This window comes from Lontra canadensis, unplaced genomic scaffold (genome assembly GCF_010015895.1).
Source record: "Lontra canadensis isolate GAN:19392208 unplaced genomic scaffold, GSC_riverotter_1.0 scaffold38, whole genome shotgun sequence".
NCBI lineage: Eukaryota > Metazoa > Chordata > Mammalia > Carnivora > Mustelidae > Lontra > Lontra canadensis.
Genome location: NW_022631032.1, coordinates 1191167 through 1263255, shown reverse-complemented (window position 1 = coordinate 1263255; position 72089 = coordinate 1191167).

The following is a 72089-nucleotide window of genomic DNA, read 5'->3' as shown; positions in this document are numbered from 1 at the left end:
TATCAAATGCTTCCTCACCTCTGCAAGGATAAATGTCTGTCCAAGCCCTACCCATCTAGATAAGAAATACATATCACCCCTACTACAGAGGTGTATGGCTACTTCTCAAAGTGGTACAGTAAGGATTTGATTGACTCCAGGATCCAGAGTCTGGCAGGAAAATAAGCAGAAATATAAATTACCATATTTTACAGGAGCAAAGGCTAAGTGGGCATTGAGGCAAGAGGGAGGATAAGTATGGGTAGGGGAAGCCTTCAGTTTTCCCTGACCCATGGCAGCCAGTGGCTAAGAGGGGTGGCTGCATGCAGAACTGTGGGATTTTAGAGAAGGGGAGGCAATCACTCCCAGCTGGAAGTAGGAATGGGTCAGAGGAGAAGGCTGCATTGGCTGAGCCTGGAAGTGTTTCGGTGTGTGGAAACAGAGCAGAGAAAGGAGATGTGGGCCAGAACCTGTAGAAGTGTATCAACTATCCAGGGACTGGTAGCTCTGGAGTGAAGGATTCACCCAGGGGATGGTGGGAAATGGCTTTGGACAGGAGGCCGGGAACCATTGCATGGAGAATACTGAGCCAGAATGAGGATTTTATATGTTTTATGAAGGAGTGGGAGCTCCTTCAGTAATAATCCTGGCAGATAAGTCAACAAGATCTATGTCCCACCAAAAGCCTCCAATGCTTCCATTTCTGCAGGAAATCTCCAGTGGGAGACCGGATGAGGAAGCGGGACTGCCAGAATGTCCTGAAGGGGCTCCCTGAAAGGAAGATGTGCCTGGGCAAATCAGGGGTTATTTCTTGGGCATCCATGCTCCTATCTCAGATCGTTTCCCTCAGAGTAGACAACAGCTTCAGGCAGAAGCTGGAGAGATCGTGGTCTGATTTGTTCAAAAATACAATTTTGGAGGCACCTGGGTGGCTCAGTGGGTTAAAGCCTCTGCCTTTGGCCCAGGTCATGATCCCAGGATCCCAGGATCCTGGGATCGAGGTCCACATGGGGCTCTCTGCTCAGCGGGGAGCCTGCTTCCCTTCCTCTCTCTCTGCCTGCCTCTTTGCCTACTTGTGATATCTGTCTGTCAAATAAATAAATAAAATCTTTAAAAAAAATGCGATTTGGGATTCAGTCTGGCCTCAGCCACATTCCCAGCCTCACTACCATGATGGGTACGATCCTTACATCGTGCCATTGTGCACCTGCTGGGGTCTTCCACTCCGGGACACTCGGCAACCACCTGCCCCACAATCTATGTCTGCCCCACAATCATGACAGTGACATTGGTCAGTCACCTTTACATGTTCTCTTGGTTAGAAGCCAGCAAGTCCTGCCCATAGTCAAGGGAAAGGGATCATGCAAGGGCAAGAACATAAGAGGAGGGTCATGGGCCCATTTTAGCATCTCTCTGCCACACATGCTTTTCTCCCAATCTCCCTGTCTACTCTACAAGCCTGAGCCTAAACACGATTTTGTAAAAGCTTCCTTTATCCATCCCAAGCCAAATTCTTTCTTTTCTGAGTTCCCACAGGGTGTTGCTTAAATGGTTTCTTGGAATCTCATACATTCATTCTGGCAGTTGACAAATACAGTTTGAATATCTACTATCTGCCTGATGCTGAGGTAGTGCAGTGTAATGGTTAAGGCTGAACGTTCTGGAACCAGAAGCTCTCTGTCCAAATCCTGTGTCCTCTACTTCATGCCGGGTCTCATCTGCAAATAACATTACCAGGAACAAAGAGTTGTGAGTCAGGTTTAAATGAAATCACACATGTAAGAAGCCTGACACTGAGCTGGGCTCATACTAAGAAATAAGTGATGATTAAATCTTAAGGTAGGTGCTGGGGAAGCAAAAGTGATTCCGTGGGATGTGGTCCTGCCTTCCCAGCATGCAGCCTGATTTTTTTCATGAGTGTTTTTTGTGTGTGCTTCACCTCCTAGCCTCATCTCAGGGCACATCCCAGCCTCTCTGTCACCTCAACACCACTTAGCACAAGGTCTAGAACATTTGAGGCTTCGGTGTCTAGGTCTTTAACCAATGCCCATTGGCAGCCCATTATGGTCAATACACCCAGTCCGTCTGACGCCGGTCCTCACTTCCCCACAGAACATCCACATCTTCATCTGTCCACCTACATCTGTCATGTGCCGTGTGCTCAGATGGGAAATTATGGAATTGGTGAGCAATCACAGCTGACTGGGCGTTCCACCTCCCTCCTCTCCTGCTTGTCACTTGGCAAATGCAAGTTACTAGCGTGTCCTGTGGATGAATTTCCCAGGGCGAGAACTCAGGGAGTCAGGGTTGGGAGTGGGTGGGCAGAGGCTGGAGGGCACTGGCTGAGTGGAGAACAGAGCCAGAGCCTCTGAAGCCACATAGTGGATATTTTATTGTTTACTTGCCCAGAATCTAACCTCTCCTTCCCGAATCTGCAAGAATCCTTGCTGTGTGAGTCTTGCTGGGAAGCAGGGCTCTGTCCCACACAGAGAAAGTCAAAGGCCCAGCCTTTGTCATAGCCCCCTTCCGTGTCCTGGCATTCAGGGCTTGGAGGCTGAGGCAGATTTTGGCTGTGGACTGTCGGCTTTAGTTAGTTCAGGATAGCACTGGCTATCTTAGGCTATCTCTGGAGTCCTATACACGTAAGACAGACCAGCCCATCAAGCATCTTTCTATCCCATTTCAGCTTCTGAGATGCCTGCCTGTCTTGGGGCTGGGAAAGACATGGTTCAGAGATGAATCAAAGAGGGTGTGTCCTCTGCATATACCAATGTCTCAGCTCATGCTCTGCTGTACAGTTTCCCCTTCCTTCCTTCCTTTCTTCCTTCCCTCCCTACTTTCCCCCCTTCCTTCCTTCTTTCCTTCCTCTCTCTCTCTCGCTTCCTTCTTTTTTTCAGGGAAGTTGAAGGAGAGAGTAAAACTGCAATTAGCTCCGGCATTTGCTGTGTGGGCCTGCACCCAGCTCATCAGGACAGAGCCCACAGCATTCACATGCCAAATGTGTCACCAGGGCCTAATTGTAGCCTCAGAGACTGGGAGTGGGAGAGGAAAATTGGGCCATAGGAAAGTCAGAAAAGCAGGTGTTTTTTTTTTTTTTTTTTTTAAGCTGCTACTTATAAAAATTAGGATTTCTGAACTGGAAAGAACCCTAGAAATAGAATCACAAAGTTGGACTCAACCTTGGGAGTTGTCTAATCAGAAATTCATGCTGTGGCAGGCTGTGTGCTCTGCCCACCCAGGAGCTCCCACTTCTTCCTGGCTCTCAGTACCCCAGTCTAGTCAGGTACCGGGTACCCATGGCTTCATGGGTGCTCCCCATGCATACCAGCTTATTAAGCGAATTCTTGTCTTTTTGCCAGTGACTGGTTGAGGTGCACCGGTGTGACTCCATGACGGGTGTAGCCCACGACATGGAAAGGGAAACCTGTGAAGGCTTCTGGGAAGATTTTCTCCATTTGTGAAAGAGATTCAATACTTGCTCCTGCCTGTATTCAGTATTTGTATGAGGACTGTCACTGGCAACTGTGGCAGCCTCTTGGAGCATGAGGGAAACCCAGGAGAATTCCAGAGAAGCTGTCCCAGAGCCCTGTCATCTACCAGCAGCTTTGCCCCTGTCAGGACTTTCTATTATGTTAGGTAACAGTACACCGTATTATGATAGATAACAAATTACTGTTTAAGCGACTTTTAATTTGTGATTCCTAATTTGTTAACATTCCTTAAAGTTGGTTGCCCAGAACTGAGCCTAACACTCCAGGGTGGTCTTCACGGTGTGAATGGAAACTATCTCCACCACGTAGCTTACAGTCTACATGATTTATTCTACTACCCTCATCAACATAACTCTGAACCATGATAGCAAGTTCTTGCCCAGCATAATAAAAGTTGCAAACAATGTTACTGTTTACATCGAGAACTTCCCAAGAGACTTATCAGCTCTTTAATAGAAAGCATCAAAAGACAATTTCCACCCCAATACTCTCTGAGCCCTTGCCAAAGGTCCTTGCCTTACTGGGTCTCCCAGTCCTAAACTATTAGGTCATGAGCTCCACCCAACCCTACCCAAGCACTGCCTTCCCCAGATGGAAGGCTCATCTTAAACCAGACTTCAGAATCCCAGAAAGTATCTTGCCTTTGTCATTCTCTCTCCTGGACCTTCCTAAGGCTGATGAAGTAGAACTTTCCCCACTGCAGTAAGAACAGATTCAGTTTTTTCCTATCAGCAGGGTTGCTTTGGTGATTCTTGGGGAGCCAGTGTTGGACACCAGCAAACAATAGACAAGCACGCGTACCTTCCCGACTCATTTGCTGAGAAGTATCACCTTCCAGCCCTCTAACTTCCCAGGTGTCCTCATCATGGACTGTGAGGAGGTTGTTCTTCTCGGGAGTTCCAAAGGACCCTGGGCCATTTCTTTCCATGTTCTTCCATCTTCTTGCAACTGGGTTTTTTCCCTCTGGAACTTGAGAAGGAGGAAGCTTTACATTCCATGGGTACCTATCACCCACTGCCTGTCTCATTTCACTCAATCACTTTCTACCTCCCCACGTACAGATAAATTAATCTAGAAATCTCAGTGGCCACAAAGTCAGAGAGATAGTGTTCTTAGTCTCAAAGGCCTCCCTTACCCTGTTCATGTTCTTTCAGCATTTTCTCACTCAATTTTGAGCTTTAACAAGTCTGCTTCCAAAATGGTCACACTCCGTTTTTTAACACACCTTTAATTGCCTTTTCTTTTTTCTTGGGGAAATTTCATGCTATACTTTCAGCAGCAGTCCATGTTCTGTTGGATTAGCTGTGGAACATTTATTTTCATAAATGAGTATGTCTAGGAAATGGATTCCAAAGGCCTCCTGTCTGGCATATGACCTTGAGCAAATCCCTCCCTTTTGCCAGCCCAGGTTCCTCCTCTGTCAAGGAGGGCCTGGGACAAGTGGTCTCCAAGGGCCATAAAGGCTCTTGAGATCCTGCAGTTCTCTGATTCTATGCCTAAAGGAGAAGGCATTTGGAGGAACACTTTATGTTGTTATTTTAAATTATAAAAATGAAACAGACTTGTAAAACAAAAGTGTGGAAAACCTAAAATGTGGGTGTTTCTTCCTTCTCCCATCAATCCCCCTGGAGAGGACATTTCGGGGGCAGTTTTTGGCAAGTGCACTCAGTGCATGGTTTTTGATGATATTGACCCCAGTGATCCCCAATTCACTGGGACGTCTAAGGGCTATTCTGAGAAGGAACTGTGTGTGTTCTTACAGTTTCTCTTCTCCCTGGAGGAAAATTGCAGAATTTTTCATGTTGTTTAAAAGTTGCATGGCTCTGCTACCTGTGACCTCACATATGTCTTTGTCAGAAAATAGAACACAGAATCCTGGCCTTAACTCAAGACTCAGATTTGCAAGGACCAAGACTTTGGGAGAGCCAGTGACCAGAGCACTGTCTGTCTCACGGTAACCATGGCTGGAGAGTAGAGCCTAGGACAGTAAGATTGACCTCCACACTTTCGTTGCCCCACAAACATGAACACCATCTTCTTTTGTTAATCAGTTAGACTTGGAAGCGGAGAACTAAGTTGATAAAAATTACTGGAGAATAACATAGAGGTGCATTTTTTAGAATTAAAATTCAGTTAGCCAACATATAGTACATTATTGGTTTTAGATACAGAGTTCAGTAATTCAGTTGCATTTAACACACAGTGCTCATCACAGCATGTGCCCTCCTTAATGCCCATCACCCAGTTACCCCATCCCCCACCAACCTCCCCTCCAGCAACCTTCAGTTTGCTTCCTATAGCTGAGAGTCTCTCATGGTTTGTCTCCCTCTCTGATTTCTTCACATTCAGTTTTCCCTCGCTTCTCCTACGATCCTTTGCATTGCTTGTTATATTCCACATATAAGTGAAACCATGTAATTATCTCTCTTTGACTGACTGATTTCACTCAGCATAATACCCTCCAGTTCTATCCACGTAGATGTAAATGGTAAGATTTCATCCTTCCTGATAGCTGATACATTCTATTATGTATGTGTGAGTGTATGAGTGTGTGTGTGTGTGTGTGTGTGTGTGTGTACCACATCTTCTTCATCCATTCATCTGTTGATGGACATCTGGGCTCTTTCCACAGTTTGGCTATTGTGGACATTGCGACTATAAATATTGGGGTGCAGGGCCCCCTTTGGATCACTACATTTGTATCTTTTGGGTGAATATTATCCACCATTCTGGGGAAGCAACCCATTAGGGAGGAAAGGATTGAGGGCACTGACTGCTAAAGTTCTCAACCACCTGCTCAGCCCCTTTGCATGCACTCCACACCTGCCTCAAGGAGGGTCAGATCCAAGGGAGGAGGAGGAGTGAATAGAACTCCGTGTGGCCTCACGAAGGAGATCGGACAGAGCCTTATCGGTATGGGTGTGAGAGGTGGCTCAATGCTTAAGAAGGGTCAGGTGCCAGGAGAGCCATGCAAGGGAGGGAGATAAACTGGGCTGTTCAGAAGGCAGAGGTGGGGGAGGAGGGCCGATCATAAGACACTTGGGGGAGGTTGAAGAAGGAAATTCAATGATCAACTGTTGGCTGAAACTGGCCCACGGCGGCTTGCGAACTGCCCCACACCAACAGCCTAGGCTTCAATCCCCAGAGGGGCCTGGGGTCTGGAGAAGCTCATTAGGGGTTAAAGAAGCAGAGAGCAAAAAACCCCAAGATGTTCAGATACTTGCCATAATACCACTAGGTTGTTTGTTCATCCATTCACTTGATAAATGTTTATTGAGTCTTTTTATGTGCCAGACCCTGGGATAAAATGATAAATAAGAGAGATGTGGTTTTTAATCTTATGAAAGCTTCAGTTTAGTGAGGGAGGCAGACATTAAGTTAATTTCTAGGTGAATGACCAGGCATACAGGTGGGAATAAAGGGCTGGGGATCTGAATGTAGACAGGCTCAGAGAATGACCAGCACCCCAGGGCAGAAAAAGCAGGTGCTTACAAAGAAGTAAACCATGGAACGGGGTTGAGGAAGGTTGTTGGCATAATCCTGGGGAGAGACAATGGTCCTAGGGTGGGGCTGTAGCTTCTAGAAGAGTCTAGCAGGTACATCTAGCTGAGTTGGTATTGGATTGGACATGTCAGGGATGGAGAGGGGAGAGTCGTGGGTGAACCCTAGGTTTATGGCTTCGAGATGGGTGAAGTTGGGGTGGAAGTGGGGAGCTCCCCACCACATGGTCTCAGCAGTTCGAACCACATGGTCACATGACCTCTGATTCAGGACGAAAGTGTTTCCTCTCTACAAAGCCACGAGGAGCGGGCTCGCAGTCTCTCTGCTCCCCTTGAGGATTAATTCATTCTCAATATTTTCTTCTCGACAATGAGTTGGAATAAGCAAAAATTAGGAATTGGAATTTGGAAGGGGAGACTTAGGAGCACTTTCTTAAAAAGAGGGTGGGAGAAGTTGATGGGAAGCAGGGCCCCAGGAGTGACAAGAAGTAGGACAGTGCAAGGAATTTGAACAATCTTATGGAAAAATCCATTTTTTCCCTGATCCTACCTGGCAATGGATATTCTATGTGCTCGGTTTCTTCATCTGTCAAAGGAGGCAGTCATCTCACAGGACAGTGGAGAGAAAGAAATTAGACAAGTCATGGTATAAAGCACCGTCCTGAAACACAGCAGGAATTCGATAAACATTAGCGTCCATCCCTTACCCTTGACTTCAACCAGCCGCTATGGAATGGAGGATACTGTGGACTGCCCTGGTTTCCCATGAGATTAAGTAAAGTAAGTACATTGAAGTCTTTGACAACCTGCACAGTATTACACAAACAGGTATAATTGCCAAAGAGATGATGGTGATTTATGGTAACAAATATAATGAAATGTGACCTGTGGGATCAGTAGACTTGTAAATAGCAGGGAGAGCCGGGAGCCCCTGTAGCTACTGTCTTCCCTATGCAACAAATATGAATGGGAGCAGCAGAGCTGGCTAGGGAGAGCTTGGGATGTGGTCAGAGGGATTTGGAATCAAATCTTGTTTCTGCCACTACCAGCTGTAGGACCTTATGAAACTATGTCACCTCCCTGAGTCTTATCCCTTCGTGTGAACAATACAGATAACGCTGTCTGGCTGAGGGTTGTCACCGGCAAGCAAGTGAACACGTAGAGCTCCTGGCAAATGCCAGCTGGAAGACCACAGTGCCAGCTGCAGGTAAAGGGGTAGGGAACCTGACCCTGCAGTGCCTCAGCTTCCTCTGTGAGAAGCGGATGATAATTTGTATCTGCATCCTAGCATTTGATGATCAAATCATACAGTGTGAAGAAAGTATGTAGAACAATACCTAATCTTGTCAATGTTAATTATTACCAAAATAGGTATTCTACTCCTACCCCAGGCCTCCTCTGACTGTTGCCTGTGGCACTTACCTGTGTGGAGGAGACTCCTTTAGCATAGTAAGGGACTGGATTCCAGAATTTTGTGCTGTCTCACATCTCTATAGAAAGCAGCCTGAAAGGAGTTTGGGAGGTATGGGTGGACTCTTCTGGTAATCTTGGCAGAGCCTGTGATTCTTTTACAATTCTAAGTCCTATCATTCTACTAGAGGTGGTAGGGATAGCTCATGGATTAGTAGGGATTCCACAGAGCCAATAGGAGACACACACATACATACATGGATAGATAGGTACAGATACATAGAGATGATAGATAGATAGATAGATAGATATATGATACAAGATAGATGATAGATAGATAGATAGATAGATAGATATATGATACAAGATAGATGATAGATAGATAGATAGATAGATAGATGATAGAGAGATAAGAAGATTTTGAAGACTGGGCTCATGTGGTTTTGGAGGCTTAGTAAGTCTCAGATCTGCAGGGTAGGTCAGCAGGCTGAAGACCCAGGAAAGAGTTGCCGTTTTAGTCCAAAGGCAGTCTGCTGGCAGAGTTCCTTCTTGCTCAGGGGAAGCCAGTCATTGTGTTAGTCAGGCCATCCTTCAGCTGATTGGATGAGGCCCACCCACATTATGGAGGCCAACCGGCTTGACTCAAAGCCCACTGGATTTAAATGTTAACCTCATCCAAAAAACACCCTCACAGAAAACATCCAAAATAATGTTTGACTAAATATCTGGCCACCATGGCCCAGCCAAGTTGACAGACACATAATATTAACCATCATAGGTACTTTCTTCTATTTTCTTCTTTATTAGATATTCTGGATTCAGACTAAGGCTTTGAAAGAAATGGAAACATCCTTAATTTCCCATGGACCCATAATGCTCACTTACCTCCTTAAGATGGCTTAGTGTCAGCCTAGAAATCAGTGATTCCAACTGGAGATGGAGAAGCAGAACCAGAGACGGGGAGTAATTTACCCAGGCCACACAACAAAGCCAAACCTACAGCCTGGGGCTCCTAGCCAGCTCCATGTTCTCAGAGTGGATGTTGCGTTCACTCTCATTACCCCTGTAAAGGCTGCGAAGAGATTCTTTGGTGTATAAAGAGACCTCTGTCTGCTCACTACCACATCTCTGTAAGATCAGCTATTTCTAAAGGGAATTGTCCAGCCTTTTATTTATAGCACATTCTTTTTTCCCCCAAAACTCGTTGTCTTCTACTGAGTTGAACTGGATTGGGAAGATCAATGACATTAACTTTCACTGAAGAGAGTTAGTGATTTCCCCCCTTTGGATATGATAAGGCTTCCTGAAGCTTATAATCAGATAAGCTATTCTATCTTTTCTGCTGAAGGTTTCTCAGAAGAATCACAGAGTCCTGGAGCAGTAAGGAGCTTCTAGAAGGGTTTTATCCAGTTCCTTCACTTTGCAAATGAAGAAACAAAGGACCCAGGATAAGAAAGTCAGTCCCAGACAGTAAGAAACAGCTAATCAGCTGTCCTAGCAGTGTCCTCTTCTTTTATTTGGACCTCGGTCTTAGGAAGGAGGAGTCTGGGGCTGGCTCATGGAGAGGAGAGATAGAAAGGAAGGCTCCAATGGAAGCTACTCCCATAGTACGGGTGAGATGTGCTGGGGCCTAGGGGCAGTTGCAGGGTGGATGGGGAAAATGAAGGCTAAACACTGTATACAAAGACAATTCCAAAAGATAACTGATGTGGCACAGTGACTGATTGGATGTGAGTCAGGAGAAGGACGGACTTTGGAGTTTCTGGCTTGAATACTAGGTAAATAGACATTCGTCTTCTGGTGAATAACCAGAACCAGGAATGGCTTAGAGACGGGAGATACAGAGGGAGAGGCCATGAGCTTTGTACACATCAGGGGAGGTAGTTATGGGATGACCAGAAGATACTGTTTGGTAGGCAGTGGGATGTGTGGACCTGAAGCTCAGAGCACAGGGCAGAACATGAGATGTGGGATTCCACCAGGATGTTCTGGAAGCTGAACCCATGGGAGGGAAGATCTGGCAGAAAGAGCTCCTGGCCAGGCAAAAGCAGAGCCAGAGCATCTCCCGGGTCTGTGTTTGTTCCATGAAGTCATTTTGCCAAAGGATAAGGAATTTCAGAAACCTCCCCAGAGTTTCTGTCCCACATTTGCATTGTCTACACCTCCTTTGACCAACATCTCATATGTCTGTTGATATGATACTGCCTCTCCCTGCCCAAAGAAGCCAATGCCCAAATTTTCAGGAGCGCCAAGACTGTTTGCTGCTTTCTGTCTTGGTAAAGAGTTTCCTTGGAGTTGGGAGAGCTTGGAAGAGGAGGATACACATGTGACTGGCACCTCTGTCTCTCCACCACTCAAGGTGTTCCAGGCTGAGTACCTGCATTTGCTGAGTTCTCTGACCCCTCCTAACCCAGGCAGGCCCAAAGCCACACAGAAGGGACAGAGCTAAACACTAAGAGGTTAAGTGGTTTTCTCTGGTGCCCTAAGCGCAGCATTCAGAACAAATGTCAGTAATTTTTCACCTTGAGTTCTCTCCAGCTGCTTGGTAATTCATGTTAAATTCCAAATGAGTATGTGTGCTGCTTCCTGGCAGGTTTCAAAAAAACAGAGGTCAAGAGCAAAGGAAAGCATTTCTGGGATTTCTTAGATCAGGTGGCTTAAACTTTTTTTAAAAATTATTTTTAAATAACCCACTGTAGAGTTAGCAGAAATTCCATTCAGATAGACTGTGGCATAGCAGCATGAGTTGACAACACTTCTTCTAAATTATGCATTATTTATTCAGTGCCAACGATAAACCCAACAGGTGACAAGCTAAATTAAACTTCCTGGCACATACATGCAGAGTTAAGAAACAATGGAGTGACAGCAGCCTAGTCTTGAGGTGACCCCCTCTGAAGAGGACTAAGAATGTCGGTGGTGAGGATTTTTCCTTACTCTAAATGGGGAAAGGGGAATTTGGGGCCCCTGTGTGCCCAGCACTGTGCTAGGAGTTGTCCATATATGATGACATTTGTTCTTCACCACAACCTATGAGGTGAGTGTCATTATCCTTATTTTACAGATAAGCAGGTGGGAGCTTTCAAGATGATAGTAACTCACCTAAAGCCTCAAGGCCAAGACTCCAATTCAAAATCCAGAGCTCCTTTCAATAATGCACTAGAAGAAGCTATCAGCTGTTGTGGTACCTAGTCCCCAAAATGGCCCCAATTCACTTATCTCAGTGTTGACACCTTTGTGTACGTGTCTCCAGGCTGAATCCAGGCTTGCCCTGTGTAACCAAATGAATGTGGCAGGAGTGATGCTGTGTGACTTCTGAGGCTAGCTCATAGGAAGAATTTCAGCCTCTTGAGCTTTTAGAATGTTTGTTCTGGAAACAGTGCAGGGGTTCAGAGCAAGGCCTCCCCAGATAGGCCACTTTGGCATGTGGACTATTTTGAACTGAAGGCAGTTGACACCCAGCAAGCTTGGGAGGTTTTGTCCCTCCCTTAACTACCTAGGAGAATCCAAACTGGGAAGTCTTTCCCAGAATAAGAATTATTACAAGAGATAAATGTTATCTAAAAGGCCCACCCATATGACTAGGTAAACATCTACTACCAAAAATCTGCTCTCCTTATTGCCCTGGGAGTTTCCCTCCTCCTGTTGAAGCCCCAGGCTCCTATCCGATTCCTTATCTCAGGGTGACATATGTACCTCATTTTCCCTTTCTGTCTTTGAACCTCTCACATATGTGGAGTTCCTGTATGTACGAAATTACATTTTATTTTTTCCCTTAATCTGCCTCATGTTGATTTAATTCTTAGGCAGGAAGAATATTTGAAGGATAGAGAAAAATTTTCCTCCCCAATAGTAGTCAGATACCCTGTAAGGAGTCTGACTTCTCCAAGACCAGCAGGTTAGGAGGAAGCCCAAGCTAGCCAGATAAAGAGGCTACATGGAGACAGAGCAAGAACTCAGCCAGCCCCCGGGTGTTCAAACCATCCCAGCTGAGGCACAAAATATGTGAGTAAATAAGCACTTTGAATGTTCCCACTCAGTCAAATCTTCAGATGATTCCAGCTCCTCAGCTGTCAGCAGAGTGCCACCACATGAGGAACCCCAGGTAAGAACTCACACCAATCAGAATGGCTAAAATTAACAAGTCAGGAAATGACAGGTGTTAGTGAGGATGCAGAGAAAGGAGAACACTCTTACATTGTTGGTGGGAATGCAAGATGGTGCAGCCACTCTGGAAAACAGTATGGAGGATACTCAAAAAGTTGAAAATAGAGCTACCCTACAACCCAGCAATTGCACTACTGGGTATTTACAACAAAGATAAAATGTAGTAATTTGAAGTGGCACCTGCATCCCAAAGTTTATAGCAGCAATGTCCACAATAGCCAAACTATGGAAAGAACCTAGATGTCCATCCACAGATGAATGGATAAAGAAGATGTGGTATACATATAGAATGGAATATTATGCAGCCATCAAAAAATGAAATCTTGCTATTTGCAATGACGCGGATGGAACTAGAAGGTATTATGCTAAGCAAAATAAGTCAATCAGACAAAGACAATTATCATATGATCTCACTGATATGTAGAATTTAGGAAACAAGGCAGAGGATCATAGAGGAAGAAAGGAAAGAAATGAAGCAAGAAAAAAACCAGAGAGGGAGACAAAACATAAGAGAGACTCTAAATCTCAAGAAACAAACTGAGGGTTTCTGGAGGAAAGAGGAATGGACATTGGGAAGAGTAAGTGTTGTGGTGAGTGCTGTGTATTTTGTAAGGCTGATGAACCATAGACCTGTATCCCTGAAACAAATAATACATTATATGTTAATAATAATAAAAAGAGAACTACCCAGCTGAGCTCAGTCAACCCTCAGAATCATGGGAAAGAATAATAAATTTTTGTTTTAAATGAGCAAGTTTTGGAGTTGTTTGTTGCACAGTGATAACCAAACCAATTGGGTTTCAGAACAATTTTATCTATAATAGTCATTATGGCCATTTTCATTAATCACTTACCGTATGGCAGACACTGTATAAAGTATTTGTTGATTATTCCTTTTGATTTTCATAAGAACCCTATGAGACAGGGTTTATTATTATTCACTATATCTGCTTTACATAAGACAGAGGTACAGAGATGTTAAGTAATAAGCCCAAAGTCACAAAGCCAGTAAGGGGGAAAACCAGGATTCAAACTTCTAACCATCCAACCATAGACCTCATGCTACTGCACATGGCTCTGCTTTGTTACTAGATGCAGCTGAGTCAGGGAACTCAGATCTGGGGAATTTGCCTTCAACAGTCTTCTTTTGCCTAGAGCTCGTTCCCAAAGATTTAGAGCAGTCATCTGGGTTTGTGCTGAGTCTTCTGGGGACAAGCAGCCAGGACTTTGTGAATTCATTCACACGGAGAAACAAATGGCTCTGACCTTTTCTTTTTAAAATGTTTTTCAAGGGGAGTCAGTGCTGCCAGCAGGGTCTAGATTGATGGCATTGGATCCCAAGAAGTAGAACCTCCGCCCTGTGTCGTGTCACTTGTTACCTTGGGTCAGATCAGCCAGAGACTCAGCCAGACTTGGAAATGTCACATCGATTGCCTATTCAGAACACAGTCTCCCTCCCTTTCCTCCCCACCTCCTTGCTTTTCTTGTCTGTAGGACACTGGGGGCTGCATTCAATGTCCTGTCCTCTCAGAACAAGAGATAGAGAGAAGAGGAATCAATTCACATAAAATTAGAGGGCAGAAATGAGGACAGGAAATAAAGGGTAGGGGTCAAGGACCAGGTCTCTGAGTGCAGACATATGAGCTAACACTACTGGATCCTCCAGGCAAGGCCAGGTGTGGTTAGCAGGTCAGAGACACACAGTCCCATGGACCCCTGCGACATGTCCTTGTGTGGGTAGCTGGGCACAAGGGATCGTGGCTCTGACCGCTATGGCAGCCCTTTTTCTGGGCCTCATTATTGGAAACTGTTGATCTCCAGCCTGTGTCTCTGCTTCTTTTCAGGCCTCTCCATGGTGCCTGCCCTCTATATTACACCCCTGCCCACAGAACGTGTCCTGAAGCAGACACCAAGTAAGGCCCAAGAACAGCACTGGCACTGCTCCCAGGAAGATATGGTAGCCTGGTGGGAATGTCCTCCACATTCCAGCCTCCCAAGAGCTCCCCGTCTGCCCCCCCACCTCTCCATCCCCATCTGGGTTCTGCCCTGCTCACCTGAAATCCTCTACCCGCACATCTTTCCTTATAGCTGAGGAAGTCTCTTCACCACACCCACTGTCATTACGTTTCCCAAACATCAGTCCTTGAAGCCAACATTTACCCTTTATTCCTATATCCAAATACCATATGCACTATTAGTTATTTACTAGCTTTCTTTTTTTTAAATTTTATTTATTTTTTAAATTTCTTTTCAGTGTTCCAGAATTCTTTGTTTATGCACCACACCCAGTGCTCCATGCAATACGTGACCTCCACAATACCCACCACCAGGCTCACCCAACCTCCCACACCCCGCCCCTCCAAAACCCTTAGATTATTTTTCAGAGTCCACACTCTCTCTACTAGCTTTCTTTAAATTGGCTTTTCCTTTATACATAAATCAATTTATTTTGAAAGTGAAAACATAGGATTAAAAAAAAAAACCACAACAGAATCACTTGCCATAAATAGAAGATACCAGAACAAATGAATGTGGTAAAAAACCAAAGTGTCATCACATTTTATTTAAATATTATTTTCTGCCAAACTCTAGGCTTGAGACATGTCCTATATTTACTAGAAGGAATGTTGCTCTGTTACAAATGCACCAGTGGAGACTCTTACTAATACAAACTGAAAAAACAAAAGCAAAAACAAAAAACAAAACAGAATGAAAAAGGGCAAAATCTTCATGCTATGCAATTTAATACTGTTCAGTGCTGTGTTTGGATCCACCCAAAACCATTTCTTGTCCCACCTGTGGCCCATATTTCATGCTGTGATAGTCACTGACAGAGCCAATTGTGATGTGTCTTTAAAGACCAGCTCAAAGGATTCACTGTCTCCCAAAGTCTTTCCTTACCATTCCTGCCTCTATCTTTCCTTTCTTTCCTTAAATATTTGTAGGAACAGATACAATTTTATAGTGAGCAGTTACCGTTTATTATGACATTTATTTTAATCTTTTATTCTGGAGCTCTGTGACTACTTTTTCCTGGGTCTCACACTCCTAGAAGGCAAGAAAAGTAAACTCTTTTTGTTTTTTTTTTGTGTGTGTGTGTGCAGTTGTGAAGGGAGAGGGGTGGGGGTTTCACACGATATCTTTCCTGCTGCAGAACACAAAGGTGATGCTTGATTTACCCTGATGAATTAAATGGAATTCCTTGTTCTGCTATTTATAATCGTGCTGCTCTTAAGTGGATTTCATACTATCGTATCATCTAACATGTACAAAAATAACAAAATAATGTCCAGATCGGCGTGTTTATTTCACACAACATGCAACACAACACAACTCTGGCGTAACAAAAAGAATCAGCAGAATCACCTCCATTTTGTATGAAGGCGGTGCCGTCCAGCATTACAGTCACATATGTCAGAGAGGGAAAGCATTTGAGATTTATAACTGACTAAATTTCTCTTACTCATCCATTCAACCAAACTTGACAGAACACCACCACATAACAAACACTAGAAAAATCTAGAGGAATAAAGAGGAAGAATAAGTTGTTTCTGATTTGGAGACACTCATAATTTAGAAAGAGAGATGACATTAAACCCGATCATTATAGCTCAAAGCAAATGTAATAATGCAGGTAGCCACATAGAGCTACGGGAGCCAGCACAAAGATTTGGTTCTGACTAGGAGCCCTGGAAAAGGTTACACAAAAGAGATGACCTTTGAATTAAGCTTTGAAAATAGCCAGACTTGTCAAAGAAAGGGCATCTCGGGCTAAGGAATGAGCAGGAGCAGAGGCTTGGCGGCTTGCATCTGTTTTAGAAGTGGTCAGTGGCTGCAGGGGGTTTTAGCAGAGAATATCTGGAGGAATGGACAGGAGCTAGAAATGGAATGAGAAGAAGGGGCCCATTGGGGAAGGGCTTTCTGTGCCTGGCAGTGGGGAATTGTTGAAGGTCTTCAAATAGGAGTGTGTAACAGAGATGGTTAGTTGTCTGCTGCGATTACTTATTATCTCCTTCCTTCCTTTTTACAGAATCCTGCTGGTTAGCTGGGACTATGAATTTCCAAAACCAAAGGCTGTATTCCTCAGTTTCCCATGCAATTAGAGGCAGCCATATGAATAAGTTTTGACAAAGAGATATAAGCAGAGCACTGTGCAGAACTTATAGGAAGGCCATTTAAAAGGAGGTAAGTTAGCTAGATGAGCCCTGATTTTCCCTTCCACGTTTCCTCTTCTTTTGGTTTACAACTTGGACATGATAGTTGGAGTTCCAGCAACCCTTTTGGACTACAAAGTCACCTTGATAATGAAAGCCAGAACCAAAAATGACAGTGTAGAAGAAGAAGCTACCAACTCTGTGTGTCATCTTTTCTTTTATGGAAATGATCTTTTATGGTATTTAAGTAAAAGTCATTTGGGAAGCTTTATAATATCCAGCCAAACCGTATCTTATTAAATATCGAAAGTCATGGTCTGTCTGATTTAAAGATCATGTCTGACAACTCCAATATCTGGATATGCTTTGGATCTGCTTATGTCGATTTTTTTCCTCTTTGTTTTCAGTCATTTGATCCTGCCTCCTGGTATCCTTGGCAATTTTCCTCAGTTGTGCTAGCCACATTTTACATGTTCATTGGCTAAATATGGCTATCAGCTACTGTATTGGCCACTGCATATTATAGAATATTTCCATCATTGCAGAAAATAGACATTGTGGGTATAGAGATTATCTGATGCTCTGGAGGATATTATTTTCCTCCAGAGGAAACTTTCATTTCTGATCAGCAGTTAGGCTAGGCATTCCTTTGCTTTGGAAGATCTTCCACTCCAACTTTGGTCTTTCTGGCCCTATGAAATTGTTGAATGCTCTGCTCAGCTTCTGGAACTCCAAACTGCTACTTACAAATACTTGTAAGAAAGGCTATGTGCCAGGTTTACCCCTTTGTACTTCCCTTCTTTGCAGAAACTTAGCCCTTCACATTTTTGGCCTTGGTAGCTCTCCAATGATTTCAAGTGGACTTTGAAAAAACAATATATTTTATCTAATTTCCAGTTAATTCTGGCAGAAAGTTTGGTCTGATACAAGCCAGTCTGCCCTAGCTGGAAGCAGAAATCACATCTCTGTATTAGGCACATGGATCTGGAGGCAGTGAAGAGAAAATCTGATAGGATACTCTAGACAAGAGGCAGTGAAGGTTTGGTTTAAGAACAAGCAGAGTGGGAGGGGAAAAAATTGAGAAATCTGGGTGATTTTGGAAAATAAAGTTAGCTGGAATCTGTCTTGGATTCAATGTGGAATATGAGGGAGGGAGAGGAAAGGAAAAATTCAAGAATGACTTCAGCTCATAGCCCTCAGATCTCTTAAGCAACAGATTGGATGCATTCTTCTAAGGAGACTTAAAGGAGTTGGGCCCGGGGCAGGGGGAAAATTCTTTCTGGTGGCTCTGAAGGTGGCCACACCAAGTGTGCTGCATTCAATGCCCTCTGCCAGTGATACTGGGGGTACAACCTGTGATATCTGATGGTAGCAGTATCTTCCCCAAGTTACTTCAGTAGCATGGTCTTAGGGTGATTCTGGCTGCTTTTCTTCCCCCTCCACCCCTGCCCTTCCCCCTGTTCCTCCTTTTCTTCTCCCTTTTCTCCTCCTTCTTTTCTTTCTCCTTCTCCTCTACTTCTTCTCCTCTGCCTCCTCCTATTTCTCCTCCCCCTCCTCATCTTCCTCCTTCTCTTCCTTCTTCTTTATCCCTACTCCTTCTGTTCTTGCTTCTCCAGGCATCAAGGCAATTCTGATATTCTTTGAATGAACTCATTTTCTGTTTCTGGAGTCCATTTCTGTTGCTTGCAGCTCAGAACTCTGATGGATAAAGAATTGTACACTCACAATATCCGATGTGTATTTTACAGGGGTTTTCTTCTCATGGATTAAATTTCTTAATATTGCTTAGAAGCACACTTGTCCTATTTTTTTATATATTATGAGAAGTGATGAGAAAAGGTTACAATGTAGAGATGAAAGATGAAGCAGAATGGCTATTTCAAGCAGCAGTAGATATTGTAATAAATATTTATTGCTTACTTGAATTACTGTATGAGTTCTAGTAGTTTGGGGGTGGAGTCTTTTGGGTTTTCCATATAAAGAATCATGTCATCTGGGAAGAGAGAGTTTGACTTCTTCATTGCCAATTTGGATACCTTTTATTTCTCTTTGTTGTCTGATTGCTGTTGCTAGGACTTCTAATATTATGTTGAATAAGAGTGGTTAGAGTGGGCATCCTTGTAGTGTTCCTGATCTCAACGGGAAGGCTGCAAGCTTTTTCCCATTGAGGATGATATTTGCTGTGGGTCTTTCATAGATAGATTTTATGAAGTTCAGGAATGTTCCCTCTATCCCTATACTTTGAAGCGTTTTAATCAGGAACGGATGCTGGATTTTGTCAAATGCTTTTTCTGCATCAATTGAGAGGACCATGTGGTTCTTCTCTCTTCTATTATTGATTTGTTCTATCACACTGAATGATTTGCAAATGTTGAACCACCCTGTAGCCCAGGGATAAATCCCACCTGGTCAAGGTGGATAATCTTTTTTAATGTGCTGTTAGATCCTGTTTGCTGGGATCTTGTTGAGAATCTTAGCATCCATATTCATCAGTGATATTGGTCTGAAATTCTCCTTTTTGGTAGGGTCTTTGCCTGGTTTGGGGATCAGGGTAATGCTGGCTTCATAGAAAGAGTCTGGAAGTTTTCCTTCTGCTTCAATTTTTTGAAACAGCTTCAGGAGAATAGGTGTTATTTCTTCTTTGAAAGTTTGGTAGAATTCCCCAGGGAATCCGCCAGGTCCTGGGCTCTTGTTTTTTGGGAGGTTTTTGATCACTGCTTCAATCTCGTTACTAGATATCAGTCTATTCAGGTTGTCAGTGTCTTCCTGGTTCAATTTTGGGAGTTTATAGTTTTCCAGGAATGCATCCATTTCATCTAGGTTGCTTAGCTTATTGGCATATAACTGTTGATAATAACTTCTGATGATTGTTTCTACTTCCTTGGTGTTAGTTGTGATCTCTCCTTTTTCATTCATAATTTTATTAATCTGGGCTTTCTCTCTTTTCTTTTGGATTAGTGTGGCCAATGGTTCATTGATCTTATTGATTCTTTCAAAAAACCAGCTTCTAGTTTCATTGATACGTTCTACTGTATCTCTGGTTTCTACCTCATTGATCTCTGCTCTAATCTTGATTATTTCCCTTCTTATGTGTGGAGTTGGTTTGATTTGTTGTTGATTCTCCAGTTCTTTAAGGTGTAGAGACAGCTGGTGTATTCTGGATTTTTCAATTTTTTACTTGACGTCTTGAGAACAGCTGATATTTCCCAGACATTGTGTAACCTGAGAAAGAAATAGAGTTTGTGAGTTTTTATTTAGTCCATCCCCTTCATCAATCAAGGTAAGATGTTCCCTTCTGGGGATGCTGAGCTAATTCTAGGGACTCAGGATGTATGACTTCCTCTTGGCATGCTGTTGTGCTGGTCAAGCAGAGGCCAGCCCAGAATTTGCCCTTCAGCCTGGCCTAAGTGATACGTTCTCCTCCTGGGCATCACTGGTCTGACCTGACTGCTAGCTCTCCTCCCTCTAAGGCCTAAAAGCTGCCTGGAGAATAGACCACTGAGTCTTCCTGGAGGCAGAAGCCCTAAGCAGGAAGCCCAAGGGCCAGAGGCCAGAGTTAGGGGCCTTTGTGCTAGTCTCAGGCTGTCAATTGTGCTGCTACCAGCTAGAAATGCCTGGAGGCACTTACCTAGGCTTGGGTCACCCTTTTGGAATTAATGTTGTGGCTGGGCTGGTCCTTGTTATTTTATGCCCTTTTTATTAATATGATTGCAAGACACCCTCAAGGAGAAACCATCAGGAAACTTTGCAAGAGACAAGGTTTATCACTCACACATTCCGGAGGGTACACAGCATGCCTGGGGCCACACAGTGAGGTCAAGAGTAGATAGAGGGAGTGTGTGCCTGGGGTTCTGCTTTCATTAGGGTTGAGGGTAGGGGCCTAGGGTTTTTGCAGCTCCCCTCTCTATTAGTGAATTTAAAACATAAAAGTGGGGAGGGGGGAATCCAACAACAACAACAAAAAACAGGATTTAAAGCACAGGAAGGAAAAGAAAAATGTGACCAAATGGTCAGTTATCTAAATCAACCAAAGACCTTTAAACAAAGAAACTGTGTGGGGGGTAGGGAGGTGGCACTTGCTCTTTATTTAATTGTATGGCTCGCAACTTGCTTACTGGAGATAGCTCTTTCTGAAGTAGGTGCCTCAGCAATCAAAGCTTAAGACAAAAAGGAAATCCAACTGTCAGGCCTTGTATGACCTAGGGCATCCCTATATCAGTGTGGCCCTGGAAGTCCATAGACCACAGGGGCAACATGGACATTGCCTGACACCTGGACTGGGTTTCTGCTGTTCAGAGATCAGCAGAAGTCAGACCTTGAAGGGTCCTGCTGGCCAAGTGCAGGCATTTGGACTTTATTCTGGGAGCACTGAGGAAATCAGTAGGTTAAGTCATGTGAATTGCTCTTTGGAAAGCTGACTCCAAGTGCAAACAGATGGGAGAGGATCTGCTGCCTAGGATCTGCTGGCTGGAATTCTGCATGAGAGGTGATGCAGATTTATACGGGAGAGTATGGTAGGGATGGTGGGGAGTGGGTGGGAGAAGAGCTGAGAGACATTCAAGAGGCAGAAAATGACAGAATGTGGACAAGATCTAGGGCGACTACCGGATGGTGTTCTCAAAGGCAGGGCCACAGGAAGAACCACAGGATGTGGAGAAAAGACAATGAGCTCTGTGTGGATATGATGGTTTGAGTTATCAGTGGGACATTCAAGGCAGCTGGACAGACTGTGACTAAGGATCAAGGCCAAGTTCTAGGGGAAAGATGTGGATTTAGAAGTCTTTGATTAGAGTTGGGTTCTCTGAACCATCCCTACATCAGACCCCCTGGTTATGGCCCAGGTTGTCTGCATATGAGCTCTCCCTGATCTCCTGAGGCTGGACTCCCATTACACTTCCTTATGCCATCTTCTGCTAGGACCCCTCCCCCACCAAGATGACCCACCATGTCCAGTGGGCTAGCCATATCTGTAGGCCCCAGTCCTCACAATCCATCCCATACTGCCTCTTAGGAGCTGGAGCTCTGATAGGGGCAGGTACAGCCATCTCAGTCCTCTATCCGGGAGAGGCCAAGGCTCACAGTGTAACAGGGCTTGCAACTTCTCAGAGTTGACTATGTGGAGGAACCACACCCACCCAAGAAGGCCATAAAAGGATATGCAATAGAGGAACAACTGTCAAGGGAAATCTGTGAATGCTGGAAGAATCTTGAGGAAAGTAGCACCTACTCAGACCACAGTACATGGGTCATGGCCTAGCACTTGGCTCCCACCAATGCTGAATTCACTATTTAACCTTCTCTTCCCTTGCCAGCACCCAGAGCCTCCAAGTCAACCTTTGGTGCACTCCTGATCATGTTTTGTCATGGACTTCCCCCATATCTCCTTCCCAATGAACTAGGACACATCCTTTATCTGGTTCCACTGTCACCTCTTCTTGGAAGTCTTCCCTAAGCCAGGATCAGTGCACCATTCCCTGGGCTTCCATGACTCTGGGCAGCCTCAAATCCGATACCACCTAGAATATCACATGAAATGTTTGCAGTTCTCTCTCAACTATCAGACTGTAAACTCTCTGAAGGCCCTTTTCATCTTTCTGTCCAGTACCTAATCCAGGCCGTAGCATAAAGAACTTGATAACTTTGTAATGAAGATTTCCACCACCATTTTAATTCAACATAGTATTGGAAGTCCTATCCAGACCCATTAGGCAAGAAAAAGAAATAGAAGTCATCCAAATTGGAAGGAAAGAAGTAAAACTGTCACTATTTACGTATGACCTAATGTTATATATAGAAGATCCTTAAAATTCCATTAAAAAAACTTTAGAACTAATAAATTTAGTAGAGTTGAAGGATACCAAATTCAATGCACATAAGTCTGTTGCATTTCTATATACAATAATAAACTACCAAAAAAGAGAAACTAAGAAAACAATCCCAGTTACAATTGCATCAAAAAGAATAAAATACCTAGGAATAAATTTAATCAAAGAAGTGAAAGACCTATATAATTGAAAACTAAGAGACATTAATGAAAGACACTGAAGGAGACACAAGTGAATGAAAGATATTCTGTGTTCATAGATGGAAAGAATTGATGTTTTTAAAATGTCCATACAGCCCAAAGCTATCTACATCTTCAATACAATCTTCATCAAAATTCCAGCCCAAAGCTATCTACATCTTCAATACAATCTGCATCAAAATTCCAATTGTATTTTTCACAGAAATTGAACAAACAATCCTAAAATTTGCATGGAACCACAAAAATACCCCCAAGTAGCCAAGGCAAACTTGAGAAAGACGAACAAAGCTAGAAGCTTCACACTCCCTGATTTCAAACTCTATTACAAAAGTACAGTAATCAAAACAGCATGGTATTGTCATATAACAGACACATAGACCAAGGAAATGGAATAGAGAGCCCCGAAATAAACCCATGCATATACGGTCAATTAATTTATTACAAAAAAGACAAGAATATACAATGGGGAAAGGAAGGCCTCTTTAATAAATGATGTTGGGAAAACTGGACAACCACATGCAAAAGAAGGAAATTGGACCACTGTATTTTTATTTTTAGATTTTATTTATTTATTTGATAGAGAAGCCACAAGCAGGGGGAGTGGGAGAAGGAGAAGCAGGCCTCCCACTGAATGGGGAGCCCGATTTGGGGCTCGATCCCAGGACTCTGGGATCATGACCCAAACTGAAGGCAGACACCTAACAACTGAGCCACCCAGGTGCCCCCACTGTCTTATATCATGCACAAAAACTAACTCAAAAGGAATAAAGACTTGAATGTAAGACCTGAGATGAAACTTCTAGAAGAAAACATAGGTGGTAAATTTCATGACATATGTCTTGACAACGATTTTTTTAAATCTGACACCAAAATCGAAAACAACAAAAGCAAAAATAAAGAAGTAGGACTACATCAAACTAAAAAAGTTTCTGCACAGAAAAGGAAACCTTAACAAAATGAAGAGACAACCTACTAAATCGGAGAAAATAGTTTGCGAATCATATATCTGATAAAGGGTTAATACCTAAAGTATATAAAGAACTTATATTATACAACTCAATGACATAAGAACAAAGAATCTGATTAAAAATGGGCAGAAGATCTGAATAAACATTTTTCCAAAGAAGACATAGAGATGGCCACCAGGTACATGAAAAGATGCTTGACATCATTAATCATAGGGAAACTCAAATCAAAGCCACGAATCAAAACTACAAAACCACAACAACCTCAGACCTATTAGAATGTCCATTTTCAAAAGGAAGAAATAACAAGTGTTGGCGAGAATGTGGAGAAAAGGGACCCCTTGTGCATTGTTGGTGGAAATGTAAATTGGTGCAACTGTGGAAAACAGTATGAAGATGCCTCAAAAAATTAAAACTAGAACTACCCTATGATCCAGGAATTCCACTCTGGTTATTTATCTGAAGAAAGTGGGAACACCAATTCAAAATGATACCCGAGTCCCATGTTCACTGTGACATTACTTATAGTAGCCAAGATATGGAAACAAGCTAAGCATCCATCAGTAAATGAACAAATAAAGATGTGGGATATTATTCAGCCATAAAAACGAATGAGATCTTGTCATTTGCAACAACAAGGATGGACCTTGAAGGCTTTATGCTATGTGAAATAAGTCAGACAGAGAAAGACAAATTCTGCATGATCTCTGTTGTACGTAGAACCTTAAAAAAAAAAATCAAGTTCATAGATACAAAGAACAGATGGTGGTGGTAAGAGGCAGGGGGCGGGGGCGGGAGATGTTGATATTTTGGTTTTTTTTCTTAGTTTAAATAAATTGAATAAAATGTTTAAAAAACAACTTGTTGAATGTATACATGAATAAAATAATTACACAAAAGAATTAGAAAGAATCATCGTCTGGCCAACAGCAGATCTGAGTCCAGTGGGAGCCTCTTTTGCCCCAAATCACTCCCTGGTCACCTTGGGCATTTGTTACTGTCCCCTTTTCAGCATCATCAGCTATAAAATGAGAGAGGTAGGTCCCATTATTAAGGATGATCCTGATGTTCTGTAATCTATGAATTGATCTCACCTGAGAGTTTGCAATATGCAAATAAAGAGATTCCCAAAGACACAGAGCTCTAATTAGTACTCAAAGCCTTGAAGACCTCAAAATCTTGTCAAACCCATAGCCACAGAAGTCAGGTGAGTGTCCTGGAAGAACGATTGGGAGCAGAAGAGGAGAGAGGGAGGCGTTGCGGGTGTAGGAAGCAGAGGCACAGAAGGAAGACAGGCAGGTATGTACTGAGGTCCAGTGACAAATTGGCTCTGGGGATCAGGCAGGTCCCCTATCCTCCCATCATGCCCTGGAAACACTTGCAGCCTTTTAGAAGGGCTGAAGAAAGCCTCCTTTTTTTGTTTTTTTTTTAAGATTTTATTTATTTGACAGACAGAGATCACAAGCAGGCAGAGAGGCAGACAGAGGAGGTGGGGGAAGCAGGCTCCACGCTGAGCAGAGAGCCCGATGTGGGGCTTGATCCCTCGACCCTGAGATCATGACCTGAGCCGAAGGCAGAGGCTTAAACCACTGAGCCACCCAGGTGCCCCTGAAGAAAGCCTCTTTAGTGAAAAACAATTGAGTCCCCTCATCGTTCAGCTGGAGAAATGGAGGATAACAGGGCTGGCCCAGGGCCTCGTGGAAGGTCTCCTGACTCTGCATCTGGTGCCTTTAAAGGACTGACACATCTGTCTTCCCTACGTCCCAGGTGCCTTGTGCAGAGCCCTGTACCCAGAAGGTGTTCTGAAAATGCTCAGCGGGAAACAAATAACCAGCCAAAGAACCTTGAAGGATGCTGTTCGGTGTGCTAAGCAGTGACGGCCACTTGGAATGGGGTCTGGGTGAGGCTTGAGTAATTTTCCAAAGCTTTGGAGGCCTGGCATGGCTCATGGTGAACCCCTGGGAGTCAATTGCTTGCCTCTGTGAAATGAATTAACTCTCCCAGGGCACCAAGTGGTTAGAAAAAGAAGTAATTCACTAAATGGCCCCTTTCTGCCATGGAGAAAACAAATGTGCTTCACGTGGGCATGGAAATTACTTAACACAGGAACATTTCTGGAGTGAGAATAATTCCATCGGGGCTGCAGAAATCATGACAAGAGGCAGCCCGGTGACGCTACAGCCAGCCAGCCCCGGAGAGAGGTAACGCCTCTTTATTTTCAGTAGCAAAACCTGAAGACAGGCCCAGGTAGGCAGACAACGCATGTGAGAATTCAGGAGTGTCTTTTCCCACTCTGGCATTCTCAAGATGGGGAAGTTGAGGACCAGAGAAGTGGAGGCCCCCCTCCTGACTTTCAGGGCTGGGGCCGGGGCCACATGGCCCGACTCCCACTGTGGGCTCTGCCCTCAGCTGGACTCTCAGAGCCCCGGCGAGTCCTCCCTCCAGATGACTGGATTCCTCGGTCACTAGATGAGTGCCTGGACCTCCCACCCATGCCCCTTTACTGCCCCTCACTTTTCACTAAAGGGGCTTTCCCTGTGCCCACAGGGCCCAGGTCAGAACCTGGGAGCATAGGGAACTGTCCCTACTCTCCACGGGTGAAGCAAATCTGCCCCTTTCTGCTCCTGAGCCACAGGAGTGCATCTTTGCTTGAAAAGACTCAAAATTTATCAGCCTTTGAAAATGAGAATTTTGAAAAAAACAACCAGGAACTGGAGGCAGTAGAAAAGGGACTGGTAGTGCCCTGGGTGGGACCCTTTATCTTAGGTTACTTTATTATGTGTGCGCGGATATATTTGAGTGTGTGTGCTGTTGACAGATGAGGAAGCTCGGACTCAGAAACACTGAAAGATGGCCTGTGTGCACCATCTAGCAGGGGAGACCCCCATGTCAGGAAATCCTAGAACCTCCTTAAAGTCCCTCTTGTCCAGTTCCTGCCCAGCCACTCAGTGTTTAACTTCTGTTTCCATTTCATCTTTGATTGATTTTTCCCCTATCAGCCAAAATCATGCTGTGCTCAAAGCTCTTGAGCTCACCACCAGGCGAGCTGGTTTCTGACTATTTTAAGTCCTTGCTTATGCCCCAACGGAAGTCCTTGCAGACTTGGAGGCCCAGAGGGGCACCTTCAGGGATCCCTATGGAAAGAACTTCCATCTGCTGCTTCTCCTATGAGGTGCGTTGTCACGCACGGGGCTGAGTTGTGCCTATCACCACGCCCCAGCTGAGGTCCTGACCTGAGAGAGAATGTCACCGAGAGATCACTGGGCCAGCAGCATGTGGGCTGAGAGCTTGTAACACTGAACACCCAGCCTGGGGACGCAGGGCTAGTGGCCAAGAGGATCCTGTGTCCCAGCCCATGGCTCCTGGGCCCTAGCCTCTTGCCTTCTAGAGGGTGGCTGAACCTTGGGCCCCCTGTGTCAGCAGGACCCCATAGCCGTCCTGGTTGTATCTTCTGAGAGGTGGACAGGGAGGAAGAAGGAGCTGCGGAGGGCAGAGTGCAGACAGGGGATCCTGAAAACTGTAATTCCGGCAACTTCACCAACTTGGATGATTCCTTTTACTTCTTTATCCTTGTCTCGTTTGTGCCATGAGGCTGTGGCGGTCACACGTGGCCTTACGGCTTCGCGAAGATCAAGCACGGGCCTGGGAGAAGGGGAAAGGCCGAGGAGATGGGCCCCGCCAAGGGTATCTACATTTTGAAAAGGGATCGGGAAGGTTTGGTAAAGCCCGTCTCTTCCAGCAGGACATGTGTGTGTGTGGGTGGAAGCAGGAAACACTTGCCATCTCTTTCTGCCCGGGTTCCATCCACCTTCTTTGGCAACTTGGCCTGCCTGCCCTGTGTGGTCCAGTGAGGCTGCTGATCACAGTACCCTGCTCTCTGGCCAGAGTCTGAAAGAGCAATATGGTGTGTCCTTCCCCTGGTCTTTCCCCACCGCCAGGGAAGTACGAAGGATTTAATATGGTTATCAGAAAGTAGACGCCAGTCAGGCATCGTCCATCTCTTCCCACTTCCTCTTAGGACGAGCCGTGTGCAGGAACCTGAGGCTCTCCCTGGTCCAACCCTCATGGATGTTTCTATTTCTGGGGTTCTCAAGGTAGACGCATACTTACTCACATCGCATTCTCTAATAAATGACTTAGCCATAACACAGATGGTATTTGGGTCTCCCCTGGCCTTATTCCTTTGTCTTATTCTCTGTGGGCTCAGAACTCACGTGGAGAAGATGAGTACTAGTTTTTAAAAAGGCAAGGATGCGTGACATGAGCCAGGCCAATAGGATTCTCTCTCCTGGGATGCTGAGTCTCGAGACACACAGGGACCAAACTTGGTTGGAGCAGGGTTGTCTCTAGGCTGTGCTGGGAGAGAAACACTTTTGCTTGGCTCTTGAAGAAGAAGATTTGTGGGGCCGTGATGGAGAGAAAGCAGGATGAGCACAGACCAGGAGTAGAAAAGTCCAAGGAATGTTTAGAGAAGGGTCAAGTGTCACTGGCTAAAACACACTGCAGATGTAGATGCGTAGGAGATGTGATGGGCTAGGACCAGCTCTTGACAGATATTAAATGCCAAATAAGGAATTTTGATTTTGTAATGTGGGTATGTGAAGACACTGAACAATGTGAAACAGAGGGCTGGCACCTGCGGGGGGTAGACTGAGGAGGAGGGGCTTCCAAAGGGACCTGAGTTACAGGCCAGCTCCGCCATCTTGCCAGCATGTCCCAGCCCCTATAGTCCCACTCTCTTGACTTAATCAAGATTAAAGGCCTGGGTAATTTTTGCCCACCTGTCACACAGATAGATACAAGCAATCATAGTGCCCACTCCCACCCTTTTTAGAAGAGCTAACATGTTATCATACACATTGCTCTGTTCCTGGCTTTTTTCACTTAAATTTGGCAAACATTTTCCAAGTCACTGCACACATATCTAACTCAGTTTTGTTGAGAAATGGTTGCATTTTAATCTATGCATAGATTTCCTATAATTTGTTCAATCAATTATTGATGGATATTCGTGTTGCTTCAGGCTTCTGCTAATACAAAAGTTAGTGTAACAAACATCCTTCAAGTTTACTCTTACATACTGACTTTCACAAGTTTTGTTTAGAATACATGCTCCAAAGTAGTACTCCTGTGTTACAGAGCTAGTCCGTTTAAAATTTTAATACATATTGGGGCACCTGGGTGGCTCAGTGGTTAAAGCCTCTGCCTTCGGCTCAGGTCATGATCCCAGGGTCCTGGGATCGAGCCCCACACTGGGCTCTCTGCTCAGCGGGGAGCCTGCTTCTCTCTCTCTCTCTGCCTTGCCTCTCTGCCTACTTGTGATCTGTCTGTCAAATAAATAAATAAAATCTTGAAAAAAAAATTTTAATAAATATTTTCAGGTTCTATTCCAAAAATATTGCAGCAATTAATTCCCACCATCATGTGCACTCATTTGATGGCAAAAATGAAGAAGTCTCACAATACCAAGTGTGGGAGAATATATCCATTAATTGGATCACTTACACATTGCTGGTAGAAGTACAAATTAGCACAACCATTTGGGCAAGCAGTTTAGCACTGTCTTATCAAGTTGCACATTCATATACCCCATGATTCAATGGCTTCTCTATGTATACATAAGAAAAACGCCTTCACATCTATACCAGGAAACTCATACAATGCTCTAGTGGCATTGTTTATATCAGCAAAAATGGTACATTATCCCAAATGCCCTTTGGCAGAGTATTGGACATCTAAATTGTGATATTGCCACACAATGGCAGTAAAAATGGATGAACTATAGTCTTCATATATTTTATTACTGTTTGCTATAATATGGCATATACATATTATATACTATATATACATGCATAAAATGTTGGGTGAAAAATTAAGACCCAGGAGAATACTGTTTACCACTTCAGAAACAATTGTACTTGTAGTAAAAAGAAACAAGATTGTACATATAATAAAACTTAAAAAAACAAGTCAAGGTAATAATAGACAAGCGTTTGGCCTAGGTGGGGGGAGGATGGAGGAACAGGTGGAGAAGGAACACGTAGGCAGATATACTGTTGAGGCTCTGGGTCTTTGAAGTGGTTCATCAGTGTTGATTATATCATAAAGAGATGATAATTAATTAACGAGCTCTCCAGCTAATTGGAAGAGGGCCATTCAGAAAGTGTGTCAGGAACCAAAACTATAATAAGAAAAAGAAGACAGAGAAAAATGAAACAAATACCAAGGAACGAGAGATGGGACGTCAGCCCTGGGGGGCCAGGTTTCTGGGATGACGTCAGGACTCTCAGCCTCCCGGGTTTGACCCAGGCCACGTGAGGAGCACTGGCACTTTCAATAGAGTCCCTGTAGAAACCCAGGGGACTTGGTACTAACAAACACCAAGGGTGGTAGTCATGGCAGCTCTCTTGTGTACTGACATCATCAGGGTGCATCATCCTGAAGGTCTGGCCACGACAGGTTTCTTCTTACCTCCTATGTTTCATCCTCTGGGGGAAAATACTGTCTGGAAATTTTCATTTCCAGACAATATTTGAGGGGAAGTATTTGGGGGAAAATACTGTCTGGTAAGCCTTGAGTGATGCTTCCCTTGGTTGAGGTGAACCAACTTCACACACCTGGGTTTGGGGTTTAGCGTGAGGTCGCCCAGAGCTGGTGAGCTATGCCAGAAGGAAGCCCTGCTTCTCTTGCCATGTAAAAGATATACTCCCCTCTGCATCACCTCTCTGCTGTCCCAGAGAGCTGGAAACACCTGCAGGCCCAGGAGGGCAAGAATGGAAAGGCAGAGCAGAATGGAATAAAGACGTCTGCCATCAGGATGACTTATCAGGGACCTCTCCCTGCTGGCTTTACTACAGGGTTATCTGATCCCTCCTGAAGGGTTCCTGCACTAAAACCATCACCCACAATCCTGAACTGGCTCGGCTGCCCTCTGTCTTCGATCTTCGATCAGGAGGGACTGAGTTGGGTTCTGGTTAGGTGGGTCAGGGTGAGAGCACAGACTTTCTATTTGCTTCTGTATCCCGGAGCTTGGAATGAATCGTCCGGAGGAGCAGCCAGAATTGTATGATGACAGATGAAATACTCTCTCTCTCCAGCAGGATAAGAAGATGGCAAGCTGTTACTGTTATTATTTTGTATTTACAAAAAAAGACTAAGTCATAAAGCCCCAGGGCCACTTAGCTAATGGACACATAATTGACCAGGCACTCTCTAATGCATCATGTTAGGAGCATTACGCTCTCTGCTCCCCTCCTGGCCCAGGTCTGGCTGAACAGTTGGGGCCCGAACCAACACAATCCGAACTGACCCCAAACAGTCCAGGATGTTTGTACCAAGCACTGACCCACCTTCAGGCCTGTGTTGTGACCCCTGGGCCCGCAGAACTATTTTACACCAGTGAATCTGAATTTGTTAACCATCGAAAGGAAATTAGCTACTCAAGAAGACAGAACTCCACTGACAGTCATTTCCCTGACTGTGGTCACTGCAGAGATTGCAAATATAGGGACCTATCCATCTGAACCTTCTTCTTCCTTTCAATAAATAGGACCCAAGTACATGGGTTTACTTGGTCTGCAAAGAATCTTTACACTTGGCCAATAGACTCCATCCCCAGTGGCCAGATTCTCTTTCCCAACTTTCTGTCTCACAATTCTGCTTCTTCTTCAAGCCCCAAGTCAAATATTGTCTTCTCTGTAGAACCTTCCTTGTTTCTCCAGGTTGGAATGAAATTCTTCTCCTTCTGCACTTGCCCCACTTGTGGCATCCAAACTGGATACCATGACACTGAATGCAGCTCTGCCTTTCCTGTTTGCTTGTAAGTCCCTTGAGGGCAAGCAATGCAAGTAAGACACATGAAGTGTTAGCAGAGGTAGAGCACAGCAGGGGCTAAAGGAAAGCTAATGCCCTCTTTCTCAGAGAATGGCCTGGGAGCAAAGTAAGCCTTCAGGTTTTAGTCGAATATGCATGGAACCGAGAAAAGGACAAAATGATGAGTGAGCCAAAGCAGGCAGAAACAGAATACCAGTTTTGCAAGACTTCTGAATTATTTGTTTTGAGCAGGGACAGATAGAGAATAAGTCCAATTTTGTTAGGATTTGGAGGGGGCTGTTCCAGATTTAGTTGCACTGAGTACAGGAAACAAATCAGGTTGTGTGATTTGCATTTGCTGATTTTGAATATTCCAGATGGATTCCACGTGTTGTCCTCATCCAGCCCCAGGGTATCTCTCAGGAGGATGAGAAGGTGGCTGTGTCTTTAATCACAATGGACCCCATACATGTGGATTTCCTGCCTTGCTTAAAGTGAGTGAGGGAGTCAGCCTTGAGATGTGAAGTATTTTGTGATACAGAATTTTAATGATATTTGTGATAATGAGATTTGGTCTCCAATCTAGCAGAGAAATTAGAATATTTTACTGGAAAGGACAATCTGCTACGATTGTTTTTGTTTCATTCTTCAAATAATCTTGATCTTATTGTTTATCTTTAGATAGAACAAAGTAGAGGGAAGGGACCAGGGACCGCCTGGGGCAGCATTCCCGTCCTTGCTGCACAGCCCCCTCCCGTCAGCACCATCTATTAGTTGTCGCTATCTCTAAGCTGTACAAGAGCCCTGCAAAATAAGTAATATCTCCTCCTTTTTAAGATAAAAAAAGCACTGAGGCCCACAAAGAATACGTGATTTTATCTCAAAGCTGAAGCTAGGATTCAAAATCAGATCCATCAGCCTCTGAGGCTTGTCTAGATCCGGCTCACCTGCCCCCCAGTTTTCTCCTTCCATGAAGCCAGGATGACTTGGGGGGGAGCTTGTAGCAGCGGTCAGGGTCACGAAGCCCAAGAGAGGTACCACTTGCATTATGCACATCTGGAGATCTTGCCGGAGAGTTTATGGAGAGCTGGGGCTCCTCATATCTGAAAGACCCTTCTGATCATTTGATATCACGAAAAAATTTCGTTATCCCCATGCCCTCCCCCACTTTGGATCATTAAAAGGCAATCAGGACACTGTATAGTATCCCCTATAGCTTGAGCCCTGGTTTCTCTTTACAGCCCCTGCAATTGCTCTAAGACAGAGTAGAAAGCTCACCCAGACTGTGAACACAAAGCTGTTTACCTTGAACAAGTGACTTAGGGTCTCCGAGCTTCAGTTCCCTTAAAATGAGGCTAGTACCATCCTGTTCTCAGAAGGCTACAATGCTGGACTGATCTGTTGAGGTTTAATGCCTACAACAGTACGTGGAACACACTGGGCATTCCATAAATAAGTTTATGAATTAGTTGAGTAGATGAGTGTGATGATAGCCCCTCAGAGGGCTGGTGTAAATTTTGAGCGGTATGAAGACCAAAGGGCTATATTAACGGAATGCAGTGGGAGCATACATGGGATTATTACAGTTGATTTTACAGATAGGGACCCCAAGCCCTGGGACAAGGAAGTGATGGTCCAGGGTTTCTTTTGTTCAGTGAGGGAATAGATGTGTTGTCCCTCCTCTGTCCCATGCAGCCCGCGCCTCAGTGCTCTGCACAGGGTAGGAAAGGATGGACAGTAGGAGGCGGGAAGGCTGGCCTGAGTTCAGCACCTCCAACAACGGAGGAGGTGAGAAAAGGCAGACCTGCCTTCAGGAGGTGAAAGTCTCCAATGTCTCACTGTAGGGGAGACTCCCCCGCAGTTTCCTTCCTTTAAAGGAGTCAGAAGGCAACAGTCTCTAGCCTATTTAAGTAATGCAAATCTTGTATCAGGAGAGACACAGAAGTGGTTAGAACTCTGCTCACATTTGTCAGTTCCAGAAGCATCTCCAGCGCCCAAGCCGGCGACTCGGACGGAGGCCGCTCAGTGGGAGTGGGTGATGGATGTGTGTAATATGCTTCCGTCGCTGGGGCCGGCCCTTTATCGCATTAGCTCCCACGCCCTGGAGCAGGATGCGCTGATTCAATTCACTTCACCCTGTGGACGGGCTCACTCTGACAGGAGGCCAGGGAGGGGATCCTGAGGAAGGACGTGGGCACGGAGGGGCCAGACAGCTGTTCCCCATGTTTGCACAGTTCACCTGGCTCCGGAGGACCAACGTGGGCGCAGAGGGGCCGGACGGCTGTCCCCCATGTTTGCACAGTTCACCTGGCTCCGGAGGATCACAAGGCAGATGGACTTTTCCGGAAAAAGAGGGAGGCCATCCCTTCATCTTGTAGGACCATTCGTTCCACTTAAGATGAGATGGCTGAAGCCGTCAGGGATCAGTAGCATCTCAGACTTCTGGAAGCTGCTCCTTTTCATCTAAAACTTGTTTGCTTTCCTGCTTCCAGCTTGTTTGGCCTCGGAGTTTTGAAGTCATTAAAATCTGTTTATTTATTGTTTTCAAAACCTTTGGCTCACTGAGACAAAGGGAGCTTGGATTATTGGAGCGAACATTTCATTAGGAGCTCCAAGACCACACTAGCTCCATGACCTCGGGCAATTTCACTCTTTGAACAAATATTTAGGGCCCTCATTATGTGCAGGGGACCCTGCCAGATGCCATGAAAGATGCCAAGATGTACAGAAAGCCTCTGCCCCAAAGTGCCCGACAACCCCTTCCCATGTCTCATTGTCCTTATCTGAAAATTGATAGAGGATAGGCCCCACTTCCTCCATCAGGCTGGCATTAGAATCCAGAGTGAAAGCCTGGAGCTCGGTGCCAGGTCCCTGGAAGTGCTCAGCGGGCATGTCTGGCAATGGCGCTGATGGTGACGTCACTCTTCTCCTGTCCTCACATATGCCGCGTCTCATTAACCAACATGTCACCAAGATGCGACTGCTGGCTTTCCATCTTTATGTAACAACAAACATTAATTCTAACCCTTTCTGCTGATCCAAGGATATGAATTTTAAGAACCAAACAGATAAAACTTAGCCTTTAAGCAGGTCTGAGGAAGAAGCTGGCATGAGGGCGGAATCAGGAGAGGCCTGCTTGCCGGGTGACTCTGCTCTCATGCCATTAAAAATATATAGTGCCCAAAAAGTGAAGAAAAAGCGTAGTCTTAAATCATCCTGGGGAAAAAATGTAGGCCATAGGAAAACCGATGAGAAAAATAACTACCCGCCAACCCCATTTCATCATCTGGAAGGGAAGGGAGGGGACCGAAGAGGCCACTCAGCGAGTGCCGTGGGTGGGCAGCAGCTATGTGCATTCCCCCCCAGGAAGGGCAGACGTGGCGTCCCCAGAGCCTAGGATCAAGGCAACAGAAGGGCTCTGAGGCTCAGCCAGGAAGCCGGGCCCAGGCGTGGGGATCAGGTTGAAGACTGTTCACAGAAATGGCTTCTCAGCAGCATCAACTGCCTACTCCATGGGAGGGAGAATCTCAGCGGGATCCTCTGATGAGGAAGGAGAGCTCCCTGCCCTCAGAGGCCACCGCTTGGTTGGCATCACACGAAAGGGCAAAGCCCGGGAAATGCAGCATCCCATTTAAATCCCTGTTACCCTTTCCTGAGCGGAGTCCCCTGGTCGACCCCTCCTGCCTAAATACCATGGATCATTTCGGGGGGCTGAGGGCCACTGAGGAGCAGCCACCAAGGAACATCAGTCTGTCCTCAAATAATGGACCGCCCAATTGGAGGGAGGGCTTGGGCTGCCAGGAAGAGGAGGCTGTGTTTGCTGATATCTGAACACAACTTTGCCTCTTCAGCTTCATAGACAGGGTGCTGGAGGCCTCTCAATGACAAGCAGAGGGTGGGCACTATGAGCAACAGGTGGTTGGCAACTTAGCAGAGGGCCAGCGGTAAGCTGGGGCAGGGTCTCTGTCTGCCATAAACCATGCTTAGCTTACAGTCAGAGCTGAGGGAGTGATGGCTTCAGAAACTGACGTCCCCTTCTTTCCAAGTTTCTTTACCCACCAGAGGGGATGACAGATCCTGCGAAGCAGTCAGCCTGGGCCAGTGGCCCCTGGGACCATGCGGACTCTAAAGATGGCACCCATGAGAAAATGGAGTAGCTGGTTGCACCCAGGGGAGAGGATAGGCACGAGGGTCTCCCTGTGCAGGGTCCTTCGTGCCTAGAGCAATGGGAGGCATGGCAGTGGCATGATAGAACAGCAGCAAACTCTATCATCCAAACTGGTCATAATTATTCCAGGACAACTGGCGTCAACTGAGGCTGTTGTAGCTGTTTTGGGTGCTGCAGTATGCTACCCAAATTTCTCGCATCTCCCCACTGCTGATGACTCCATCTCGCCCTCAGCTGAGAAAACGTTATGCCACCTCCTCAGGGATAACACCCACCAAAGACCGGCTGAGTAGGTGCACAAAGGCTTGGCCTCTTTGCTTCGATTTGGAACAGACCTGAAAGGCCATTCCAGCGCCAGAGCTCTCCCCGGGGTTGGCTGAGGTCTTTGTCGTCACAGTGTGGCCCTTCCATTTTGCCCTCGGCCCACCCAACCTGCTTCCCTCCTTCCTCGAGTGTTCCTGCCGACACAACACCCCAGCAAACCCACCCACAATTGTCTATCTCAGAGTGTTTCCTGAAGAACCCATCTAAGACAGCGGTGCCACTACGTGTCCGAGGCTGACTCCAAAGTGAGAATGTGGGGCTGGCCGGTGGAGGGTGGGCAGCCCCTGGCATGCTCTGAGATTTCCACTCTAAGACTTGGGCTGGTGGCAAAATGGAATGGAGGGCTGGGGGGAGGGCCGTGCTAGCAGGTGCAGTGTCTCAGGTGTTCAAGGGGCTAGGAAGGGATCATTACAAGGACTAAGGAATCAGACAGCTATCCCAGAGGGCCATGAATGTGTTGGAGAAAGACGGGCAAAGGCTGAGGATGACTAGTTATCATTTCAGTGATGATTAGGTCAAGGATGAGAGTGATTGTATAAAGAATGTTCGTCTCCTGCGTCTGGAGGGCAAAGCTCTGGATCAGCCTCAGGGCTTAGCCTTGAGGGTAGCCGAGCTCCAGAGAAGCTGGAATTCTTGACCTCAACAATTTTGCAATGCCACCGAGGTCATGCTTGGAAAAGAACAAGGACCTGGAACTTGGCATAGGGACATCTGGGCCGACACACTTGAGAATCATGAAGTCTCTTAAACTTCTGGGCCTGCAGAATGACTAGTAAGTTGTGTGCCATATCTTTGATGCCTAGAAAAAAGTCAAATAGAAATTCTGAAACTGCAGGGCACACAGTAGGGGAAGGGATCCAAGGGTTCAGGCATGTTAGAGAGGCATACACTATATAAAGTCAGAAAGTCCACCAACCAGCTCTGTTCCATGAGAGGGTCTGGAAGCCCCTCCATCTGCTAAGGCAATAAGAATGGTGATGGGGTACCAGGAGATGCTGGTACAGACTGGGGCTCCCTGGTAGCAATGGGAACAAGAGAGTCTTGGCAGAATAGAGACCCAGCTGACAGCACTTAAGACCATCAGCAGCTAGTGGGAGGGGACGGGGGCAATTATCATAAGGAACAGCAAGGATGCTGCACCTGGGTGGCTCAGTCCGTTAAGTGTCTGACATTGGCTCAGGTCATGATCTCAGGGTCTTGGGATCAAGCCCCACATTGGGCTCCCCTCTCCGCAGGGAGTCTGCTTGTCCCTTTGCCTCTGTCCTTCCCCCTGCTTATTCTCTCTCTCGCTCGCTAATAAATAAATAAAATCTTAAAAAAAAAAAAAAAGGGACCAGCAAGGAAGGATGTGCTGGCGGTCAAGAGGCCTGACTACAGAGCTATGTAGATACAGCTAATGGGCTAGGGCTGTCCTTGGGCAGCATGGGACGGCAGACACGGGCTTCATCAGTCTACACAACAAGAGCAGAATCAGAAATGGATGTTTGGGAGGCTGAGGGCAGCTGCCCCAATAAAAAAAGAAGCCATGCTCCCAGCTTGGAGCCACATCTGTCAGAGATGGAAAAAGTATTTATGACTGTGGGTCAGAATGCTAATGCGACCTACCTTGAAAATACAAAACGAAAAGGGCAGCTAACATGGGATGACAGATGGAAGGGATGGAGAGAGGAGGGAAGTTTTAATATCCTTATCTGTTATGATGAGAAGAGAGGAGATAGTCCCCATAGTGATAGAACAAGAAATAGAAGTTCAAATATATTAGTTAAATTTACTGGTAGAGTACTAAATCTAGTGCTGTAGACACACTAGGAGGGGGCCGTGGGGTGGTAGGAAGGGTAAGTGGCCTAAATTTCCATCTGTCAAGGCAACAAGCAATGTCTAAAGTTAATGATTGAAGAACTGATCACATAAGCTTTGAGTTAGAGACATGGAGGTAACCACTAGGAAATTAACTGAAAACGGTGTCTCCCCTCCCTCGACCAAGTGGGTATGAATGGTTGTCTTTGGGTTGTGGTGGTGGGGTGGACAGAGATAGGGTCTTTCTATCCTGAGCTCTTACATACTCTTATTTTTAATCAAGTACACATGTCATTTGGGTGCTTTTTAAAATAACAGTAGAAAAAGAGATGAAACAGAAACCCTTGTATTGTCAAGCCATGAATGCTCACAAAACATTGAAAGATCATGTGGAATTTGTCATTTGTTAAATTGTCTTCTATGAAAGTGAATTAGCTATAAAGGGCTGGAGAGAGAACGATGAAGGGCTTGGCTTCAAATTCAAAAAGCAAGTGGGGGCAGGCGGGTGAGAATTGGAAGATCATCGCCACCAGAGTCACTGGGTGTCAGCCAGGCACGGCTGCAGGTTGGCTTTTGGCAGGTAAAGACCAGAAAGCAGCCGCTGGGCTGGAACTGGCCCTGGAACAGAGGGCCAGCACACAGTGGGTTCAAGGTGAACACCTTGGCATCCAGAGAGGACACGGTTTCTGCAAAGGGAGACAGGAGCTGTTTAAGTTTTAGGATGGTCTTGCCTCAGTCTTTGGGGAGTCCTTTAGTGATGAAACGGGAGAACAGACTCAAGTCAGGTGCCCTGGCTGGGCAGGGATCCTTCTTCCTTCTGTCCCTTCCAGTTTGTGTGACACCATCCCCCAGACAGTCACTTAGCTTCAGCGAGCCTCAGTCTCCCCACCTGTGAAATACAGTCAATGAAACTCTCCCAGAGTAGCCAAGGGGTTCGCTAAGAATGAATGCACAAAGCATAGCATCCAGCCTGCCATGTGGGAGGAGGACAGAGAGCGTGAGGAGGGCGGAGCCTGTCATCACCCAGCCTCAGGGGCTCCCACAGGCTGATTTTCCAGCCTGTGGGACCCAGAACACCACCAGGACTAGGAGGAAGAGAGGCCCTGACTGGTTGGGAGAAGGCAGGGGGACTGAATCTGGTTGACCAAAGACAGACGCCATCTGACAGTGTCTCTGCACCCAGGAACATTCCGTCAGCTACCTGGCCAGATGCCTCACAACTTCATAAATAATCAAAGGGCACTGAATCATAGGGAATCATAGAGAATGGCTTCTTTGTGCTAATTTTATTTCCTAGGACAGCTTGGCTTGACTCTCCATCTGTTTTCAGTGTGACCCTGATTTCTACCTAATTTCTCGGTTGGATGCTAGAGGCAGAGAGAGGTTAAGTGGTGATTTGCCCATCAGTCCTTGGTATGGTTACTTTTATTAGGGTGAAGTCTCGGTGGCTGAGTCAGGGCCTCCTCCATAGTAATCCTTTAGCAAGGGTCAGGGAAAACTGTGAGTTTATAGACAGACTTGATAGCACATTCCCTGTTGGAATAGAAAGCCCCATGGCTTAGGCTAAGTCTCAGTTTCTCCACCTGTCGAATGGGTTCGATGACAGCCTACCAGACCATTAAAAGACATATAGCCAATGTGTAGTGGTTCTCAGCAATGCCTGACATGCTGTAGGGACTCCCTGTATGATGCTATTACTTTGCCACATACAGAATCTTACAATCACCAAGTCCTTCAAAATCCTGCCTTGGTGGTTTCTTTATAGACTTGATTTCACGGACCAGTTAGATTTCCAAAAAATACGGGACCAGTATAGGATTGACAACTTTCATTTTGCCAAGTAAGGTCATTAAAGACAACTTCCATCCACTAGCAACATCCTTTCCTAAAAGAAAGGATATTTTAACACACACGCAGAATAGAAATGCCGTAACATCAGAATGAAGGACAATCTTTCAAAATTGGGGACAATTCAATTCGTAAAGCACTCACTTTTTCTCATTTCTCCACACACTAGTGAAACCCCGGGCATCACTGACAGCTCTCTGTAGATCTGCCCTGGGCAGCCCCTGCCCCAGTTCCTTTCACCCTCAAGACAACCAATAAGGAAAAAGTGGAAGGGATTGTAGCATTATTTCCACTTTACAGAGGAGCAAACTGAGTCAAGGAGGAAGGAACTAACTCCTGAGGTTCCTTAGAGTTCAAAGTACCTACTCTATTATTACCACCATTTTCCTCATCACCCGAACCCATAATGGCATATTTGCTAAGTACCAGCCACCGTGCTAAGTAAGTTATAAGCAATGCCTCGTCTTATCCTCGCAGAAGGCCTGTATCTGAAAGAAACATAATCCCCATTTTGATAATATGTCAAGTGTAGGTTACAAAGTTGTCCAATGTCACACATTCAGTAAGTGGCAGAGTCTGGATTCAAACCCAAGTTTAGGCTTCTGTGAAGCTGTTGCGTATTGTAGGTCCTACCTTCCCAAAGTCACCAGCTAAACCCTCTGATTCCTGGCCCACTGGTCTTTCCCCAACACGGAAGTCTGGAAGCAGGGCCCTCTCGGCCTCTTCCTGCTGCTCCCATTTGTCCAGACCTCCATCACTTGGCTCCAGTGCCCTTGACAGTGGAAACCCCAGACTGGGAGTCAGAAGCCACGGGATGAATCCAGAGTCACAGCCCCTCCCCCATGCCTGCCAGATTCTCATCAGCAATGAGCTAAGGTTCTGTGCCTCTCTTGCCTGTGAAACATTCACACACACACACACAGAGACACACACACACACACACACAAATGCTCTTACCATTCTACTCTTAATGGATTCAGATTCTAGCAAATTCTGGGGGTGGTGAACTCTGTAGAATCTGTTTTGTAACCCAGATTAGGAGTCAAAATTGCATCCACCGTCTCGGTCCAATGGGCAGTGCCCACTGATAAAGAAGGAAGCAAGGGGGGAGTAGTTTGTAACCTTCGAGTTAACTGCATGTTAGTCAGATGCAGGGTCTCCCCGGGAACCCGGCCGTGCAAATCCCTACCCTTCACCATGCACTTCAGTTCACTGCAGTGTGGACCTTCCTACAGCCACAGGGTGGGGTGACCACAGGCCGAACAGCTGTGCCCTGCTGGAGCCCCTACCCGCCTGCCCCCCCCACCCCGAGACCATGCTCTGGGGACACGGAATGGCAGAATTCCCTCTAACAGCAGCAGTCTCCTTCACACCAGGGCCTGAACTGGCCTCTCACCCAACCTGCAGGTCAGGCTGTGGCCGAGGCATGAAAAGAGGACACTGTGTTAAAGTATGTCTGTGGGCTGAACACACACGTCCCCTACCCCGCCTCATACAGTTAGGGGCTCCCCCTCTCCTGCACCCACCCCTTCTGCACCAGTGCCAACAGGAGAAGGGAAATTTATTCTCTAAGGAAGTTTAGCAGAATGGATTTTGGCTTTTGGGTCCCTAGGCTCAGTGGTGGGGGGCAGGGGTGACCCATGGGCTGAGAACAGGACTCAGGGAAATCTGTACATGTACCAGCGAGCTCCCATCCCTTTCCCCACCTGCAGCCTGGCCCTCCAGAAAGGAGCCAGACTCTTGCACTGCACAGATGCCAAGAACAGAGCTGGAGAGGCTGGCATGTGGCGGTCCTTCAGGGAAGTGGCTGGCTGGTCCATCCTGCCACGGCCACATTCCCCAGGCGAGGAGCTGGTGTTCTCCTCGCTTGCCTGGGGACGCCCTCCATTCTTCCCACCTCCCTCCGCTGCGCTCACAATCACATACCTCTGTGTTGTCTTGCGATCCTCCAAAGCTCTTCTGGAAAGCTTGCTACCCTCCTCAGCAAGGGGACAATTGCGTGCTTTGTCCTTTGTCCTCTCACTCCATCTCTTGCACCTGATGACCTCGTCTCATCCTTCTTTAATAGAAACCACCAGAGAGAAACACCCTCATGTCTCCCCCGCCCCCTGCCCAGCAAAGAGAGAGCCACACCTGCCTGTGCACCAGCCTCTTCCCTCCACTTTAGCAGATGGGGTACCCTCCTCCTGCCCGAGGCCCTTCCCCGCTCTGGGCCTTTGCTCCTGCAACATCTCCCTGTCTGCTCAGGCATCCCCGCCAACAGGCGGCCTTCAGTCTTTAAACACCATTCGCTCTCCTGCCATCCCTCACCAGCTATTTGTCCCAGGGGTTCCGTCCCTCCTCACAGCAAGACACTGAAAACAGCGGCCGCGCTCACCAGCCCCTTTTCTCACCTCCCACTCATTCCTTTAAACTTACTTGTTAAAATCTCTTTTGGATTATTTCTCATTTGTGGTCCCCAGTGCTCCAAAATTGAGGAGCATTTGGCTCTACAGTTGCTCTGTTCTAGTTTGTTCCAGTAGAAGGTGGTTGTCTGGGGGTGGCCCCCAGGCCTCAAGTCATGCAGGCGTCTGTACAGGGCGGCTCTGCACGAGCCTTTGCTGGGGCTGCTGGCATGCACTGGTTCTGCGCTGGGTTTGGAATGAATTTGTTGGTCGGGGGGTTCTGCATGTCTGGACGCATGTGCAGTGGCTTTCCCCTTTCTCCACATGCCTTTTCCCACTGGGCACAGGTTCAACCTCCTCACTGGTAACCCAGGACTGTGAGTGCAGGGTCTCTAGTCGCTTCGGGACAGAGAGCTCTTTGTTCACCTTGTTCTTCCTTTGCGGACCAGTAAACAGTCACAGCGGGATAGTTGTTCCTTTAAGATTTGACAGCAGGAGGAATGACACTCAGAGCACAGGACCCTGTGCTGAAAACTCTGGAAGTTCACTGGCCAAGTTTTCTGGAGAATATCAGTGCAAGAGTGGAAATAATATAATCAAACTATCCGTTGTCTCGCTAAACATAGTCCAAAAATTAAACAATTGAAAAAAGAAATTATTTAATTTCTGGTGACTCTGTCCCCCTCCATCTCTCCCTTCCTCCCTTCCTTCCTTCCCTCCTTCTTTCCTAGATTTTATTTTTCCTTCTTTTTCTCCTCTTCTCTTCTTTTGCTGTTTCTTCTGTCTTTCCTCTTCCTGAGGCTTAGTGATGTGAAGTGGGCTCTACCTTGATTGACTATTTTCCTCTGGCAAACCCTCTGCCTTCCTAAAAGTGTGAGGGGATATTTGTAATTTCTCCTGATGATTTCCTTAATCCTTTGCCTTTTTCCTACATTTCCTTCTTCTTTCCCTCCCTCTCTTCTTCAATTTTTCAACACAAATTAACCCTAAACAAATGAACAACAAGCCAAATAATCCATTAATTAATTTATATTGAGATGGTAGAAATGCACTGATTAAGACCAGCGACCCTCTTGCTCTCTTCCCTTCCCCATTATCTGCAGAAAGTATGTGGGGGAGCTTGTTTCCCTTTGGTTTCCATCAGAGTACACACTTTGGCTATATTCTAAGGACCTTGGGAGGTGGAAATGCCCTAAGTTTTCTTTAAAAAAAAAAAAAAAAGATTTTATTTATTTATTTGACAGAGAGAAAGATCACAAGTAGGCAGAGAGGCAGGCAGAGAAAGAGGGGGAAGCACACTTCCTGCTGGGCAGAGAGCCCAATGTAGGGCTTGATCCCAGGACCCTGAGATCATGAGATTATGACCTGAGCCGAAGGCAGACGCTTAACGGACTGAGCCACCCAGGCGCCCCTCCCCTGAGTTTTCTTAAGAGTGAATGTCCCGTCATTAATCGGCTTGGGAATGATCCATTCTTGGTCCCTTCTGTGTTTTACGCTGTGTTTAGCTGTACTCTTCCACTTGGGGATCAAAGCACATCACACTGCTGGGGGACACTGACACTGCTACATCCCCCTTCTCCCCATGTTGCCTGGGAAAGGCTTCATTTCGCCCTGAGCATCCGCTTCTGTCCCCTGTTTTGTTTTCTTTCTCTTCAGGAAATAATCCCTACCTCTTTTTTCATCAGTGTGTCATGGCTTTACCCTGGGGTTGAAGTATAAGGTGTCCTCCTGGAAAGAGGGAGGGGCCAGAGACTTCATGACTCTTCTAAAGCCTTTCCCGGGAGGCTGTGGGGAAGCAGGGCCTTCCCCAGGGAGGTGGGCTGTGGAAGCTAAGGTGGGACTTCCCACCTGCAGGTGTGAGGCTCCAAAGCACATATGCCTGGCCTCGGGGGAAGCAGGTCTAGTGACATGCAGAGCATCTTTTAAACCAAAGCTTCCAGGTAGGACCTGTGTGCCCGGCCATCCCACCTGGTTTATCCCCGGAAGCACTGAATGACGTCAGAGACAACTCGACCTGAGACTCCGGCAGTGACTCAGCCTCTCTCCAGCCATCTCCTGCCCGTCTCATCTGCCTTACTTCGAGATTCCTGAACCAACAACGAAAGGTCCAAGACCACCCAGAATATTTGCTTGTCCCGTCCCCTGCCCAGGTCTCATGAAATGTGTTTGAATTTCCTTGACGGGCATGGGCACCTGCCTGCCTCCATCTTCCCCAGAAAGTGTTTCTAGGAAGAGGTGGGAAGATGGGTTACAAAATCCAAGGGGCAATTATCAGGTATGACTACTCCCCAAAGTTTGGTAATCCCTAATCTCAACTATGTGGCCGTTGGTGAGAGAGAAGAATGTAGAAAACCAAAAATTCTGTGGGTGGGGACTGGGGATGAAGTCATGGGTTGCTAAACACCGTTTTAAAGAATGTATTTAAAAAAAAAAAACAACTTGGTGTTGTACATAAACAATGAATCTTGGAACACTGCATCAAAAACTAATGATGTATTTTATGGTGACTAACATAACACAATTAAAAAAAAGAAAAAAATGTAAAAAAAAACTTGGTTTACAAATGTATTAAATTAGGGGGAAAGTAATTATTTAAATTCCCCTTCTTACTTAAGAATGCCTTCAACAATCAGCATGGACTAGTGGGTGGGACTCTGAGCCAGGCTTCCACTCACCAGCTAGTTACCCAGCCTCTGTAAGCCCTGAGTTCTTTCTTAAGCTATTAATACCTTTCCATATGGTCAAAGCCAAGACCTTGGCAGTTAAGTCAGCACCAGTGAGGTCCCTAGTCCCTTTCAGTGAGCTAAGGTCATGGGCCAGACAGGGGCAGGCTCTGCTCACCAGAGGAGGACAGCCTAGTCTTCAGAGTCGGGGCAGTCTTGGGTGAGCCCTGTCCGGGTGACACAAAAGACACCCACAGAGGACACAGGAGGCTGGACCAAGCTTCAGCCATGACCTGCAGGAATGAGCACAAAGGCCTAATTAACATCAGTCCCTGTGGGATATGCCTGACAGGTGGTCGCATGGCCTCCGCATGGATCTCTCCAGCATGGGGAACTCACCACTTCCCAAGATAGCCTTTCAGCCACTCAAAACCTGCTACCTTCTCTCCCTCGGGGCTCTCAAGGAGGAAGCTTGCCCCTGTTGCACACACAGACCAGCCCTTCAGAAACTTGAAGGCAGTTCCCCTGCCTCCCCTTAGTGTTCTCTGTTTCAGGGTCCCTCTTCCTTCAGCTGTCCCTCATGAAGCTTGAATGAAATAGGAGCTGGGTGTCCCCCCATCTGGCATCTGGTGTGTGTCCGATGACACCACCATTTTTAATAAGTGCTCACCTTGAGGGATTCCTCATTGAAGAAGCGTCCTGTGATGCTTCAGCCTGGAAGACCCATGTTCCCGGTCAGGTCTGTAGCAGGGGTATTTAGCAAGGGTCAGGAAGGCCTGTGTTCTGAGAGATTATCCAGCGCACCGCCCAGATTGGAAGTGAGGTAAAAACTAGAAAGATCTTGCGTTTCTACCCCTTCCTTCCTTCGGTTCTTTCTCCTTCGCACACTGGTCACTCTGAACTCCCCCCAGCTGCCTTTGGAGGTGCAGTCGGGCTCTCTGTTATTGCTTCCTCACATAAATAAGGCCCAGGGCTTCACCCTGTTTTCCTCTCCTCTGGATGGCTCTCACTGCCACTTTATCCCTGGCATTCTCTTCCTCCTCTAGCCTGGCTCTTGCCCCCACCAGTTTTTATCCTCTTGTCTCCAGGCAAACACACAGGCTCTGAGACCTAAAGGGCATAACCGCTCACCCTTCAGGAAGCCATCCACAGGGGAGAGTGGTGGAGGACTGGAAGGCAGGAGGATCTCACAGCTCTAGAAACATCTGTTTCCAGATGCCCTTCTGAGACAGCAAATGCTAACTCCATTAGGCTTCCAGTCTTTTATCCCAAGGGAGAGAATCCGACCTGATTACCCAAGCAACCAGGGTTAGAAAAACCACAGAGGCAGGAAAATAGTACAATAGAACATTCGGTATTGTAGAGCAGCTCGCTGTTTACTTTACCTTTGGCCAAGTAAAGCCAGGGGTGGAATAGAGTGGCCTACTTCAGTAGAACCAATGCGTCCAGAGCCAGTGGCCCTAACTTTCTAAGAAACTCAGCCTCTTGCTGACCTGGCTCAAGCTGACATATTTTACACACCATTGTACAGAAGGTGTGGGAGGGCACTGGCTATCAAAGACATAGGCATGGCTCCTTCTCACTGTCCTTCACAGACAGAAGGGACAGTCTCTCTTCTCAACCCAGGATCTCACACAAGATTAAAAAAAAAAAAAAAAGTCTTAGCCCATAATAGCATATCATCCATGTGTTCATTTTTTATTTGGACTTAGGAAGCTTTTTGGCTTAAAGAGAACAATTTTTGTGTTAGAAAATTCTGGATGTATTTAAATAAAGAAAAAAATATATATACATGCATATATATAAAAGATTTCATATATTTTTTATATATTGTATTTTATATTTATATGTATTTTACATTATTTTTTTACATATATATTAAATATTTTATTTATTTATTTGACAGAGAAAGACACAGCGAGAGAGAGAACACAGCAGGGGGAGTGGGAGAAGGAGAAGCAGGCTTCCCGCTGAGCAGGGAACCTGATGCGGGGCTCCATCCCAGGGCCCTGGGATTGTGACCTGAGCCTAAGGCAGACGCTTAATGACTGAGCCACCCAGACACCCAAGAAAATATACTGAATTTGGATTTAAAAAAAAAATTTTTGCAAATATACTCTACCATTTTTTAGTAGAAACAAGAACTAGTGTTGGAAGCTTGAAAATATCAGAGTGCCTGCTTCACAGGACCCTTTCTCATGGCTCCCAGAAGCTAGGAGATCTGGACTGAAACCTGCATGTGAGTCCCCGACTCTCCTGAACGCTTATTGAGCAAACTGACGAGGCCGAGTGTGAAAGAGACACCCCTTCCCTTTACCTTCCTAGAAGCCGTTTCCTGTTCAAACACAAACAGAACCTCGTGCGGCATAAATTCCATAATGGGATGGCAAATTTCCTTCCCCTTAGACCCATGTCAGAAGCACTTGCATTCCAAAATCCAAGTGACCTGCAGTGTTTCCTAAACTGGGGCAAGTGTATCCCAGAAACGTGCCTGCACCAGGCCTGTGTCCACGGAGGCTTCTTTCCAGGATGAGGGAGCGTGTCACCACGAGTGGCAGACAGGGTCCTGCAGGAAGATCGTGGTGAACACCCGCGTGCCCCACGTGGGCATAGGTGTCCTCCTGTGGCGAGCAGGCATAATTAGGCACTGGTATATAGATAGATGATAGATAGATACATAGATATAGATATATTTACATGTATTTTCATATGTTTTAATATATATTTTTATATGTGTTTATAAATATGTCTGGCAAGGCTTTATGTTTGCACAACAAATGTCTAGGAGGGACCGACCATATGTTTAGAAGTATTTCAGGCCAACTTTGAGTCACTGCTTTCAAGGCATTCATAGTCTCCTTAACATTTGGTGAAAACATTCTGGGGGAAAGGAGTGGGCAGAAGCATGTGGAGCTAGCCATACCAAGGCACTGCCAGGCTCCTCTGCTAGAGCAGGGGGAGGAGGACGTGGGAGGGGAGCGCTCGAAAGAAGGGCTGGAGGAGGGCTGGTAGGGCAGTACTGTCTGCCAGCTGTCAGTTCACCCTTCTGGGGCAGGTACAGGTGCTGGGCTCTAGGAAGGCAGGTGACACTGTCTCCAGTCCTTGCTGACCCAGGTCGGGGAACATCCCCCTTCTCCTAGGATCTCTCCAGTAGAGAGATCTTCTAGATCTCTCTCTACTGGGCTCTGAACCCCAGTCCCTTGGCTTCTTGGGACCCCCCATCCTTCTGTTAGCATAACCCCGTGATTCAGGGTAGTGTCAGCTTGTCCTCCTTGCCTCCTTACCCCGGGGCAGGTTGCCCCAAGTCTGTCTGATCACGCCTTGACCCTCTGTTTCCCTCTGAACACACTCGCCTAGCTTCTACGGTCTTTACTTGCCCTCCTCTCTCCTCCAGCCTGGACCCATCCGCCTCTGTGAGCCCCACCCCACCCCACATTTGCCCTAGCCAAGGTCACCCCCTAGACACCTTGCACCATCATGCTGCCTGAAAGGACACACTCACAGGGCCTCCTGCTCAGCACCCGGCCCGCTCTGGTTCTGGACATGATGCTAACTGCTGGCGGCCTGCTCCCCAGAGGCCAGATTGATTCTGGGCTCTCTGTCCTCCCGGGCCCTTCCATGCCGTGTCTGCCTGTCTGCCATGTGTCTGGGCCATCTCCCTGTCATCCCCGCCTCTCCACTGCCGTGTTTCCCAAACTTGGACCTGGGAACTTAAAATCCACCGAAACAGGGGCTCACTGAACAGTAATTGGATCAGAATTTCTGGGGATGGAGTTCAGGGGATCCTTTTTTTAAAGCTGCCCTCTTGACTTGGATAGAAGTGCAAGGTTGAGAGCCGCTGCCCTATAGGCTTCCTCGACTCCCCGCCCCCTTCCAGACTCTCTGTCCAAGCCCGATTGCTCCTCTGAATTCCCAGTTGTGTATGTGACTTCCTGCTTATTACAGCTACTGGGCTATCCAACTGGCAACTCACCACAACCAACTCAAACCAAGCCTGGCTCTCCCTCTGCCTGCTCCTCTTCCATGTCCCTGGCTTGCTGAATGACATGGGCCTGCTCCAGGTCACCCAGGGCTGAACCCTGGGCTTGCCTCAGATTCCTCTCCTGTCCACACACATCTCACTGACCACCAAGCCCTGTGACTCATTTTAGCCTACCTTTTAATCACTTTAAGTACTTCTAGAATTGGATCCTTCTTTTTCATCCTCTCTGACCCTGCCTACCCTATCCAGATCCCTAGCCTGCCTCACCTGAGCTATTTAACAACCTCCAAGCCGGCCCCGTCCTCCAGTCCCCCATATAGCAGGCATAGGGATGCTCCTACAGGTACATGGGATCCTGCTAGTTGCTGCTGAAAACCTCCAGTGCCGCCCAGGCCCTTCAAATGACCCCTGATAGCAGCCCAGCCCTGTGGGCCCGGCCTCCTGCCTGCACCTGCTCTGACCTGCTTTTGGATCCCCGGTGTTCCCTGCTCTCCTGCGTCTCCTGCCTGGCCCAGCCTGCCCCCTCTGTCTTCACTGCTCCTCTTCTATTTCCTGCTCAGCCTCCAGACCCCGACAGGGATGACCCCCATCTTGAAGCTTTTGGTGACTTCTCCCACCACCCTGTGTCTACCACACACCGTAGAGGTGTGTCCTGTCACGGCCTCCTCCCCGGGGTGGGGATGACCTAGCACAGTGGGGCCTTGGCCAGAGTGGGTGCACAGGAAATGTCTGTCGAATGAACCAAGGAATGGTGAGCGGTCTGACTACAGCGGAGCGTGGACGTGGCCACCGTGTAGAAGGCCGAGAAGCAAGAAGCTTAGCCCACATGGGGATGTCCAAGGTCATCCCACCCTCAGACATACTAGAGGACTTGTTTTGTATTCTACAGCCTAACAGGGGTGTTGTAAGAGCACAAACAGTCCTTTACTACCCTCAACTGTAAAATGGGGATAGTAATAGCCTTTTAGCAAGAATGCCCTGAGGATCTGAGAAGGTCATGGAGGTGAAGGCGCTTTGAAAATTAGAAAGGACAGTTCCAACATGGGTGTGGGGTCTCCAGTGTCCTGACTTGGCAGTGTCTCTGTGCCAGTGGCTTACAGGATGCCTGGTGTGGGAAGGTTGCATGCCAGCGACGGAAAGGTGGCCCTGTCTGCCTGGCAGGGTCCCTGGGGAGGGCGCGTCTGCACTTGCAGTGTGCACCTTGGCACAGTGACAAATTCCCGTGGTCAGAGAAGAGTGGGGGTTCAAGTCCAGCTCCTTGACTGACCCAAAGGCCCACTGAGCAGTAAGCGTGGTGCCCTTTGCGTGCAGTCCGGGAGGAGTTCTGCTCTCTTGGCTTGTGGTTGACAGCCTGCAGGACCTTAAAAATAGCTCTGGGAAGATATTTTTAGTGCACCATCCTGAGGCGTGGCTGGAGCCCATGGCCTCCTGTGACGCATGGAAATTGTTTTGGCTCTGTTTGCAAGTGATTCAGACAGCTGGTTTTGGACTTCAGGGGTGTAAAAATAAAAACAAAGTGGGGGAAGCTGGGTTCCAGACTCAGGGCATCCCCCACCCCCATGACATCTGAGTAATCACTCATGAGAATGTTTAATGCGAGCCTTGGCTCCCTGGAGACTATACAGATCATGGCTCCGGCCGGAGGGCTTTGGGTCCATTTTTCAGGTCAGAAGGGGAGTGTTGTGTGAGGTCCCTAAGCCACTTCAAGTCCCCAGACAGGAGGTGGCAGAGCTGCCATTAGAGCCACGTCTAACTCTAGAGCCCCTGCGGTCTTGCCTATCTCCTGACTACACAACCCCCGAGGAGCCCACCGAGGAGTTCCAGAGACACCGTCTTCTCTTATGAAGCAGCATTAGGATGCTAATGTTACAGGTGAAGAAACTGAGACTCAGAAAGCAAAGAGACCTCCTCTTCTCCACCTGCTGAGCCCTCAGGACACACCAGGGCCCTCGGGCTCCAAATCCCTCATGCCCAGTCAGCATCAGGCTTCACGGAAGGCTCTCTTCATGGGGTAGAAGGCCATGGACGCAAACTCTGTGCCACCTGGCAGGCTGAGTGGGGACAAATGTGTGCATCTTGTCAGCCTTGTGGGTGCCTCTCAGGGACTGGGAAGTGAAGGCAGAGAGTCCAAAGCATGGCCTCCAAGGAAGATGCAGGTGGGGCAGACTCCAGGCTCAGGCCCTGGCTGGTCCTGCTGCTCCTGAGAGAGCCTGGTGTGTAGCATTTTGAGAAGCAGCGAGCGTGGGGACCAAGCCCTGCAGGGGTGGCCCAGTCGCTTCTGTTCCCACCACAGCTCATCGCCTGGTCAGTCAAGACTCCATCCCTTATTAATCAAGAGAAGTGAGATGTCCACATGGCTTCTGATGTTGTGTGAGGAAGAGTTAATAAAAATGACCAAGCCCACAGGGCTACATCATCCTTTCCAGGATCGGCCATGCAAGCAGACTCAGAAAACATGCAACCTGCAGCACCTTACCACGCATGCTCATAACGTTCAGAAGCAGGAAAAGCAAAGCCATGTGAAATCCTGCAGTGTGGAGCTGTTTCATATTTGGTGACTGTCATTCATCCCAGGCATGTCTTTGCACTTGGAAGAACGTGAACTATTCTACATAAATGGGAAAATCCTGCACAGGATAGGCTATCTTTTCACTTGCTTTAAATAGTCGATCATATCAATGAATTTCAATCTATATCATTTTAAGGGGTGCACCCAATTCCATTGTACAAACGTACCTGACATTATTTAATCAATATTCTTCTGATGGAAGTTTGCTTTGTGTTCCAGATCTCAATTATCTTTCACCATCTTTAAGACTGCACCTCAATCAAAATACCCAAAAATGTATACTTTAATTACTTAACAGATTAGCCTTCATTTGGCCTCATTATATTTCTATTTCACGGCAGGAAAGGGGAGAACCACTGAGATATGAGAAAAGAACTTCTGGCCTGCAACTTCCCTGCTCCATTATCTTTTTAAATGTAAGAAAGTCTGTACTATCTTTGTAATTCTTACCATAACCAAGCCAACTTGATGAAACACCAGTCCTCTTTTAGGGCCTTATCTTACCTACATGTCATGCATTGGAGCCATTCCAGCCACCAGAGGGACAGAAGAGAGATGTTGTACTCCCTGGGCACACAACTAGACCAGTCCCACCACCTGTTGCTTTCAGCCCACCACAAGCAGCGTCCTAGTCTCCCACTTCACGTCCCTTGCAAGGTCATGGTTTGTGAATCACCAAAGCAAATGTCATGATTTATGTGAAAGTGATTCTTTTTTTAAAGTTGCCAATGGCTATGTAAACCACAAAAAGATTGTTTCATTAACTACCGTGGTTCCTAGCCTTCCTAACCACTGTGTAGCCAGTGGTTCCTAACCTGTTTCAAATATAAGCCTTTTTTTAAAGTTAAAAAAAAAAAAAAAGTCCCTGAGTCCTGATGACTATCTATTAAGGACCTAGTACTCACTGGCCTTGAATGAGGTGCTGGGAGTACAGTGACAGCCACAGATTCGTCCTTCCTGGAGCTGGCATTCCTGCAACCGGGAGTCATTGCATAGTAGTGTCCCTTGTGTTGTCCGCCAAGTAAGAAAAGCGTGTGACGCCTGGTATGAATTTAGAGCTACTTTTAAATGAATGTTTATTTTGTTAGTCACAGTCGCAGCTCTGTTGTACACTTGACAAACAATGTATATTTGCAAAACATAACACTCATTTAGTCAGAGACAATGCTTGATTCATATATGGATTTGTAGACCCCTTGCAATAATTCTGAGCCTTCCATCCACTGCCCTCCACGGCAGCCCAGAATTCTGTGGCCCTAGGCCTGGGGCTCTGGAGGGTTATACTAAATTTCTAGACACGTTATGCTCATTCTTGGAATCTGGCACCTGTTTCAACTTTTTTTCAGGCCAAGAGTCAAGCCGTCCTTCTACCCCAATCTTTGGAATTCATCAAACTGATCAGATTGACATAGAAAAGCTGATGGAGTTTCCATTGCAAAGCCTCGGGATACCAATTAGGAGGAGTTCCTCAATCCCTCAGAGAAGTCAGCAAGAGGCAATGGAGCTCTGAGGATGAAGTCTTGTGACCAAAGCAGCCCTTATTTCTAATTCTGTCCTTATTGCTATTCATGGATTTTAAGAGGATCATTCCAGGCATGATGATCTTTGGACATCCCTTAGAGGCAACACAGAGGAATAAGAGTAATCCTCAAAAAAAACATGTTTGAAGCAGCACCATGGACCACAAAAGGTTGAAAAGGACCTCAGAGATTTGGATTCCAGGATTTTATACGTGGGAAAACTGAAGTTCTATACAGAGAGAAGTGGCTTGCCCAAGTTTACAAAGAACTCAGCACTCCCGACTTCCTGCCAAGGTTTTTTCTCACTGTGTCACCTGCTTTACTAAGATCATCCCTGACATCAAGACCTGGGACTTATCTATCCCAGCAAATTTATTCATGAATGAATTAATTCAATACCTATTGAGCTCTTTCCGACTATAAGCCGGGAACTGTGCTAGCAACTGGGGATACAATAATGAATAGGTCTGGGTTTCAAAGGTCTTACATTCCAGTAAGGAGAACAAAAAAATTAAGCAGGCAATTAGCATCAACTATGGCAAGGAACCAACAGAGGGTTACCAGGAGGCTCTGGGAACAATAGCTGGGAAAAGGAGTTGATAGTGGTGAAAGGCATTGAGTGTTCTGCCCCAGTACCCTTAGGTAGTATGCAAGTAGGATCTTCAAGATTGACGAGGAATTTGGGAGGGGAGAGCCGGGAGCTCTGGGCACAAGGGCAGCATGTTCAGACACCTAAAGCAAGAGCAAGCATGGGATATGAGTAGTGGGAGCATTAGGATAAGAGATGGAGTGCTAAGGAACACGTATGTAGCTAGAGTTCAACAGGGTTAATCTGGGAGGATTCTGTGGACCAAGTTAAAGGGGCTTGGGGTTTTTTTTTTATCCTGAGATCTAGGGAAGTCATGGGGTGGGGGGTAGCAACAGGGACCCATCAGATCTGTGGTTTAAAAGACGGCTCTGCATGTGGGGAAAGTGAACTAGAGGGACTCAGAGGAAAGTCAGGCAAGCAGGCTGGGGAGCCCTGCAGTGTCCAGGCAGGGGTGTTGGTGGCAGGGGGGTGGAGACAAGCAGATGTAACCAACAGATATTAAGAGGAAGAGTCAAAATGCCTTTGTGAATTATTGGAAGTCTGCATTCATGAGAGAAGCCCCATAATTTCTTGCCCATGAAATTAAAAATCCTTTCATTGGGGAGATAGGCTTATTGGTTCACCTAGAAACCTAACACAGAAGAACGTGTAATCCACCTCACCGATGTGGCTCTGGCCACCTCTGATGGCCTGGTCCCATGCCCGTCAGGCCGTACACCCTTGGGACTTTGCCTGCCTGAACATTCACATCATCAGCTCAGCTCCCAGAGCCCTCATCGGGAGTCTTTCCTGGAGATAACTAGCAAGGAGGTTGCAACAGATGTGGGAGAGCTCCAGGTGTATACAGAGCCAGACATATATACAAATCTTATGTATATATCTTATACGTATGTATCATAACTATATACATTTTCCCTTCAGGAATCTATGGACAGGACAACTCCTAGAGAATGAGTCCCTAACAGTGGTCTACCTTTCGTCCTGAAAAACTCCTGTGGTGGCCTGGAGGACCAGCCTGAGGTTGAATCTGCCTTCCACTCTCCATCAGATGTGGGGTGCAGAGACGAAGAAGGAGGAGCCTGGCAGGCAGTTCCAGTTGAGCCAGAAAAAAACAAATAAGGCAGAGAGATATCTCTAAATCAGGGCAGGGTATTTTTGAGATAGGTGAACATATTGTAAACAAATGATAAGAACAGCACAGAGATGAGATTAAGGATCCCTAAGGGCACCCACCGAAAGGCTGTGTAAGAAAAAAAGGGCAAGTCTTAGAAACAGCACACGATGTGTGCCTGGGTGGCTCAGTTGGTTAAGCGACTGCCTTCGGCTCAGGTCATGATCCCAGAGTCCTGGGATGGAGTCCCACATCGGGCTCCCAGCTCCATGGGGAGTCTGCTTCTCCCTCTGACCTCCCCTCTCAAGTTCTCTCATTCTGTCTCTCTCTCTCTCTCAAATAAATAAATAAAATTTAAAAAAGAAAGAAAGAAAGAAAGAAAGAAAGAAAGAAAGAAAGAAAGAAAGAAAGAAAGAAACAGCACACGAGTAGTAAATACTCTGAAGGCCACAATCAACAGTCCCGCTGATGTCTGTAATCCCAGCATGTGGCTGACCTGTCCCAGAGGGGTACTAATGATGAGTGAATGATGAACAATTACTTAGTAGAGTATTTACTCCATACTTACAAATTCAATAAGGTCAAATACTGATTTTGGCCTTCTGGAGCTTGTGTGAGGGTCCTTGGAGGGGTGAGTGCAGGGATGTGTTCTGACAGGACAAAGTATGCTGGACAGAGTCCCTTGGTGCTGAAGGGAGTCATCTGTGAGCTACTGAGGTCTCTTCTAAGCTTCCAGGGGCCAGGATTCTGGACAACCAATCCAAAAAGAACTAAATGAATCCCAGTATCCCTAGTGTCCAGATCCTATAAAGAGGATCCCCTGAAATGGACCCCTTTGGGCATCCATCAGGCTCCCAGCAAGACACCAAGGAAAGTGTACTGCATGCCCCCCTCCCCGGAAGGGAGACACAACACATTGTGTCTGAAGGTGGCTGCCAGTGAGAGACCTACAGGAAGCGTGGGGTGGGAGGGGGGCAGGTAATGTGTGCGCACGTGCCCATGACTGCTCACAGGGCTGAAACTCTGTGATTAATGGGTGTATTAAAAATAAGAATCCTAGGGGCGCCTGGGTGCTCAGTGGGTTAAAGCCTCTGCCTTCGGCTCGGGTCATGATCCCAGGATCCTGGGATCGATCCCCACATCAGGCTCTCTGTTCCTTGGGGAGCCTGCTTCCTCCTTTCTCTCTCTCTGCCTGCCTCTCTGCCTACTTGTGGTCTCTGTCTGTCAAATAAATAAATAAATAAAATCTTTAAAAAAAAAAATAAGAATTCTATGCCTATTTGGGGGTTGATTTAAATTCCTTTTTGAGATTTGTCACTTAATGGAGTTCTGCAGCACCCTCTCACACCAACAAAAGAAATAACATCTAATTAGCAGCAGGTCTGGAGTACAGATCTTTCTGCCTAGTAGCAATGTGGGAAAATATTAAAAATCTGAATGCGAACTCTTAAAGGCTGGAATATCAGAGTTTGGGGTTTATTGCAGAGGATTTTTTTGCTTCTTTCTGGCTTGTCAGTTGAGCTCTGAATTGAAGAGGGTGTGAGATGATAACCTTCAGATAAAGATGTTACTATGGTGGGAAAATAGTGTGGATTCATGGAAAGCTCCCCACAAATAAGTACAAATGGAGGGAATAAAATTAGGGAAGGAGGGAGGGAGTCCTTACGGTATTTAAAAGAGACATCATCTTGGTTGAAAGGGCACAGGTTGGAAGGATTCAATGAAGCCTCCTTCCTTCATTCATGCATTCATTCATCCTTTGTTAAAACTCTATTTAATGAATTTTAATGTCTGCCATGAGTCAGCTTCTAAGCTGAGAGCTGGTTGTATCGTAGTGGACAAAACCTGTACAGTCCCTGTTGTCATGGAGTTCATTGTCTAGAGAGGAAAGGAAACTATGAATGAAATGAATAAAACAGCAAATGCCATTTTTAAAAAATCAACAGGCATAAGACAGAATAATAGGAAAGGCCCACTTTGGATTGGGCACCTTCTTGGGGAAAGTTACATTTAAGCTGATACCTAAAAGATGAGAAGGATTCAGTCATGCAAAGAGCTTGGGGAAGGCCATGGAGCAGAGGGAACAGCATTGGCAGTGACCAAAAGCAGAAAAGAACTTGGCATTGGGAGAAATTGGAAGGGAGAGAACAGTGTGTCAAGAGTATGGGGAAAGGAGGAACAGGAGATGAAAGAGAGAAGGAGGAGGGGTCAAATGGTACAGGGCCTTGTGGCCTGCAGAAAACAGCTTGGATTACATTTTGAAGGCACTGAAAAGTCACCAGTGGGTTTTATAGGGTAGAGGACTCATAGGACTTAGGTTTTTCAGCATCTGGTTGCTCTGTGAGGAACAGATTAGAAGAGGCAAGAGTGGAGGAAGCAAGAACAGGGAGATGGTTTCAGTGGTTCAGAGTGGAGAAGACAAAGGAAGGGCCTGGATGCAAGTAGACCTGGGAGACACTTTGAAGCTAGAATGGGCATGACATTCCGACCAATGGGGTTTGTCGGACATGAGGGTTGAAGAGAGGGCAAGATCAAAAGTGATTCCTGCACTTCAAGTTTGGGCAAGTGCTTCTTTATTTGTTCAATCAGGAAGAAAAATTACATGATGTAAAACTTGGGGGAAATGAAGAATAGGATAACTGCAACAAGTATTAATTGAGTAATGCTAGCTCTCTGCCCAACCCTGCAGCAGGTAAGAAAAGGTTTCACAAGGCCTGAATGTTTCCCATGCATTCTAGGTAGACGGGATTACAGTCCTGCCTTTCTGGTTCCTGTGCTGATAAAGTAAATAAAATTGAGCTCATAGCTCATGAAAATAAATCATGTACTGAGTGAATAGTGATTACATTAGAGTGAGATGGGTTGTTATTTTAAACTAGGATTTTCTGCCTACCAGAAATCTGGGGGAAAAGATCAATGCATGATGAAATTTTGGAAGTCAAGTAACGGAAGAAGATACAATTAGCCAGATAAAGAACTTCCAAAACTGAAGCCTCAAATCAGAAAGAAAAAATATAGCAGGAGAGGAAAATGTAAAGATGGTCTCAGAGAAAAAAGCATTCACAGGATTTGAATGTGTAAGAAGAGAAGACACCTCATCAGAAGAACCTGGGTAAGAAAAGCCTCACCAACACAATCCAGAAGGAAAAGGGAAGTTAGGTGACACACTGTTGTCTTACAGTAAAAGAGGAAATGAAAGGACAAAGGGCATACTGGCAGATGGCATCAGGATGACCATGAGTGCACAGTTGGCCCTGCTCTCTCACTCTGCCCCAGGGAGGGAGGGAAGGCTTTTGTTGTTGTGGTCCCAAAGGGAGCTGAAGATCTTTTGTGTTTCTTGTGCCCCTAAGCCATTCCCATCCTTTCCTTCCTCCTGCCCTACAGAGCCAGCACCTGGCCAGAGCCCTGTCCCTGCAGGCTGGGCTTCCCTCCCATTCCCTGGCAGAAGGGCATCCCTCCTCTGCCATTGTCACAGTCATTGCCAACAACATTGATCAGCATGGATTCTGTCAGATGTGAAGAGGCACAGTGGTATGAGAGGCGCAAGACAAAGCAATTCACAGCCTTTCATAGTTACTACGTCAAAGGGCTCACCCAGCAATTCACTGACATCAATTAATTAAGACAGGCTTGCTTCAGGGAGAGAAAAATGGAGCCAGCTGACAGAAGTATCTCACTATAAGAGGCAGCCTAGACTAAGGATGGAAGCTGTGCCCATCTAGGGAAGTTGAGGGAGGCTTCCAGCTGACAGACAGCAGGAAGTCAGGAACCTCACGCCCACGGATGCAAGGAAATGCATTCCACCTTCCAGAGTAAGCTTGGAAATGGATTCTTCCCCAGTCAAGCTTCCGGACTAGCACATAGCCTGGCTGACACCTCGAATCCAGCCTTGTGAGACCTTGAGCAAAAGACTCCGCTGATCTGAGCCCAGACTCCCAACCCACGGAAACTGTGAGATGATGCAGTTACATTCTTTTAAGTTGCTATCTTTGTGGTTATCTGTCACATGGCAATGGATAACTAACGACCTCATAGGTGTCGGGAGAAATCGATGGAATCCTGCCCACAGAGTCTGACACATTTTAGGGCCTCAGGAATGTTGGCTATTCCTAATATCTCCATCACAACTTTGTGGTACCAGAGACCAGGAGGAGAAATCTGTGACCTTGGTCCTTCGGGGAAGGCCTCCCAAGAAAGCAGATCTTGAGGTGAGTAGCCAAGAAGAGTAGGACTTCAATAATGAGCGAGAAGATGGTGTGGAGGAATGGGGACGTGGATGGGATACTACTGGGGGACAGTACAGAGGTCAGATTTATATGGCGACCTACCAACTGTCTCCTTCATTCGCTCACGCATTTCAGGTTGCTCCTAGGAGCTGTGGAAACAAAGGTCAATAGGCCCATTGACTTACAGAGAAGTATAGGACTTACAGGGATGTGCCATGCCCACAGTTGGAGAATGTGCTAGGGGACTTCAGTTTGGGCCTAATGGAGGATCTCTACAAGGGGAAGGTGAGAGGTGGTCGAAGAGTTAGGGAAAGGTCAGTGGGGTCACCACTGTCCTCACACAAAGGTGTGACTCAGAAACCCAGGTCCCTGTGACAGGACCAGTCAGAAAAGGTATGTCTTGAGTAGCTGCAGCCCTGTTGGTACTAGACTTGTCAGGCAGAAGGTGGCTTTATGCATAATAGGAAAGATGGCCCTTCCTATGGAGGGGCAGATGTCGTTCCAGGCCATGGTAAATGGAGTGTGGGCTAGATGCCAGCCCCTGCTTGCCCCATTCAGCTGGTAACTTTGTACAGAGCACACACTCTGTAGCCATGTGCCAGGGCCCTCCGAGGTCAAAAAGGCAAAGGTTCTGGACCCAGGGTCCTGCCCCCTGTAGACCTACTTCCAAGACCAACAGTGGCTGTCCACCTGTCCCCAGTTCATGCACAACTCTGCAAAGTTGTCTGTATGTTGCCCATCTTGCTCCAGACAGATGCCAGGTCTATGAAAGAAGGGGTTGGCCCAGGTGCCCCTGGGTTGCCTTCTTCTTCTGCATTCTGCCCTCCCAGCACTGTGTGCTCTGAAAGGGTTAGAATCCTGTCTTGGCATTTCCCCTACAAGGTCCAGCCCAGCGTGAGCTCACAGAGCCCTTATTGACTCCCATGGAAAGATTCAGGATGATCCAGTCCTATGTACCACTTGTGGTGGGGAGGGCAAAAGTCCACTCAGGATAGTGAAAGGACTGGTTGATTACAGTTTTTTCAAGTCCAAACCATGAGAATCACAACAGCATTCACTTCCAGACTGCATCGCAGGTATCCACGCCAATTGGCTGGTTATTCCAGGCTCAGAGAGAACCAAAAGACTTAATGGCAATGAACACCCGCCCACTTATAAAAACACTTGCTGTTTTTAGAGGATGAATCAGTTTCTTTAGTAACTGCAACAACTTGGGCAAGTTTGGGGACAACTGTGTGCTGGCATCCACCTCCAACCCTTCACCCCTGCCTCCAAAGAGCTCCACTCAGAGCCTTCTTCAGGCCAACTGCAAATGTGAAAGACTGCTCAATGCTTCTAGATCTTGGCCCCCCAAAGGTGCTTTCTCTAACAATCAGTCTTAAGTTCCAGAAGGAAATACTTTCAGAGGAGAAGGAGCTGCTAGGGCTAGGTCACTGGTTTGTGGACAGGCAGTCAGAGACTGAAATAGCCTTAATAATACAGAGGTTATTAATTAGCCTTAATGATTCCTATTAACCTTGATAACTCAAAGAGTCCCTTGCAATAACAGTGTTGTGAAGAATGTGCTCATTTAACAAGGACTTTTTATACAGATGGCTGCCCAGACAGCAGCCATTACCAAGTTGGAAAAGATGAGGTCCCTGCCCTCCAACCATAGGTCATTGGAGCCATAGAACATGGAACCCCATAGGTGTAGAACAACACAGAACACAGTGAGACAAGAGAGTCACCACAAAGAACTTGGAGGCATTGCATGGGTTGACTAAGAAGTCTTCATGAAGAAGATGACATTTGGGACAGAGGGATGGATAGCACATCTGCAGGCCTGGAAGAGAGGAGCACATTCTAAGCCAAGGGAAGAATCTGAGCAAACACAGTGTCCTAGGGAAGTTCAAGGTTTGTGCAGAAAACAGCGAGAGGCTGGCTGGGTTGGGGGATATTCGGTGGGATATCCGATGTGGGATCACTGAGAGCTAGAAAGCCATTTGCAGCCCAAGCAAGAAGAGGTGGTGCCAGAAGAAAGGGATCAGTAGGTAAGGTTAGAGCCACAGATGATGTTAGAGGAGGTCATGCTTGAGCTCCGTTTGTAGCACACTGATCGGTGATAGGGACTGGAGCAGATAACCAGGGGACAGAAACTGAGGGCCTGAACTGATGGGGACAGCGGAGCAATTGAAGGTCTTATGGGACAGAACTGAAACGTGCACAAGCATCTTTTTGAAATTGGGAATCCAGACTGGCCCCGATTATATAGCCAATAAGAAGTCCTCAGTCGGCTTCATGGTAAGACATCTGCTTTTATTTGCTGAAGTCTTGGTCAATAGCATCAACACCAGACCTGGATTTGTGGCTAATGGGACTGACTCAAACAGTGGACAGACCAGGAAAAGGGAATCAAATGAGATCAGAAGACCCAGCTTGTAGCCCAGGCTAGCGGCTGGGTGACCGCAGGTAAATGGCTTTTCCTCTCAGGACCTCTGTGTCTCCAGCTGTAAAATGGGACTATCCAGGGCCCGTTCCAACACTTACACATGACGATTCTGAGAATGCCAAGTCTTGTGCAGAGGCCTGTGCTGGTATAGGAGCCAGACACTGTCCTGACTGCTTTTACATACATCAAAACTCATTTATTTCTCAAAATAATGCCATGAGGTCCATACTTGGTGTTGGCTGAACGTTTATGTCCCCCTAAAATGCTTCTGTTGAAATCCTAAAATCCCCGGGAATGGTATTGGGATGTGGGGTCTTTGGGAGGTGATGAGGGCTTGAGGGCAGAGCTGAGCCACACGAATGAGATCAGTGCCCTTAGGAGAGATACGCCAGAGAGCTAGCTCGCCCCTGCTGCCATGTGGGGACCAGAGGGAAGATGGCCATTGGGCACCAGGACACGGGTCTCCACCAGACCCTGAATCTGCCAATACCATGATCTTGGACTCCCAGTCTCCAGAACTGTGAGAGGTAAATCCCTGTTGTTTATAACCCACCCGGTTGATGGCATTTCATTACAGGAGCCTGAGCTAAGACAGTAGCTTGATCACTCCCATTGTGAGAATGAGGAAAGGGAGGCAGGGAAAGTTAGGTAGAAGCGCAGGACTCCAACTCAAGCAATCTGACTTCAGAGCCCATGCTTCCAGGCGTATAGACAGCCACTGCATACAACACAGCCATACAGCCTGACCCCGGGAGAGGTGGGGCCCCATCACTGCGACAGTGCCTCTTGGTGAGTGCTCGAGAGCCGAGCTTGAAGGCCAGCACCCCGGGTCCTTCCTCCCAGGGCCCAGACCACTCCAACAGACAGGAAACTGTACTCAGTGTTGCTTAGACAATGGTTTGGGGATTGCAGCATGGGTGGTGTGAGCCTGGAGACAGGGAGTTGTGGGGTCTTGAACCTGGTCACTCAGGAAATGTCATCCCTCCCGCCAACCCATGCCCTCCCACTTGGGCTTCTGGGAAGTTAAACTTTTCTGGTATGAATCATGTCCACTCTCCATCTACCACCAGCTCTTTTCTGTGGCCAGAGTTTCACGTGTCACATTTCCCAAATGTTAGAATTCCTGGTGCCCTAGTTAAAGAGGGCAGTACCTGTCCAGAGGATCTGTACCATCCGGACAGGTAAAAAAGAATGGATCCTGTTTGAAGTTGCAGGCAAGATTAATTATCTGGGAGTATGCCCCCCACCTTGTTAGAGAGATTCACAGTATGCAAGGCATGTCTGTAAAAATGATGTCATTTCATGCTCAGAAACGACCCTATGCGTTTGCTTAAGAGAGATGCTATAGAATGCTCGTTTCATGGCTGCCAGAACTAAGGCTGACGAGACGAAATCCTGGAGTCCAAGCCAACCCACTGTCAAATATCAGGGGAATGGAAACCCTGTCTTCAGATCCAGCACCCTTCCCTTCGCACCAGAACATCCCAGTGTGAAACGGAAAGTCAGTGGCCTCTGTGGATTTTAATCATGTGTGATGAACAGCCAGACAAGAAAGTCCTATCACTGCCATCGCGTTCCAGTCCTAGAGCACCTCCCAGCGTGTCCGCGTGCCTTGCTTTGTCTATGCGGGAGCCATTCCAGGTTGGCCGAGGAGGCTGAGAGAGGCGTGCTGCGTGCATTGCTACTTTGGGATTGCCATAACTGCCTTACTTGTGTGAGTACCACAGTCCCATGGGCAACACTGAGGAGAAGGAGCACAGGCTCCTGGACAGAGCCTTGGACTGTGAGCCTTGAGGCCTGAGTTCAAGTCCCTGCTCTGGCATTTACTGATGGGATTGCGACAAGCCATGTACCTTCTCTGGGACTCATCTTCTTCATCTGTAAAATGGGGATGATAACCTGTGTCCCACGTGTCTCCCAGGGTTGTTACAGGAACCAGATGTGATAATGGACATCAGAGAAGCATATTTGTCCCCTGAGGAACATGTGCTTTGCCAAGAAGCACAAGAAAGGCCTGAAGAATACACAGGCCAGCAACACCAAGGCCATGAGTGCATGTCCTAAGGCTTATCAAGGCCTGTCAAGCCTGAGGAGATCAAGCCCAAGATCCCAAAGGATGGAGCCAAAAGCTCAATCAACTTGCCTACATTGCTCACCCCAAGCTTGGGAAACATGCTTGTGGCCACATTGCTGAGGCTTTCAGGCTCTGCTGCCCAAAGGCCAAGGCCAAGGCTCAAACCGAGGCTCAAGCTGGGGCTCCAGCTCTGGCTCCAGCTCCAGACCCTGTTGCAGCCCTGGCTCCCAAGGGTGCCCAGTCCCCAACAAAGGCTCCAGTGTAGAGGCTTCTGTCTGCCAGTGTGAGGACGGAGGGACTGGTGTGACCCTTGGGCTTCTATCTGCATGGGCTGGTGGCCTCCTGTGCTGTTTGTACAACTAAACCTGTGGCAAGAAAAAAAAAAATGGGTCACCTGGGTGGCTCAGTCGGTTAAGTGTCTGCCTTTGGTTCAGGTCGTAGTCCTAGGGTCCTGGAATCGAGTCCTGCATGGGGCTCTCTGCTCAGCAGGGAGTCTGCTTATCCCTTTCCCTCTGCCTGCCTCTCCCCCTGCTTGTTCTCTCTCTATATATATCAAACAATAAAAACTTAAAAAAATAGATATGTGGGAAGGGTCAATTCCCAGCCATTCAGAATCTTTCCCACTCCAGGGTCATTTGCTGACTCTGGAAAAATGACCTAGAGTGTCCAAGGACATAACTTGGACCTCCTCCAGCTGCTAAGACCACCCGTCAGGTCCCCTGACTAACACTTGGAGTCTTCCTGCTAACCTCACTGAAAACATTGTCACTAGACCAAAGGTGCATGGAATCACTGGCTTCCTTTTGGGGAGGTGGTCCCACTAAGAAATGTGAGATGGGGCATGGAGCCACCTTTACGGGGTGGTACAGGGAGCAGCTTGGCTGCCTGGGGAGGAGGGATTCTCATGTGCTGTATCAGCCCACGAATCCTGAGCCACCTTTCCACTCCTTCCAACTCAGTGTGTCTGGACCATCTCTAACTTCTCCTGTGGCCCTAAAAGTCTCTGAATCTATGAAGCTAGTTCACAACTATTCACCATTCCATCACTCTCACCCATTCACTTTCCCTCTCTAAATGCCATTGCCCCCTCTGCAGACCCCAAATCACACTTCCTTTCTGCCAGCCTCAGGGTGCTGCTGGGCGGTTTGATTAGAAAGTCACTCTCAACCTGATGATCTCCTTGGAGGACATCTGCCTCACTCCAGCAGTCGGTTGTAACAAGGTCACTGCTGGAACTGGCAGCTCGCACAGCTTCAGAATTCAAGCAAAGCACTGCAGACTTTCCACAAGATCTGCGTAAGCTGGGGGTGGCCTGGGGGTGACTGCTGTCCAGCCAATGTCAACCTTCCCCCGCAGCAGCCTCGAGGCTGCTGATAGATGGACCAGGGTCCATCGATCCCCACTAGGCTTGCCGGGGCAACTCATAAAGTTCTCCCCACAGGCAGCACTCAGGCTTGCTGCTGTTCTTCCTCAGAAATCATCTCTATCTTCCAGCAGAAGAATGAATGGAAGATTGAAGTTCATAAAATGCTACTTCTGATCTCGCCAGTCTTCAGCCTGCAGGAAGAGGAAACCATTGAGAGTTTGTGCAATAGTTCTGCTGTTCTCAGTGTGTGTAATGATGGATCCCTAGGGTCAGCAAGACCCTTTCAGGGGTGACATGAGGTCAGAACTCTTTTCATAACGGTACGAAGACGTTCATTGCCTTTTCTCTCTCTGTTGATTTTTTTTTTTTTTTTTTGGCAGCAATAGTACAAAAGCAACAGTGAGTAAAACTGTTGTCTCCTTAACCAAGACCAAGATAGCAACACTACACCACACTGGGCAGCATTATACTCTCCACTCTCATGCACTTACTGTAAAAAAAAAAATTTTTTTTTAAAAACTGGTTTCACTTAATATGGTCTGATGGTCTGTGAGGAAACAATGAAGTTATCAAGTTTATTAAATCTCAACCCTTGGGTAACACACTGTCTTAACACTGTGTGTGATGAGCCGGTAAGTGTGGTAACTACTTCTGCCGCATTCGGAAGGACCACACCATCTCCAGGAAGAGCCAGTCATGGGACTGAGTACAGAGAGCTGTCCTAGTCACTCCTTCAGAAAACGTGTTTTTATGTGAAGGAAACAACTGACAAGGTCTGGTTATTCAGACATGGGTTTTAGCAGCTCCTTTTTCAAAAATGAATCTTCAGGGGAAATGATGGACAGTATTCATTGCCAATGACAGAATCTGAGCTTTCTTAAAAAAAAAAAAGTGTTGTTGTTGTTGTTGTTGTTGTTGTTGTTTTAAATTTATTTATTTGACACAGAGAGAGCAAGCACAGGCAGGGGGAATAGCAGGCAGAGGAAGAGGAAGAAGCAGGCTCCCTGCTGAGCAGGGAGCCTGACACAGGGTTTGATCCCAGGACCCTGGAATCATGACAGAGGCCAAAGGCAGATGCTTCACCAACTGAGCCACCCAGGTGCCCAGAATCCAAGCTTTCAAGTGAGAATTAGAATTTTGGGAAAACTGCTTCTACTATTGTGAGCTTGACAGCTTTCCAATATTTAAAGCCTTGGCCAATGATAGTCCAATGGTGACATTAACAAGAATGAGTTTTCAATATTGGATAATGAAATATGTTGATATTTGGAGAAAGTGAACCAATATGTTTCAAATGACCCATGGACTGTATTAGAAAAAGATGCGTTCAAAGTGCAAGGTAAAGGAAGAATTTTAACGTAAGAATGTCAAAGTTTAAGGTGCCTCAGTGGCTCAGTCAGTTGAGCGTCTGACTCTTGGTTTGGGCTCAGGTTATGATCTCAGGGTCCTGGGATCAAGCCCTGAGTCGGGCCCAAGCTCAGTGTGGAATCTGCTTGAGGTTTTCTCTCCTTTTCCCTCTGCCCCTCCCACTCTTGCTATCTCTCTCTCCCTCCCTCTCTCTCTCTCTAAAATGAGTAAATACATCTTTAAAAAAAAAAAAGAATGCAAAAAGTTCACTGATGTGGTTTCAAATGTCACCTTGTAAGGGAATTTTAAGAATCTACCACTTCTTGAGTTGAAATGTAGTATGAAAAAAGAATACCCAGAATTATCTAAGAAACCTATTAAATACTCCTTCCTTCTTCAGCTACATGTATGGGTAAGGCCAGATTTTCTACACACATGTCAACCAAACAATGTAATACAACAGATTGAATGCAGGAGAAGCTATGAGACTCCAGCTTCGCCGCTTCCCCTAAACATTAAAGTAATTTGCAAAAATATAAAACAATGTCACACTTCTCAGTAACATTTTTTGAATACTTAAAAAAATGTTTTAATTTATTTGAAACAGAGTGAGAGAGAGCACAGGAGGGGAGGACAGCCAGAGAGAGTTGGAGAAGCAGACTCTCCACTGAACAGGGAGCCCTATGCAGTGCTTGATCCCAGGACTCTGAGATCATGACCTGAGCCAAAGGCAGGCGCTTAACTGACTGAGCCACCAGGCATCCCTCAGTAACATTTTTGTTTTGGGAAATATAAAAACTTTTTATAAAAATTGTTACTTATATTGACATGTTTATTGGTGTTATTTTATTTTTTTAAGATTTTATTTATTTATTTGACAGAGAGAGACACAGCCAGAGAGGGAACAGAAGCACAGGGAGTGGGAGAAGGAGGAGTAGACTTCCCACCGGGCAGGGAGCCCGACTCAGAGCTGGATCCCAGGACCCTGGGATCATGACCTGAGCCAAAGGCAGACCCAATGACTGAGCCAAATAGGTACCCTCATCATTGTTATTTTAAAATGAATTAGTAAATAAATATCTTCAAATCCCCCTGTTTTAATTTCTAACACCACAAATATTGACAGTTATAACTCAACCAAAATCTCTTTGGGGTCCTCTGTAATTTTTAACAGTGGAAAAAAGTCTTGAGAACAGATTGTTTAAGAACCCCTAAGCTTCAATATCTGTAGTATTATGACTAGGGACCCACAACAGTGGGGAGGCCTGTGGTCAAGGATTGTATGGGAGCCTTCTGGAGAGGCTGGCAAGAGCTGATGAGGGCCAGAACAGTTCTTAAAGGTGACAATGGGGCTGGCCAGAAGTGTGATGTACATTCATCTTGAAAACCAACGTCACTGGGTCACACTTTGGTTTGATTCCACTGCTGACGTCTACAAGACCATCGCCCGGGAGTGGACTTGGTCTCCTGTGAGTGTCTTTTCCAGGGCCAGTTACTCGAGGAAGAGATGTGTATCCTGACAAGAAGCAGGAACAAAGCATATAAATAGGAGAGGCTTGTTCCAGTCATCTGGATGGAGGCTTGGGGAATCAAGGGGACTGACTAGGCACATACGCTGCTTGTCAAGTGCTGAGATAATGCCCACCAGTGGGACACAGAAGGGGAGGCCAGGAGGAGGCGGGACCCCCAACCTTCAAAGAGAAAAGCCCACCCTGTGTCTCCTTGTGCCCTGCGTTCTCTTCCTTTCTGTTATCACTGAGTCTCTCATGACCCAAATCTTATCAGAGTCCAGCTTTGTCTCCACTGGAGGAAAAGTAAAGGAAGAGGCATGAGTTTATGCCGGAAGAATATCAGGCTGCGTCCAGAGTACTGTGGGATGGGAGCAATGGTTAGAGAGAAATTCTCAAGAAAAAGGGGAAACTCATGAATCAGAGAAATGGCTTCTCCATCTAGGGACAGCCAGATTTTGTTGACAAAAGCCAGCATTTTCCTTATAGGAAGTGACTGACCTGAGGTATATTTTGGAAGAAAGAGTAAATGGAATTTGTTGAGTGCAGCCGCTGAGATGATCCTCAAACCTCTTCTACTTGGGGTCCGAGATGCCGGTGGGACATCCCAGACAGAGATGCCCAGAAGACAGCCTCTTACAGATGCTGAGTGAGGCTCCGGAGTGCTCAAGTGAGCCTACCGCCCTGAGAACCATAGCTCTACCTGAGTCAGTGGTTCTCAGGCTTTGCAGCAATTCAGGGTCATCTGTGAATAACAACAAAAAGGAACATGGCCGTCCCAGACCCACTGAATCCGATTCTCCAGGGATGCTTCTGAGGCACGCCACAGGGGCTCACAAGGTCAAGGAGACATTGGGATCTCCCAGGAAAAAGAGAATGAGTTCAAAATGCAGCCCCAAACCCAAGAGCATCTTGCTCTTAAGCACCAGTGGTCTGCCCTTCCTGTCAGTAAAGAATGTGCTTAATTAAACCCTGATGAGCTTTCCATGGCTGGCACCGTCCAGCCCAGAGTACATGAATCACTCATCCTTCGGCAGGGCAAGGGTCCTCCGCTAATGTATGCTGCCTTAAATGCAGCCACTTAAGCTTCCCCATCGATCAGGCATAACTAGGGATCTCAGAAGCCTCCCATGGCCTGGCCAGAAGGCAGTCAGCGAACGAGCCGGAAGGTATTGGGTGACAACCCCCAGCCCTTCCTCGATGCCGCCTGTGGGAAGTGGGCACCGTCTCCTAGAAACAAACCCTTTCCCTGTGCCCCAAGACTGGATGAAATGAACATTTCTGAAACATGTCCAGGAAACAGACTGTTCTCTGGGAGGCTGCAAGCTGTCTCTTCTAGCAAAGAAGGAGAAAAGGTTGAGTAAAACGTTTTCCAGTTTTTAAACAAGCTTCTCTTGGTCATATACAAAGAACTCCCTCTACAGACCAGGGTTTTAAACGTCTTCTTTTAAATGTCGCTATTTTATTCCCCTTATAGAGTATATGGTTTGAACCATATTGCCTGCTGGAATGCCGTAAGTAGTGCCTTGTTTGCCTGTGTACTAATGAATCAATGACAAGTGAGCATATAATCTTCAGGTCAACCTTGTCTAATATAGTGGGTACTCAATAAATGTTTGCTGCCATGAATCCAACCCAATGTCTCCATACTACTACTACGTATATCTATTTTCCACCAAAGGCAAAGAAAATGGATATTTTGGTCACTTTTATAGTCTTGTTACAGTTTAAAAATTTTGGAAATAGTTCAAGGATTTATTTGTAGTTCCATGGAGCACTCGGGTTCCAGGGAATCCATGGCGAGAAGTTTTTATATGGGCTTTGGTCCCCAAACTGAGCACTGACGAAATATATGCTTCTTCCTATCAGAACATGCAGGAATGCCTAGCAAGACGTCTCAGTTGACCCTGGAAGAGAGGGGAATGCCTGCTAAGTACAGATAATGGAGATGCTTCATTTGGGTTTCTGGAACAGAAAGAAGATGGCACTGGCCCAAGGACATATTTTGGAGGCTGCATAGTTATATGAACAGGTTCGAATGAGCTGGAAGAAGTTGTTAAGGCACCTGGAAACACCAGTGACATTGACTGAAGGAAAGGTGGGTCAGGAACTTGAGGCTCCCCATCTGCCTGCAGTGGGAGCTCAGTCCCACCGAGGTACATGTCAGGCTGCGTACCAAGTCATGGTTAACTATCAAGGTTAAGACTAACCACCCTGGTTTAGTCTTGCCATTGTGGATCCAAGAGCGAGGGCGCATGAACGGCAGGAGCCAGGTCACTGAAGCCAGAGCTCAGTCCCATGGCTGGACCTTCTGCTCACAATTTGGAACCATTCCTTCACCTCCTTTGCCCCAGCATCTTAATCGGTAAGTAGCATCCAAGTTCATACCTAATTCTTGGAGCTGTTACTAGATCCATTAATAGATGTTGAAGAAAATGCTTAGAAAACTATAAAGCAGGCTAGGTTTTAAATGTTTCATTTGAGATGCTTGAAGATTTAAGGATTTCTTTTCCTATTTATAAAAGTCACAGATATATGGGTTGCAATCATTTGGGAAAGCACAGAAAAGAATAAGGAACAAAAAATTCTCCAGAACCCCGCCACCTGAGCAACCCTGGTCATTTTTATTTCTTTCATTCTTTTTTTTTTTTTTTGAACCAATTCTTTCTGCACAGCTGAGATCATACTCTGTGATTTTGAATGCTGTTTTAAGGTATTGTTTTCTTTTTTTTACTCAACATAGTATAAGCATTTTCCCATGCTATTAAAAAGTCTTTTCAAACACAATATGTAACCACCACACAAACATTTTAGAGCATAAAGCTTTTTATGCATTTTGGATTAGTTTTGCAAGATAAGTGCCCAGAAGTCAGATCACTGGGTTAAAAGGTGCGCCTCTTTCAAGATCCTTGATGCATGTGTTGTAAGCTATCATTGTATCCCCCTTTTTCCCAGAGTTGGAAAATGAAACACAAAAATTGAAATATTCTGTCCTAGTTCACACAGCTACTCGTCAACAAGTCCAAGACAAAACACAGGGTGAGACACTCCACGTTCTGTGGTCTATGCTCAGCACAGCCCAGCAGAGAAGACTGCTACTGTCCTACAGAGCATCTGATAATTTGCACCGAAGAGGACAAACATACCTGTGGGTGATCAAATAGGGCCCAAAGGCTGCTGCCCCTGGGGCGCGGGACACTCCATCACCCCAAGCAAAGCAAGTCCCTTTGACCTCATCTTCAGCCTCCAGTCTGGACCTAACACACTGCCCTTCTGCCCAGATACCTCACTACTGAAATGAATACAGAAATATTTTGGTTTTGATTTACATAAAAAGACCCAAGATAATCCATTTGCTCCAGCTTAATGTAACTGTTTGCTCTGTTGGCTATAAAACTGATCTGGCTGGATCCCAAAGCCAGCAGGTTGGGGTGAATGAGACAGCCAGCTCCAGAATACATGCCCCAAGCCGAAATCTGCCCACAAGTGGCAGGAGAATGCAGTCCGTTCAAGATCAAGTCAGAGGGCCCAAACCACGGCTCAGTGCTCATCGCCAAGCACCGCCGGTGGCACCATGAAGAGATCCTCTCAGTCCTGGCCCTTGGGACAGAGGGCATCGGCCCCAGCCTGGCCCTAAACAAACGCTCTGATGGGCAGCTGCCCGGGGTCCTCAGAGCATAGAGAACAGGGCACTAGTTTGTTCTCCCCAGTGACTAGAAAATCAGAACACCACATCAGCCTTTTCGAAACTAGGACCAATGGGACACAGCGAGTGGGCACGTCTGATGCTGCCACGCGAACTGCTGCATCCCAGGACTTGGACACAAGGTCTCATGTTCCGGGTATAGGGTCTAGTCCAGAAATCTGTGGGAAACAGGGCATTCCTACGCCCGCATTCCTGTGTTCCAGGATAAGGGTAACAGATGGGAGGATATGGATTCTGCAACATTTTTGAGCCTGGAAAACTGTCCCCGCGCCCCCCTCCCCCTCCATGGAAGATCTGTCTCATCTCTCTCAGAAAGGGGAATGGCGAGTTCAGGGAAGAAACCCAGCAGGAGACTGGGTAATCTGTGCAAAAACATACCTGTGAAGTGTCAGGAGCCCAAGCTGCCGACATGGAATGGGTCATATATGTCATTTACATTATGAAAAGCTCATGGGTACAAAAGAACACACTTTCTGCAAGAACATGCTCAAATAAAAAGATAACCCTAAAGGCATTAAAATGGTGGTCTACGGGTAAAGAAAGGGAATGGATTAGAGTATGGAAAGAATTGCCTTTGGTCTGGAAAAAGAGAGGCCTTCCAGTTTTGAGAATGTCCATGAATTGAGGAATATTATTAACTCAGTCCTCTGGACCTAAGGTCCAAAATTCTTAAATGAAAAGAAAGAAAAAACAAACCCGACCTAGGAGATGTTGGTAAGAATGGTTTTGGAGGGGCCATGAGTTTATTTTTGTAATGGAAGGAGATCACTTGACTCTATATGAGACAGAAAAATTTTGACCCTGGGGGCACATCTGGGCCACCAGGGGAGCCTTTAGAAGACACTGGATTAGTCGCTCAGGGTGAGCCCAGGCTTTGATAGTGGAAAAGAGCCTGGTGGGTCTGCTGAGCAGCTCGGCATGAGGGAACAGCACTGAAGTATCCCTCAGGTGAATTTGGGCTCCGGTGTGTGGG